Source organism: Carassius carassius, chromosome 34 (assembly GCF_963082965.1).
Source record: "Carassius carassius chromosome 34, fCarCar2.1, whole genome shotgun sequence".
Taxonomy (NCBI): domain Eukaryota; kingdom Metazoa; phylum Chordata; class Actinopteri; order Cypriniformes; family Cyprinidae; genus Carassius; species Carassius carassius.
In genome coordinates this window covers 27,253,646-27,325,734 of record NC_081788.1, presented here as the reverse complement: position 1 = coordinate 27,325,734, position 72,089 = coordinate 27,253,646, and the positions used below count along the sequence as shown (strand labels likewise).

At 36.5% G+C, this 72,089-nt stretch overlaps 1 protein-coding gene across 3 annotated transcripts; it reads left to right on the top strand.

Moving 5' to 3' along the window:
* The first annotated feature begins 36,359 nt into the window (after positions 1 to 36,359).
* lrrtm4l2 (leucine rich repeat transmembrane neuronal 4 like 2) lies at positions 36,360 to 66,248 on the top strand. Of its 3 annotated transcripts, XR_009425380.1 has the most exons (4): positions 36,360 to 37,017; positions 45,610 to 47,210; positions 63,841 to 64,692; positions 64,748 to 66,248. XR_009425380.1 is itself a non-coding variant. In XM_059523327.1 (3 exons), the coding sequence occupies exons 1-3, from the start codon at positions 37,014 to 37,016 to the stop codon at positions 63,904 to 63,906; spliced, it is 1,671 nt and encodes a 556-aa protein (XP_059379310.1). In that variant the 5' UTR covers positions 36,360 to 37,013; the 3' UTR covers positions 63,907 to 66,248. The 3 variants fall into 3 exon arrangements, 2 of the variants coding, with proteins under 2 accessions (XP_059379310.1, XP_059379311.1); XM_059523327.1 differs by having other exon boundaries at positions 63,841 to 66,248; XM_059523328.1 differs by having other exon boundaries at positions 45,610 to 47,259; positions 63,841 to 66,248.
* Positions 66,249 to 72,089: the final 5,841 nt, after the last annotated feature.

The window sequence follows — 72,089 nt, the reverse complement described above, 5'->3', positions numbered from 1 at the left end:
AACTCAAAGAATTAAATATATACTTCTGCACATGGATACCTGGTTTACTTGAAACTTTGAATAAAACACGGAGTGTATGTCAAAGATTTGATACAACTAACCTTGCAAACGTTGCCAAATCCATCAACTAGCTCCTACTCATGCACTGATTTTATCATCACTCAAGCTTGTAAACACGACTGTAAAAACGGCTAATTTCACATTCAGTCAGTATTTGTATAACCGTGGAAAACTCCTGGATTATAATGACATTTGTGTTACTGAGCCAACACTGCACTGACATTTGAATTATTTTCCTCTTTTATCACTCAGAATCAAATAGATGGTAAGCCAATCAGCTGCATCAGCATTAAGCTCACTGTTTATGAGTTTTCCATGCCTGGCCTTGAATACAGAAGCAAATTTGTAAAAATAATCAAATTTTGCAGTACGTTGTCTCTCTCTTTTGTTTGTATACAGTGCTTTATAAGAACCTCTAAATTCTCTGCCAAACACAAAACTGTTTCAACATTATTTCTGCAAAACCAGGTAGATCTCAACAGTTTTCAAGAAAGTAACAGGAATTTGAGCACAAAAAAAAAGCTAAAGAAAACGAACAAAGGATTATGGGTTATTCAGAAAAGAAAGCAATATATCTCCTATTCTCAAAAATATTAAAACAAACATTTAATGTGAGAGTTGGAGGGATAAACAGAGGTGTAAATTTATAATCACTGGGGTAAAGCAAAATCTCAGCTGACAGAATTCAAGAAGACAATCCCCAACCTTATTAAAGCACCACTATATTTACAACATTAGAGGAAGAAAAGGGATAAAAATAGGATTCTTGTCAAAATGAGTTTATAATCAAACATAATAATATTAATAATAATGGAGCAATTTAATTAAGATAATATTTAAATCTAAATCACACACACACACACACACACACACATAAATGTGTGTATTATAATAAATACAGTATATCTTATTACTTTTAATTATAATTTATGATGCTCTGAAGATTGGATGGGTCTTAACTGCAAGGGAAAAGAGAAGTACTTTCTGTGAGACTCTGTATGTTGCGCACAAACTCACACTGTGCAAAAATTGTGGCTAAAAACTGAGGCTAAAAAATCTTTCTAAATCTAAAAAAGGTAAGGGATACAATTAGTTAACCTCTGATGCTCTAAATTTTTAGAGTTTGGGCTCCTAAACATTAGATCACAAGGCAGTTATTGTAAATTAAATTATCACGGAAAATAGCTTTTGATGTAAACCTGGCTAAAACCAAATGATTATATCGGTCTAAATGAGTCTATTCCACCATAGAAAAAATAAATAAATTGTGCACACGTTTTACTAATTCGTTCCCTCAATGTACTAAAACGTGCACACGATTACTATTGCATTCAAATTAGTAAATCGTGTGCACAATTTATAAATTGAGTGAACGAAATAGTAAATCAAAGGAACGCAATAGTAATCGTGTGCACGTTTTAGTACAGTGAGGGAACGAATTAGTAAATCGTGCACACGATTTAGCCTAATATTTTTTCCTGCGTGTCATGAGCGGGGCTCCGTAGCTTAATGTTACACTGTCAGACATGCAAAATAAATCTATTGTATCTCTTGCTCTGGCTACTGTGTATAGACCACCAGGGCCGTATACAGAATTCCCAAAAGAATTAGCAGATTTCCTCTCAGATCTATTGGTTGATAAAGCGCAAATTGTCTGAGATAAAAAAAAAAATTTTGATAATACATATGATGCATTTGGATTTGTGTTTACTGAGTCAAGCAAAACTTCACTGGGCCCACTCATCGTTTTATTAATACGCTAAATTTAATTATATCGCATTGAATCGATCTGTTATTTAGCCTTGTATTAAACCACAACTAGATCCTAGTAAACTAGCAAAATACAGACTATGAAAAATTTCAATAAAGTTTCAGGCCCCATCATAGCACAGAAATCTTAGTGCTGCTTTCGACACTATAGATCATGACCAGAGTTGGGTATAACGAGTTAAAGTTACTGTAATTTAATTACTTTTCCTGGTAACACAGTAAAGTAATGCATTACATTTTATAAATTACCCCTTTAAATTGCCCTTTAATAAATTACTGTAGAATGCAAGTTAAAATGCAGACGATTTCTACAACATAGAAGCAAGATCATATTTCAATTCGTTTGAATTATATTTCAAAATGTTGTACAGTACTTTACATATTTTAGTCTGGCATTATAGTTTGGGAAAATTTCAAGAAGTGAATGTGTACAAGTTTATGTCACAGTAACACTAATAAAAGTACAAACAAATGACTCATTAGAATGAGACAAAAAGTAGCCGAGATGAACTTGAATCTTTCTTTGTATATGGAGGTGGTGTGAGCATTTACATGTTCGTGCATCTCAAGCCTGGTTTTGCATGGATGATTATCTTATAGCGGGTGAAGTGCACGGACACATAACATGTTAGCTCAGATGGGAAAGACTGCACCTCGCATTGGTTTCATATGGATTATTTTATCAGAGAATACTTGTTTTCGACATGCCCTATTTCATTTAATAATAGACACTTCAAGTTTCCCTTTGTAGTGTATTTTCTAGGTTTGATAACTTGAAAAGTAAAGTAAATTTGAAATTAACTTGAAAGTAAAGTAATTAGTAATCTGATTACTTTTTAAATGCAGTAATCAGGTATGTAATCAAATTACAATTTTAAAGAAGTAATTAGTCATTTGTAGTGGATTACTTTTTTGACCAATTTACCCAACACTGATCATGACATAATCAAAGATCGATTACAAAACTATACAGGTTTTCAAGGGCAGGCTGGGGTGGTTTATTCCTACCTGTCCGTCACTACCACTTTGTTTATTTAAATGGGGAGTCATCTCAGTTATCACCAGTAAAATATGGAGGGCCACAAGGATCTGTCCTAGGTCCTCTGCCATTTTCAATATACATGTTGCCCCTTGGTAATATTATTAAAACATACGGGATTAGTTTCCACTGTTATGGTGATGATACTCAACTATAGATCTCAACAAAACCAGATGAAACTTCTAAGTTATCTAAGATAACAGAGTGTGTTATAAATGATAAGGATTGGATGACCATTAATGTTCTCCTATTAATCCTATTCAATTCAGATAAGACAGAGATATTAGATATTACTTATTGGACCAAAAACAGTACACAGAGTCTATTGCAAAACTCTGTACTTTTGGTAGTACCTAGTATAGGAAAGTCCACTAAAGGAGGTAGAGCTTTTTCACAATTGTTTTAAACTCTGAAATAACCTTTCTGATAACGTTCGGGGTTCAGACACACTATCTCTGTTTAAATCTAGATTAAAGACACATATCTTTGCCAAGCATTCAAATAATGCATCTCATAATATTGTACTGCAGTTATATCTGATCAAATATGCATTATTATTCTTTAGCTTTGGTTAAAAAAAATCAATGTTGCTTGGTTGGAACAGTAGCATATGCTAATTATGTCTCTATTTGTTTCTCTGTTTTTGCCACGGGATTGACATGGTATGGTACTATGGTAACTAGGATTTACACAAGCTTCAATCTGGATACAGAAAACCTGAGAAGAGATGATGCCATCACCTCAAAGGACATCAGATTATGCTTACCCTGAAACAACATAAAGAACTACCAAATTTTGCTATAAATTTGATTTGATCATATAATAATTGCTGTTAATAGTGTTCATCGTCTGTTTGATTTTTCCGTGCATTTCTGTCTTAAGTACATGATAAGCTACTACTAAATATTGTAGAAACGTATTTTTCTGTAAAAAAAGCTCTATATAAATAAACTTGAATTAAATTGAATTGAATTAAATTCTCATTCACATTTGTAACGTCAAGGTTTGCAGACCAACCAATGACATTGATAATGTCAAACGTGGCGATTTGAAGAAAATATTGACAAAAAATGATTCCAGAAAACTTAAAATACTAAAAACTGAAAATATAATCCTTTTATGGTGCCTTTTTATCCATTTCCTCCTTACTGTATGTTAAATAGCAGCCAGGACATCTCATTTTGTGTTCCACGGCTGTACCAAAATTGGGTTTGAATTGACATGAGGATGAGCAAAAGATGACAGAATACTGAACTCTTTAAAATAAACCGATACCTACAGTATTATTTTAAATATGAATCTCTCTCACATATACCAGCACAGTGAAACAGTGGAGAGCCACTCCAAGTCCTGCACTTCTGATTGTGATGCTGAGATTTTGGGGGGTCTTAATTATGTTCCAGCACATAGATTGCACTAATTCACATCATTGTGCTTGAATCAGCAACTGGCTGTGATCGTTTTAGGCCTCTCAATCTCCTGTTGCTCTAATGGAACTAATGCAGTCCATATAATTAAAAAAAAAAAAAATCACACTGTACTGAATACCAGATTTTCATTCGGCCTGTACTTTACTTTTTGACTGCAAGACACAAATTCTGTTTGGCCGGACAGGTTCTGTATGTAAAAGTACAGATATGGTAGACAGAAAGCAGCATGTTCGATTCTTAAAACAAAGTTCCATAACTAGTGTTTAAATGATAACTATTGTCCAGGTGTAGTACAATGCTTATGCAATATATGGTAATTCAGAGCAGCCAACGTATGTTTAATGTCCACTTGATGCATAAAAAAACCTGACTGGTTGGGCTTTATTTATTTTGGAAACAAAAGGCATCTCAGAAATCAAACTTACAATTCTTAAAATCTACAATTCAATCAGGACCACTTCCGTCAAGTGTATTTTATGACAATTATATTGCATACAGTTAGTGTTGGCGGTATGGTTATGTTCTGGGCAACACTCCACACGTGCTGTCCATACAGCCATGCTTGGACAGAGCGGGGAGAGCAGAAAGAAAAAAAACCCTTGGGGTACAGAACATAGCCATTATAGCATACCTAATTACAATTCACAATTACATGAGTTGTAAACAAAATGTCCAATGAAGAGACTGTAAAGTAAGAACAAAGTTAGATTGGATTACAGGTTCAGTTGGTGGAGTTGGGGTTGGAGGAGGGAGTTAATTGCAAGCAGCGATGTGATGGAATAGACACTGAAGAATGGGAATTTAAATAGACCGCATGTGATAGGTGTCAAGACTGGATTGGTACACATCAGGAACAGCTGACTGTCAGCTGATGCAAGCGTGTCTTACGTGGCCTGACTGAACTAACGCGATGCTCGATGATTATTGATATCAAATCTTTTAAAGATGTTTAGAGTTTTGTTACAAATTTTTGAAAATTATATTACATATTATATAATATATTATATATTATAGCCTTCATATACCAAAATATATTTTACTGGAGATATATATATATATATATGTGTGTGTGTGTGTGTGTGTGTGTGTGTGTGTGTGTGTGTGTGTGTGTGTGTGTGTGTGTGTTGTAACATATTATGTTTCTAAAATATTCCAAACTTATTACTTTTGGATGAATACAAACAAATTTTGAAAAAGTTCTACACAGATTTGTGTTGTCTGGACAACCACTCAAGCAAGTTTTGTGTTTTATATTTATTCATTTAGCAGGAGCTTTTATCCAAAGTAATACAAATGAGGAATATCATGAGCAATATTTCATAAATCAACAGTTGCAGTACATAATTCCAAGTTTAAAGTTAAAGCAAGATTAGCACATATGCTGAAGCAGAAATAACTATAAGAAAAACAAAATCTGTAGAAATACGAAACAGGAACTGGTAATTTTCTCCAGGAAAATGCATGTTACAGTAAAGTTACAGACATTTTTTAACCTTAAAAAAACAAAATGCAACACTTCAAAACATTGGTAAAATATTCTTGAAATTTAATATGAAAAATTCAAATTCCTATTTTTCAAGTCTTTTCTCAGAATACACAGTTTGGTCTTCTACTGTCTAAGTGGGTGTTTTTTTGTCAGAATAAATGAACCAGATTTCATGCTGACAGTCAAAATGGCTATACAAGACTACTGCGACTGCTTAAAGCAAGATGAGCTCAAAATAAAACACACTGCACACAGGCCCCTAAAAGTACTATATACAGATCAAACTCATGCATAATATGTCCCATAACCACTGCACACTGAATTCCTTTGAACATTCTAGACTCAAGCTCTATTCAGAGTTTTCTGCTGGGAAAAAAAAAGAAATTACATCAGCTTTGATGGTGCCATGACAGCAGGTGCAGTTTTCAGATACAGACCGGCTGAGATGGACAGGACCAGCTGGACAGCATGAGTTGGAAGCACACCAGAGCTGCTTTCTAGCATGCTAGTATGACGATGCCATCTTCAGATCTTTGATCATTTACTGATCATACGTGGCCTGTCTATTGCTCTGGGTGCTGGGATGTAATAGTATTACACTAAGGGTTTGAGGAGAATTCAATTTCACGTATATCAAATGCATGTGATGTGTAACATCTATTGACTGTCAATAATAATCATTAAAAAACAATAATGGCTAATGAGACTGTATGGAACAATGAAAATGTTGCCTTGACTAAGATAGATAGATAGATAGATAGATAGATAGATAGATAGATAGATAGATAGATAGATAGATAGATAGATAGATAGATAGATAGATAGATAGATAGATAGATAGATAATATGATGTGCATATATATATATATATAGAGAGAGAGAGAGAGAGTATATATAATATAATTTTCTTGCGTATAAAACTTTTTTCAACCTCCAAAATCTACTGAGTGCACCTTTAACAGTGAGGTAACTTAATCATAATTACAAATGCATCTGCAAAGGTGAGTCACATTAGATTGATTGCCAATTAGCAATTAGCATTAGTATCTGTCAGAAATAAAAGAGGTCTGACAATTAGCATTTAGATAAGCAAGCTTTCAAGACAACACAAGATCCATAGAAAAGACAGACAGTCTGAACAGAAAAAGACATGGCTGAATAGCAGGTGCAGCGATCAGAAAAACACACTCTTTCATGGGCCAAGGGGAAGATTTTAGAAATGATGAGTGCAATTTGGAAAAAGCTGCATTTGGAAAAATTAACAAAGATCACCAACATACTGTACGCATTGGGGGGAAAATGGTGTTCAAACAATTTTCACACAGAAATTGCTAGTAAATTTCACACAAAAAAAGTAAATAACACATTGAATTATATATGAAATTTAGAAAAACTCAATTAGTATTTCTTGTAAATGTATTCAAATAATTTTTGTTTTATTTACAACTTCGAATTTTTTTTATTATTATTTTTTTACAGTGTATAAACAGTTTTGTAGATAAAAAGAACTGCTGCACTGTTAAAAAAAAAAAAGGTTTTCAAAGTTTTACATACAAATTACTGGAGTATACGTTTTACATGAAAATACCATTTTCAGTCCTCCTACTTCAAAATTCCATGTTTAATTTGATGTTTCCTTGTCATTTCTTTGTGATTAATTGTGAAATTGAATAGCATTTTTTTTTGTAAAAAATTTTTAAAGTGTATGTTAAGTATAAAATTAAATTAAAAAGTTTTCTATAAAATACACAAAGACATAATGTACTTGAACTACTTGGTTCTAGTACCAAAACTGTAAAGACATCTAACCAGTAAGGCGCATAAAACCTGGAGCCCTGGGCAAAAGGATAATGCATTTGAGCCATGCGTCATCTTATTTCCTACCTCTGTATGAGTTTAGGTTCAGCTGTTAACTGACTGCAAAGTAGATTTCCACCTCCATCTCACTAAGAACCGGAAACCTCTCTACTTGAAGGATGGAACAATTACTAAAATACTACTAAAAACTTTTTTAGGTCTTGTTTGACATTATTTCAAGGAAGACAGGTGCTGTTCTTGTAAAGATTGTCCATTATTAGTGGAGCTAAGGCCAACATTATTCTTGCTATGGCTCATGCAATGAGGTTTGATCTAAACCCCTAATGCACAACATTTGTGCTGAAGATATGAATCATACCTTCAGTCATGTGGACTGCTGATGAGAAATGTACTGTTATGAGCAGGATAACTGCCAATCATGTTATGCAGGACCTTAGTGTACAAATCGATCTACATCACAACATTGTACCTTAGAGGGAAAAGCTATAGTAAAAGGAAGAGTTCACACAAAAATTTAAATATGTAGATGAATTTGTTTATTCATCTGAACAGATTCTGAGAAATTTAGCATTACATCACTTGGATCCTCACCAATGGATCCTCTGCAGTGAATGGGTGCCATCTTAATTAATAAGAGTGCAAGCAGATGATAAAAATATCACAATATTCCACAAGTAGTCCACACCACTCCAGTTCATTACTTAATGACCTGTGAAGTTCAAAACTGTGTGTTTGTAAGAAACAAATTAATCATTAAGATGGTTTTTAAACTTCAAACCATTGCATCCTCTATCCAATATATTGCTTTCTCCATTGAAAAAGTCAGGTGGTCTGAATCAGGAGAGAAATATCATTCATTCTGATGGCACCCATTCACTTCAGAGGATCTATTGATGAGCAAGCGATGTAAGACTAAAATTCTTTACATCTGATCTGATGATGAACTCATCTACATCTTGAATGGACGAAGGGTGCTAAGCCAATATGCTTCCAAGCCATTTTACCACAAAACTAGACCCTGATGATCACAACGCTAAACCAAAACACTTCCAGGATGAAAGTTTATCTCCAACTCTGTGGAGTATATGATCTGGAAAATATAAATTATAGGGTGATTACTAGCTAAGCAGGGAACAGACCAAGTCCAAAAATCTTCAAAAATTAAAGTGCTATTTGTTTCTGAAGGCAGACATTTTTAAAGATTTGATTAACTGAGATCTGTTTTTTATTCTTTAACCAACCCATAGCCCAATGTTCATCTCTTTTTCATACAATTTACAATATATATTATCAATATCCATAGACACAGGCAAAAATATTGGACTTTTCTTTTCCTTCCTCATATAAAAACACAGAAATGACAATTCAGATAAGGTTCAGAGGTTCACAACTGATATTGTGCCTTACAGTGCATAAAGATACTACTGCTTATGGAGTCTCTGTGATAACATATGGACCCTTCCTACCTTGTTAAACAAAGTTGTATTTGTGTCCTTGTGTCAAGATGATTTATTCAGAACTGTCTGTACTGACAACCATTCTTAAACATTATCCTAGTCAAACTGGAGGAGTTCAGAGACTCGAAGTGGAAAAGAATTGGAAAAACTCTTGGATATAATCAAATAAACCAGGCAAATCCTCGTTGGAAACTCTGACAGCAAGCAAACTCATTTAATTTCCTCTTGACAGTTGAATTGTGAAATATGTTCTGTTTTTCCAACCGAGATGCAGATCTGTCATGCATCAAAGCTAAAATGATTTAAATGCCTTTAGCTTCTAAAATGTTGACGTTTATTATGCACTCATTTGACGCTTGCTAAAGCAACCATCATTTACTATTGCTCATCCTAAGCTTTAAGTATCACACTTTGGTGCACTGTTTGTGCTGTGGAGATGAATGATACCTCAGATTGTACGGCTTACTGAGGAAGTGATCAGACTTTCATTTTAAGACTTACATTTTCAGACTTACACTTCAGACTCAATAAGAAACCAGATAGGATTTTTCCATTGGCTTTTGGATTATTGCATTAAATAATCTCTGTGGCCAGATAAAGTTTATGATTTATACATATTTTGTTCATCAAGATAATCTTCACAAATTAACAGACATTCTATTGATTTTGAAGCCTAAATACAAACTCCAGAAGTGGAAAGCTAAACTATAAATGAAAAACACCATGGTCACAAGAATTTAATGTTACCAACAATGACTCAAGCTTGATGAAAAGTTTGAGTTATAGTTTGCATAAGCACAAACATAAACACAACAAGGTTTTGAAAGCAGACTAGTGACTAGAACAGTTTACCTGTTCAACGTTTAATGTCCCGGAGAACCCCTGTATAGTCCCATTTGGCTGACTGGTTGGTGTTTTAATGCCTTGACTATTTACATAGTGAGTTTTTTTTTTTTTTTTTTAGATATTTAGGTTACCACTTTTTGCATCTTTTCGCATCTTCCAGGAAATTTGAAAATCTACAGTAGTTTTCTTAATTTTTCAATTTATTTCTTTTTACATATGTCAATTGTAATATCCAAAAAAAAAAACAGACAATATGAGGTAAAAAATAAATTTTGCAATGCTGAAAGCCCCACACCTGCAGCAGCTCTCCACAGTGATAAGCTCGCAAGTTCAGCCTCTCAAGCACTCCATCAGAGTCAGCTGCCAGCTTCTTCAGATAGCAGGTCAACAGACCTGAAGTCAATGAACAACACAGCTGTGCTCTCAGCTGTTCTCCAAAACCTCCCTGGATAACAGACCTTCAAAGACTTCACTTTAATGCATAAAGACATGGTGAATGGAACAAACTCATGAGGTTTAATGAGATCTTGCGTTATATAAGCCAATGACCAAAAATGTGTCCTATGTCTGTAAATTTCAATAGAAGCTGAAAATCAAGGTGAACTAAGCCATGCATTTATATAACAGCAATCAGTTTTACCCTTTTTCTTGACACCTTAATCTAAGTTGCAAGAAGCAGAGTTGTTTTTTTTTTTGTTCTCCACTTTTCTAATACAACCGAGTAGAAAATCACAGCCTCAACATCAATTTCCCTCTCATGATGGTTTAAAATTGAACTTCATCAACAGTATCGAATTTAAGCATTGATTGTGGTCTCATGCTATACTGTATATTTATTTCTCACCACCTGGTGCTTACATCGTCATTAAATGCAAAAAGAAAGAAGGTGAAGGTTTGCAATCATCGTCCGGATAAATGCCACCATCTGACACCGGTGAAAAATGGCCGTTATTACGAGCACACGGCCAAATGTGATTGGGCAGTGAATGTTTACGGCCACCTGAAATGACCTTCATACCCTATTATCTCTCAGCCCTTACTGACAGCCTTGTAGAACATGAAGTCGCTGATGAGAATTGCCACTCAACGGGTCAGAAAACCCATCAGTCTTGTAGATGCGAGCCACAGGTAACACAAGAAGAGCGGCACACAAGAAACATGAGTCACTCTGCTGTTACGCCCGCTGTGACGCGCTGAGCTGAGCTGTCTAGATTGGCACTGCTTCTGCCCCATGTGCTTCGGTGAACACAGCCAGGAAAGTGTGTGGAATAATGAATAACAAGCCTGCCACTGTTTCGGGATCTTAAATTAGCATTAGCGGAAAGGGCTTTCTCTCCCTACCTCTCTCTCTCTTTGTCTCTCTCTTTCTCACACACACACACACAAACATGATAAGCTTATTTCATCAGTTCCAATGCGATGACTCAAGAGATCGCCGATGTTACACCTTAACATGACATGAACAAATGATGGAACCCCCAATAAATAACAGCGTGGTAGAGGGCAGTCCATTGTCTTATGTGTTTACATCGAGACTCTTGGATTGTGAGGAAAAGGTTTTGGTGGAAGATATTTTAGGTGTTGAGGAGAGATGCTGAAAACAGCTAAACTAACAGCAAGACGAGGTTTTGGCTGTAAAATATACCAGAGATTATGAATCGGTCCTACAAAATGGGTTCAGGTGTCTTATATTGCCCTGAATATTGCCCCGTTCTGAGTGTTTTTGGCATGTTGCTATGAAGTTGCCAGGCTATTTTGGTTGGTTGCTGTAAGTCATAAGAGTCCACCCTCAAGTCTCTGTAATACAAGTCTGCTCATAAGTTTACACATCCCTTGTAGAAGATGCATGTTATTTCTTATTTACTGATTAAGCTGTTACTCAGATGTTACATATAGTCCATGAGACAAAATATTAACTAAATTTAAACAAAATAACCAGTTCAAATGTTTACACGCTCTTAAATCTTAATACTATGTGTTAGAAGATCAACAGATGTTTTTATGTTTTGTGATGATAGTTAGTTAATCTTACCCCACTCTATATATATATATATATATATATATATATATATATATAGTATTGAAACATATATTAATATTATATTAATATTTATTTTGCATTGAAACATAAAAAATGTACATGTAAAAGCTGGTAATAATGAAAGTGAGAATTATGAAATGAATTATGAATTGTTTGCTAAGATCAGTTGGTGTTTTAAAGCTTCAGTTATGAAGGGCTGTATTATGGTACTATAACAAGCATTTACAGGACATTAAACTCCAGATTTGATGGATGTCATGACCTTTTTTTAATCAGTACGTTATTTATTTTTATATATGCACTCTGTGCTCTGCTAATGCACTGTGAAGCCTTGTAAAGCATGTCAAGGATCCTCTCTGGGCTTTATAGCTCATACAATTTCAGCATGCTTGGAAAGACCTTCTCGTATACATTTAGACCAGCGTACATCATATAGAGAAACTAAAAAACAATGCTAGTCTGTTTCACTCAGATCTGAACCTGCAGTGGTGAAGAAACACTGTGGTATATTATTTATCTACTTAAACATATTGTCAATGTACTACATGTGCAGCATGCTATGGATTATCATGAATTTAGAAATATGAGACATGCATTTTTGAAGTACAAAAAATTAAATAGTAAAACATACTCCAATAATGTTTATTTTCATTATATGATCAATTAAAAATCTTTCTCTACAGTTTACAGCAAATAAACTAAATACAGGCTGAATCACTTGAAACAAGATAGTCTCACATCAAACTCATAATCATTTGTTTGAAGAAATTAGCTGGCAAATTTGTAGTATATGAGTTGGGCGATACAAATTAAAAATCTAAGAGATTCAAAATGAACATTATTTAAAAAATAACTTTTAGGATGTGAAGAGGTTGATTTGTCTCAATGAGGGTAAAAGTAGTAGAATTGTAGTAGATTGTAGTAGAACTTGTGTTCACTTAATACCCAGAGCACTCCTACATATACGTCCCATAGTGAGAATATGTATCTAGCTTGTATAACATTAAATGTGAATTTATGTTCTGGATAAAAACATGCAAATGATCCCGGCTCCCTGGTCAGAGATCCGAGCTTCACATATTTTATTTCCACTATGACACTGAAGAAATCATTCATACTATTAAATCTCACAAACACACTCAACAAGTGAAACCTTCCTATTCAAACATTCCATGTGTGTGTCTGTAAAGATGTTTGATGCAGGCTGTGTCTTGTAATTGGGTTGTACATCATGTCTTGCAATGCATTCCCACAGCACAATCTATCACAAAGAATCACGCTGCTGTATTATTTACAAACATATGATTTAAAAGTCTAAATCCCACCAAGAAGAGAAATTACGACTGGCAGTTATGTTTGTGCAACAATTGTCTACAGAGACAAACAAACTGAAATTTGCACAATCCTCTTTATGGAACAATTGTCCCAAATGAATCATATTTTCCGATTCATTACATTTTTAAGGATCCCAAAAGCCTGTGTCCATCCTTTACCTGAAGGAAGGAAACCTTATAGAACTGGACTAATCAAAACCAGGCCTTTAACCAGAGGGAAAAGCTCATGGTCAGGCTCAAGCTCCAGCTCCATGATCGCAATTTTATTCAAACCACAATGATGATCTCAGTGACATAAATGTTGAGCTCTATGAGATTTTTTCTGTGAGTATGTATGGTTTCTGAAACAATGGCTAAACTTAGTCAAGCCTTGTCTGAACATATTTAATAAAGAGAAATCAAAGGGATTCAAATCTACTCATTTTATTCATTATAAAGTCTAAGCCAGAAAATGTGCGTGGTGCTCAACTCACTGTCATAATGCTATGGTGTTGTGGGTGGTTGCTAGGGTGTTGCTATGTGATTGCTAAGGTTTTAGAATGGGTTTTAGAATTTGCTATGCAATTTTTAGGACATTATGGGTGTTTTCTAGGGCGTTGCTATGGTTTTTAGAATTAAGGATTTCAGAATGATGTTATACAGTTGCTAAGGTGTTATCGGTGATTGCCAAGGTATTGTAATGGGGTTGCTAAGTTTACTAAGGACTTTAGAATGTTGCAATACAGTTGCTAAGGTTTTGTGGGTGGTTGACAGAGTTGCTATGCGGTTGCTAATGTCTTCTGAGTAATCCAAGTCAAAAACAAATAAAGAAATAAAACATCCTTGTTCTATGACATTCTGTAAATATACTGAATGGGATTTTTATTTTTATTTTTTCCTCCAGATATCTATTACAAGAATATGGAATGAAGGCCGTAGTGTACATAGCTTACATAGATAAAACAAATCAAGCTGCCAATATTTTAGATCACGTGACCATGCTATTTCCATCCTCTGATTCATATTCTTCTAAAAATCTTTAAGCCCAGTTAATCAGTGAATCACTCTTTATCAATTCATAATTTCTCATTAAACACTCCAGTGTGTTGGATGGCATCATCCTTCAGTGAAATTAATTTAGAATATGATCTACAGCTTACAACACAAGGGAACAAGGGTTTTCTTGGAAATGAAATAAGTGCCTGCATGAGCAATCAAGAACAGACATGCCAGTATTAAACCCCCACAGACTCACATTGAAGGAGGGACCTGAGCTATACATGTAGAGCAGAATGTCACATCGACCTGAGTATGGACTCATGTTTGACTTGGGCTAATAAGCAACCTTCAGACCGCCCAAGCAACTGCATAGCAACACACTAAAAAGCTCTCCGAAGCAGGCATGTAGCTCTGACGCATCAGCCACCCACAGCACACAAGCACAGCAGTGCTGAGTTTTGCACAGGTAAGCACCACTCACATATTCTGCAGAAAATGTAAAAATATAGTTTGAGTTACGGCTGTTAACTGCAACCTCTACACCACACCTTACACTCACAGTTTACACTGGCAACATTGTTGACTTGACTGCACAGACACTGTTGGAAGAGAACTGAACTGAGCTGGACAATAACATCACAGAATCAACAATGAACGGACTTTAACTGATAAACTAGCTATTTTTATCGTCCTCTTGCATTATCAGATCTTTATCTATATATACTTTTATTCAGCAATCATATGATTTGCACACTTTATTTTTGGTTGAACTGTTTTAGAACGTTGCTATGCAGTTTTGGAGTTTTACAGGTGATTGCTATATTGTTGCTAAGGTTTGTAAAATTAAGGATTTCAGGATGGTGTTATACAGTTGCTAAGGTGTTATTGGTGATTGCCAAGGCATTGTAATGTGGTTGCTAAGGTTACTAAGGACTTTAGAATGTTGTAATACAGTTGCTAGAGTGTTGCTATGTGGTTGCTAATGTCTTCTGAATAATCCAAGTCAAAAATAAATAAAGAAATAAAACATCCATAGAATGTTTTTAGAATGTTTTGAATGTGTAGCTATTAGAATAAGAATTAAGGATTTTTTTTTGCTGTGCAGCTGCTAGGGTGTTCTGAGAGATCCAAGTTAAAAATAAATAAATAAATAAACATTATCAAAGTCCATCATTGTTCTTATGATATTCTGAAATCAACAGTATGCTATTATTTCTTTAGGTGAAATTTATTTATTATTATTATTATTATTATTATTATTATTATTATTTATCTACTTATTTATTTTTTGCATGAGGGATTATTGTAAATAACCACCTACCAACAACCCAGAGCCTAGCAACCTTATAGTGGTGGGTTCTGCATTAGCCAAACATCAACTGAAACTGTTAAATATACTTTAACATTTATTCTGTTTTAGCTCTCGGTGTAACATTATGGATTTTGCACATTTGAGAAAATAAAAGATAACCGTCAAAAACATATCTGTTCACTTCGGTTAATTTAAACTTTAAAAACGTTTCTCTGATTAGAAAGTAAATTATTCATGAGCTTCTATAATGGGTTTTACAACCATGCACTGAATGTGAAAATACACCGTCTGAGAGAGACTCCGGGTATGAGGAGAAACACTGAGCTTGTTCACATTTGCTAACAAGTGCATCTATTCATTACACCAGCATGCAGAAGGGCTCCGATATGGCCCAGATTCTGCTAAGATACTCACATACAAGAGCTGCATATGCAAAGATTGTTAAATGGGGTCATATCATGTGGATGTTTTTTTGTTGTTGTTGGTTTTTTTGTTTGTTTTTTTGAACAAACTTACAGACAACAAAAATTCCATACTGGGCTTTAAAAAAAGCATTTATTAAAAGCAACCTACTAAAATTACTTTTGGCATCTTGCCCCGTGTGTGTTTTTTGGCCATATTTTGTTAATAGTGATCCAATTTGGACTGTAATGTACTCTGAAATGCATCCAATTCCTAGTTCCCCCTTTATGGTTTTATGGTTTTTAAAAATATAAAAAAGTACAGCACAGAATTATAGCCCATTCATTAGCAACTTCCTAGCCACAATCTGGAAATCACTGTAACATATAGCTTTTTGTGGGTTATTGCTTTGCTATATTTCACCAAGGCTCACATTAACACTATAGTTTATGCCATGGATAATCCCATGGTCCAGCACACTGTCATCGTAAGTAAAGCTCCTTTAAAAACATATCTATTCATATAGCAATGATAGACACATAACTCGTGTCTAAGAGACTGCAGTACACGATGATGTGGAATAACTTAAAATCTCACTTCAGACAGAGAATCACGCGTGTTAACCTTCTCTTAAAGGTCAAACAACAGAGTAAAGATGAAACCGCTAGATGGAAATCTAACCTAGAAAATAATAACCAAAGAAAGTCCACAAAGGCAATACAGGTTTGAGTTCAATTCCCATACCTCCAATTTCTGAACTTCTTGAGCCGTTATTTGCTTTCAGAGGAGATTTTGTGTGAGCGGGAGAACCATTTCATATGTGGGCGAGTGGGCGGCAGTAAGCCGAAGAGGAGCCGCAAATACAACAGAACTGTGAAAAGCCTTGAGATCTACACATGCACTTTCTAAAGAATCTTGACATGTTGCTCCCCATGGTAACCTCAAAAAAGGAAAAACAAGAGAATTACATTGGATTCGAAATCAAACGAAATCAAACATCTCTGAAGAAACCTAAGTGGTGTTTGCCCATTCAAAACTGACAACAAAGATGCCAGTGTGTTGCTATGCAGTAGCTAGGGTGTTCTGGGAGGTTGCTAGGTGAAGTGCATTTCAAGCCTCCAGGATAGTCTGGTCTCAAGATATGGCTGTGGGAGTCAGAGTGTTTACACTCTTAAACAATAAACAGAGAAATTATTTTAGCATTGACAATATAACACACATCCCCTTTCAACAAACTTGATTTCAAAGACCAGGCTTTCACATTTTATTGACAGTTAAGGTTAGCTGCCCGCGTATACGTGCCCTTGAGCATCGCAACTTTAATGTAAGAAGAGCTCAACTTCAATTCGTCAAACTAAATAAAAGACGGAAAACAGATGAAGAGAATTTGATAGCCACTGTCAAACAGTCATTTCAGGGGCAGTTCAGAAATCAGAAAGACAGCATTCCAGGTTTTGTTTTGTGTTCATATTTCAAATTATGAACACAATAACAAGAGCTGTATGCTAGAACAGAAACAAGCACGCTAGAGTGTTACTCTACCTTTATCTCAACTCTCATAAAAGACACGTCGCTGATCAAGAGAGGCTGTCATCCACTCATTTCACAATGTCTATGTGATGTTTTCAAAAAAGGTTCACCTCTTCCCGACAGCGACAAGTGGTACCACAACACAAGGGCATGTTTTACAAATCATAGAATCGCTGTAAATGCAATAATGAACCTATGGTTCATGTAAAGAATACTGACAGAGATGTTCACAAAAAGGTTTGCAGATTTGCCATTGCCAACCTCAACAAAGTATAGACCCACACTATCTGTATAAAGACATTCTCTCCCAATGATGTTAGAGGTTTACTTCCAGATTTGTGGTTTGCCAAAAAGGTACAAGAGCTGTCACTGGGGCTGAACCTTATTTACCCCTGAAGGGTGCATAAAGGTTAGTATCAAAATGGTGTATATTGATACCTTTAGTAAGTGACAGTGTTGTACATTTACTTCAAAAAGAGAATCTACAGATTATATTCAGTTTGGCTTATTCTGCAAAATAATGTTACTCTGCTTCTTGTATGTTGCACAACACTTTTAAACTGAACGTAAGTGGTTCTAAAAGAAGGTTTAGTTTTATTAAACCTCAGACATTGACTGTGGCCACAACAATTGTTTTGATGAAGTGATGGGTTAAAAATCCATGCTTTCTTGTTTACTTTTACCCTCATTTGAAATGAATTTGCACTCCAAATAAAAATGAGGGTACTTGCAGTGGAATTGCAGAGCGACTTTTTTTCTATTTGGCTCTATACAGAAAATAGTAACACTAAAGTTTTGAAGCCTATAACTTTATATGCCCCCAAAATTAATGGTAGCACCAAAAATTATTGTCTGCCATAAGATTTAGGCATGGACCATTTTTTTGTATTGTGCGACCTTAATATTTTTACTGGCCTCTTTCTGCCACCCTATTAAAAAAATCCTGGAGGCGCCACTGATACTCAAGAACTCACAAGTGCAACACTTTACCAGGTGGGCAACCAAGCAATTTTACTATGTCAGAAAAGCCATACATGCACAGCTGGTTATGTGATGCAAACATAAAAAAAAATGTAAAGAATAATTAGTTCATAATTACAATTATATTAGTTCAGGAATCATGCATTAAGAAGTGTTGCCACTAGTGTTCATTTCAACTATGAACCACAGTGAATTTAAAGGTGTTTTTTTTGTTTTTCTCAATGAACCTAGGTGCTGTTGTAAGCTGTTTATTAGCATTTAGCATGTGTTCTGGCTCATATTATATCCTGTTTCTCTTTTCCTCACCAATACATTAATAATAAGGTCAAACAATGTGAATTGCTTAGAATAAGATTTTGTTCTAAACCACTAATCTTCAGTATTAAAACTCCAGCTCATAACTCATCCCACATCATTTGTGCAACAGAAATGAATTATTTCTCAAATCATGCAGCTTATAATAGAGATGTATGTTATTACCTTTCTTAGCAATCAGATATGCACTTTCACCTGGTGGACAATATAACGGCTGAAAATGCACTTAAAGGAGGAACATGAGTCATGTCTAGAGACTAGAATACAACTGATACTTGAGGGTGGACAATATATGACCTAGCAACCAACATGAATTCCCTAGCAACTGCATAGCAATGTGCTAAATCCACTATAGGCACCTTAGCAACCTTAAAACGATACCTAGCATGATAGGCACCAGTGCTTTAATAATAACCTTTCATTTTTCAAAATACTCTGACAGTCTGAAACCACAGGAGACTGGTCATTTAAGTCATAAAAACAGTTCATTAAAACTGGAACATGTCTCAACTTAATATGAAAGTTATCAGTTAAAGAGGTGAGTCAAGACAGCTATATGAAGAGATGTGGAGTGGTTGGTGAGTCAGTACTGAGAGTGGAGGTATGAAACGGTGAAAGAAAGACATTGAATACGATACATTTCAAGGTTGAATTGGGACTGACAGACTTGCATTTGAGTTTATTAAGAGAAAAACCTGAGGGGGAAAGAACAATGTCACAGTGCTGGTGGACTTGGATGACCCTCTCCTTTATATTTGAGGAACTTGTTTGATGTCTTCTCTCTTCTTTTTTTTTTTTTTTTTTAGATGAGTTACAAAACTTTAAACTTGTGCAAAATAGTTGAATGCCTCAAGAGAAACTTCGTTTTATGATGAGTTTAACTCTAAATGTAACTGGTCAACCTGAATGGGAAAAAGTAATGTTACAATGCTACAAAAAAAAAAAAAATAGAAATATGTATATATATATATATATATATATATATATATATATATATATATATATATATATATATATATATATATAAATTAGTAGTCATCATCAATGCTTCAATTATTCTTTAAATCAAATCACAATAAAAACCTTTTTAATTTTTCTAAACAGTAATGACATCAAATGATGAGAAAACAAGGACTTTGTCAAATAGTCAGATTTTTTTTAGAAGGTTCTCCTGAGAAAAAGACTCCAGTAATTTTGCATCTCAACATTGTCAATATTGTAAAAAAAAAAAAAAAAAAAAATTATATATATATATATATATATATATATATATAATTTTTTTTCATGAAGTAATTCATGGTATAAAAAAATAATAAATAAAAATAAAATATGTGCCTTGCAGGGACTGTGAATCGTTTAGAGTGTAACTATGATTAAATTTGCCAGTATACCAAAGCCTGCAATGAAAAAAATGAGAGATCTCAATAGGAACACAAACATTTATCAATTATTTCACGGCCAAATGATACATGAAATGAGCCATTATATACACATTCATTTTAAAGCACCATACTCTGATTGTCAGTCAAAACTGCCTGGTCTAAGTCTACATTTATTTCTCTAAAATACTCCTATAGGAAAAGCCATTTTACAGAAACTGAGAACTCAATTACGTCTCTTGAGCTATGCAAGAGCAACCTCTAAGCAATAAAATTTTCATTTTGGGTAAATTGTTTGTAGGGTTTAAACATTGAGATCTTTTGTTTTTGTTTTGTTTTTTCAAGAGGATGGGGGAACAAATTATTTATTTTCTGTGACAGCACAATATGCTTAAGGCGTCACAATAAACTAAGCAATATGTCTTACCTTTGGGATTGAGCCCAGAGCGCTGTCTGAAGGGAGACATATGAAGGCTTCCTCTCATTTCCATAGCTCAGCATTTCAGTTTATTCAATTCAGTTGTTATTTCTACACATTTACATGGATTTATTCCACATCAGTGCCATATATAACATGGCTGTGTGGCCATAATGGAGATAAACATCACAAGTATTGGCATAAAAGTTTTAAGTATCACATGGACTGAATAAATCAACCTCAGAAAACTTGAAACACATTTATCACACCATAAGAAACTAATTGTAATTCCAAATAACCTAAAATTGCAATACAAGCAAATAAATTGAACTGAATTCAATAGAGGTTGATTAGAGTTCATAGGTTTACCATGACTTTCTGACATTTTGGGACAAAAGCTGGTTTATTTCACAATAGCTCAGCCCATAATGCATTCAGAGAGCTGTCTGGCTGATAAATTGCATATTGTCATTTTCTGTCCAGGATTCCCCATTCACTGCAAAGTAAGACGTTATTGATTAGGTAAATGTTTTAAGGGTTTCATGATGTGCACTGCAAACAAGAACAAGAGCAAATTCAGAACAGGGCGTCTCTCATTTTTGTCCTTTCAGAACAAACCACGGGAAAAAAAACTTGCTAAATGCTCACAAGTGCCACATGAGGTCCTCCATCGATCCAAAAGTCTCATTCCTGAGGTTCTGTTCTCTCTCTCGCCTTATGCCCAGCGGCTTTCCTGCCTTCTGAACCATTTCTTAATTACTTTTAGATGAGACCTGACAGAGAGCGCTCGCTCTGATTATCTGGACATTGCAATGAAGCATTGCAATGATATCACTCTCCATTTCTGCATTGCTTTCTGCCATCTTGAATGTAGCAAGCTCTCTGTGTGCTCTCAGTGGGTCATTTTATGGAAAATCAGAGTAGTTTAAGCACTCACAGTGGGTGAAATAAAAATACCCCTGCAGTGTATGCTGGAAGGGACTTTCTAAGCGTACATTAGCAGTAGGGAAACAACCTATTGAACATGTTCATGCTGTGATTTAAAGATTTCATAAAATCCAGCTAAGAAATGTCCTTGCAAAGACCCACCCCCTTTAGTTACTGTTGCTAGATCTGACAAGCCATTGCTCAGTGAAAAATACATTGTGAAGAGGACACTGACAACGGGCCGACAGACATGAATGAGCAATCTGAACAGTCTTATCTTTCAAATTCTGTCCTTTTTTTAAGAAATTCTAACAGTTAATATCATTATGTGGCTCTTTAATGTGTGGTGACAGATTTCAAGCAGAACATGAACCGATCATCTCTTCTTCTTTCCTAGCACAAAATAAACACGAATGAACATCAGAAGTTGTCTTGTTTCAACCGCAGAAAGACATCAATACACACCATTTTTCATGTTCAAGTCCATGGACATGAATCTACTCTCTGGCTTGTATGTCCACCAAAATGGCAGATTCCCCATTATGATTGGTCATAATGCCTGTCAATCAAACTCCCGCCAAAGGGTGAACAGTTGCAGTGAGCTACTTTGGCATAAGTTACCCATAAATGCCACCCAAAAATCTAAATTCTGACATCATCAATTTCTGATTTACCCTCATGTCATTCCAAAACTGTTTGACTTTTTTTTTTGTCTTCTGTGGAACATAAAGTGTATGTAAGAGCCATTTTGGTCTTATGTACAGTTATGTCCAGTAGGTGTCACTCTTTCTTGATTGTTCACAATATATAGGTAGGAACCTTCCTTCAGGGAAGAGTTGTTGCTGGAGGGAAGGTGTACACAGTTTTTGACCGCTACGCTACGCGACGCTACGCTAGGTTGTTTGTCATGCTAGGCAAGTCATTGTAAAGGTGAAGGATTGGTGGATTTACTGACTGTTCATTGGATTCTTGCCTATATGGAAATGAAGACCAATAACGGTAAAATAAATCAGAAACAATGAGCAATTTTAACATCTTGTGTGGACATTCCAGTTAAAAGTAACCCAAGCGTGCGCGTCCATTACAAACACCATCCAGCATCCCTCAGCAGCTTAAAGTATTAGACTTGGCCGCTTACATTTAGTCAAAAACTGTATATCGACATAAAAGGAACTGTGTTTAGCCTATACGTGACTTTGGGGCTTCATAATTGGCCGAAGGAAATAAAGTATTATTGGAAGAGCTTCGCATCGACTTTACCAACGACCAAGGTCAGCTGCAATCGTGACAAGAGGACATCGCAGCGTTCACAACTGTTGATTACTCACGCACGTCTCTCCTACTGGGTTACGGACATTCATCAGCGCAACGAAAGACATTGGAGCTGTTCTATAAACGTCAGCAGAGGAGCTGTGTTTAAACAATGGCGCCCAACGTGAACAGGTATGTGTAGTAGCGCTACTTAATGTTGAATGGCCATTTAACTTTGTGTGCACACATCATGGGACATAAATCCAATGCATTGGTCGTCAAAGAAAATAACTAACTTTGCGAACTAGTTTCAATAGTTTCGATCGTGTTTTTTGACTCTCTGTGTATTATGGAGACATCTGAAAGTGAGCACAGGTCTATGGAAACGCCACAGTTGAGTGCTTTAAATGACTTTGATGTTCAAACGGACAAAGAAAAACGTGTTGTGAAATTAACTCCTAAAGCATTTGCTGCAAAGGTTGAAAAATTACAGAGTGATAGAAAATCTGTGTTAATTAAAGCTACCAATTTAAGAAAAATATGCAAGGTCTGATGCAACAAACAAATGTAAAAGATGTACAAAGTGCTTTTGATGATCTTTTAAATTTGTGTGATGAAGCAAAAGGTATTCATGATTCTTTGATGGGTATGTTACCTGAAAGTGAGAAGGAAAAACATGACATATGGTTTAAAGCAAAAATGATTGTGAATAATGATTTTATTGCTGAAGTCAAAATGTGGGTATCATGTGCTGAGAATGAAGTTAGGCCTACTTTAAATGAGGTCATGCATGCCAAGGTTGATGATGTTGATCCACATGATAGTATTTCAAATGTTGGTAGTAAACGTTCAAGTAAAGCGAGTACATGCAGTAGTGTTTCTTTTGCAAGAGTTATAGCTGAGGCAAATAAGGCTGCACTGCTCGCTCGTATGGCAACGTTAAAGGAAAAACACACTTTGGAGGAGCAAGAGCAGAAGATAAAGAGGAAAAAGGAGCAACTGGAGTTGAAGGCAATGCTAGCAGAATCTACTGCTAAACTTGCAGTTTTACAGGCCTCTGAATGTCACAGTGTTTCTAAAGCCTCTTATAATATGCATCCTCAATTGGAAAAGGAGGGGGAGAAAGCTACCTCAATTATATTGAATCCAATGTCAATGTCACCTTTATTTATATAGCGCTTTAAACAAAATACATTGCGTCAAAGCAACTGAACAACATTCATTAGGAAAACAGTGTCAATAATGCATAAATGATAGTTAAAGGCAGTTCATCATTGGATTCAGTTATGTCATCTCTGTTCAGTTAAATAGTGGATTTATTTGCAATCAAGTCAACGATATCGCTGTAGATGAAGTGTCCCCAACTAAGCAAGCCAGAGGCGACAGCGGCAAGGAACCGAAACTCCATCGGTGACAGAATGGAGAAAAAAACCTTGGGAGAAACCAATGGCAGAGGAGTTTGAATCTGCTGTAAGTAGTAAAATGGAAAACCAAGTATCAGTAGTGGATCCTCCTTTTGTATCTTCTATGTCGTATCAGGACATTTGTCAGCAGACATGGCAGGAATGTACGGACTTAGAAAGACCAAGTTCCCAGTATATACTACGAAAAACATCAGTTCAGTCTCATGGACCTCTTGCATCTGATAGGGCTTCTCAGCATCAGTCAGTTCAGTCTCATGGACCTGTTGGATCTGATAGGACTTCTCAGCATCAGTCAGTTCAGTCTCATGGACCTCAAGGATCTGATAGGACTTCTCAGCATCAGTCAGTTCAGTCTCATGGACCTCTTGCATCTGATAGGACTTCTCAGCATCAGTCAGTTCAGTCTCATGGACCTGTTGGATCTGATAGGACTTCTCCGCATCAGTCAGTTCAGTCTCATGGACCTCAAGGATCTGATAGGACTTCTCAGCATCATTCAGTTCAACCTAATGGATCCTTTGTTTGGTGATATTAGAGACTTGCCAACTAGCATGAGGCCTGTTAATCGGTCAAAGCTACGTTCAAAAGGCAGAGTTAAAGGAAACATATTTGCCACTACCGTTGCACCTGTGGAATCTGGGGAAACTACTAAGAATGTGAGAAGGGAATTGCCACTATGTTTGTGTTGGATCGCTGTCTTCTTTCTATCTTACCAGTTCAAGTCAAGGCCAGTAAGGGAGATCATACAATCCAGACGTATGCATTCCTGGATCCTGGCAGTTCTGCAACCTTTTGTACAGAAAGCCTTATGCAGCGGCTCAATCTTTCTGGTAGGAAAACTCGGTTTCTGTTACAAACTATGGGACAGGAAAGAGTTGTACCTGCATACATACTTTCAGGTTTGGAAGTATCCGCTATTGATGATAGCATCTTCTATCAGCTTCCACAAACACTCACACAGAAACAAATGCCTGTAAGTTCTGATAACATGGTATCTAAAGGAGATTTGTCCAAGTGGCCTTACTTGGCAAAGGTTAAAGTTCCCCATATAATGGCTAGAGTTGAGTTGTTGATTGGAAACAATGCTCCCAAGATGATGGAGCCTTGGGAAGTCATAAATAGCCATGGGGATGGCCCTTGTGCTATAAGAACAGCATTAGGTTGGGTTATCAATGGTCCTTTGAATACAGGCAGCCTTGAGAAGGAAGACCGTTCTGCAGTGGTTAACAGGATTTCTGTGTGTAGACTGGAGGAGATGTTGCTTAAACAATTCAACCATGACTTCAATGAGCGAGGTGTAGAAGAGCAAGGATTGTCAAGAGAGGATATTAGATTCTTGGAGATTGCTGAGAGTTCTGTCAAGCTTGAGGACAATCATTATACCTTGAAATTGCCATTTAAAAGGGAAAATGTGTATCTTCCTAACAAATTCTCTTTGGCAAAACAGCGGATACTTGGATTGAAGAGGAGATTTCAGAGAGACGAGGTGTTTTATGAGGAGTATGTAGCATTTGTCAGAGAAATGATTAACAAAGGATATGCAGAGCAATTGCCCACTCAGCAGCTGAAAGGAGACAGCGGCAAGGTGTGGTATATTCCTCACCATGGTGTACGTCATCCCAGGAAGAGGAACCTACGGGTGGTTTTTGATTGTGGTGCGGCATTCAAAGGAACATCATTAAATCAAGTCATTCTGCAAGGTCCCAATTTTACAAGTACATTGCTTTGTGTTGTCCTAAGGTTTAGGCAGGAGTCGGTAGCTGTCATGGGAGACATACAGGCAATGTTTCATCAGGTTAGGGTGGCAGAAGAGGACAGGGATTTCCTCCGTTTCTTGTGGTGGCAGAACGGAGATTTTACAAAAGAAGTGTCAGTGTTTCGCATGACTGTCCATCTTTTTGGGGCTGTCTCCTCTCCAAGTTGCGCTGCCTTTTGCGTTGCGAAAAACAGCAGATGATCATCAATGTGAATTCAAAGAGGAGGTTGTTCAAACTCTCAAAGAGAATTTTTATGTAGATGATTGCCTTAAGAGTGTGGCATCTGAAGAGGAAGCAGTTTCTTTAGTTCAAGATCTTTCCAATCTCTGTCAGCAAGGAGGTTTTACTCTGACAAAATGGATAAGCAACAAGCGCACTGTCCTGCAAACCTTTCCTGAGGAGTGTCGAGCCAAGGAGTGTAAAGAGCTGGATCTGGACAAGGACAGCTTGCCTGTTGGGAGAGCTCTTGGTTTGTTGTGGTGTGCGGAAACTGACTCATTTAAGTTCAAACTGGAGATTCAGGAGAAGTCTTGCACAAGACGTGGAATGTTGTCAGTGTCCAGTTCAGTATACGATCCACTTGGGATTTTGGCACCAGTAGTGTTACCTGCTAAGATCATGCTACAGGAGCTATGCCGGAGGAACTTTGGATGGGATGAGACTGTGCCCTATGACATATTGCGTGGTTGGACACGGTGGTTGAAGGAACTTAATGCACTCTCTGAATTCAAGGTTGAGAGATGCGTTAAGCCCATGAGTTGGGGTTCCTACATACATGCACAGCTTCATCATTTTTCAGATGCAAGCAAACAGGGATATGGCACAGTCACTTAACTTAGAATCCAGAATAGCGACAGAAACATTCATGTGTCCTTCCTCATGGGCAAGGCCCGAGTAACACCTTTAAAGGCTATCACTGTTCCCCGCTTGGAGCTAACTGCAGCTGTTCTTGCTGTCCGTGTTGATCTGATGCTAAAGAAAGAGCTGAGGCTTCAGTTGGAAGAATCAGTCTTCTGGACAGACAGCACATCTGTACTCAACATCTTGTGTGGACATTCCAGTTAATAGTAACCCAAGCGTGCGCGTCCATTACAAACACCATCAAGCATCCCTCAGCAGCTTAAAGTATTAGACTTGGCCGCTTACAGTGTATTTTGTCTATACAAGGAAAGTCAATTGGCTCAAATGTCATTTGAACCACAATGTATTTTTCAAAACACCTTCTTTTGTGTTCCACATATCCACAGAAAGTCATAGTTTGAGCAACATGAGAGTAATGGTGACATAAAAAAATTATAAATAATAATAATAATTTTTTGTTGAACTATCCCTGCATTTGGTATCATAGATAACAACAAACAATTTTTTACAGCATTTATTCATCTAAATTTTTTTCATTTAGTAGTGCATTTTAACATTAAGTTGATGGAAAAATTAAAGGAAAAATATTACAAATAGGAATTTTCACAGCTGCTTTGTCAAGGTGAGACTTCAAGCTAATTCTGAAATACAATAATGTTCATTATTAATTACCGCACATTAGCACTTTGTGCAAGTTCTCAAGGTCCTTTTCCATCTGATCATATGTTGTTGTAGACAAAAACTCCATAAAACAGTTTTGAACATTGTGAGTTGTGAAAGTCACATGATCTAGAACCTTTATACAGTGGGTCATTGTAAAGACTGTAAGTCTATCCCTCACAAAAATATTTTTTAAAAGTTACCATTACTTACCAAGTCAAATGGTCACACTTATTTTTTTCACTCAACAAAGAATGTTTGTATCACAGAAATGCTGTGTTACAATTGACCCCAACCTCTCCTACTTAACGGTTTGAGGTTTTAAATGGTTGCATAACATCATACTTTTAATGTATTCTTTCAGCCTCAGTAATCTTATGAAGTCAAGGTAGAGTTTACAATATGTTAAAAGGTCATTACACATGCCTGCCATACATACACACACACAAACATAAAACCTTTGAGTATAACATGAAGATGCTTGATAAAGCAGAATAAAGTATGTATAAATGTCATACCTTTCTCAGAGCTACCTTATTCCTGAAACAAAGAGGCACCACAGATTATTAATTCATGTTCACTCTATAGAGACACACTGAACAATGTTTAACAGGTTTATTGACTGGAGGGAAAACAGTTAGATGTGTTAAATACCGAGGGTGCATGAATAAATTCCATATGAGTCTGTCGCCACAGGTAATAAGAACTAAATGCTTTTAGAATAATATCTCAATGTCAGTCATTGTCAAGAAAAAAACGCATAACCTGAAGAAACCATACACTGACAGCAGTAATTATGCAAGCGAACAGATTTTTTAGTGGTTAACTGGCACACAGCTCATTTAAGTAATTACCCAGAGGTCAAAGCAGACAGTTATGCATAAGCCATGAGTAGTTTGAGATTCGGTCATGTGATCAAAAGCATCAGCACAGAAGTTATGGCTTATGGTATGAGTGCATTCTTTCAGATTACAATATCAGTTTTAACATGTTAAAGGTAGAGCTCTTCTCTGCCTTTTCTTTTGACATAAAAAGAGCAGCCATACAGATTTTAAAAATGCCATGAAGACTATCTTAGCTGTTAAATCAGTGCTTCTCAAATCTGGACTCTTTACAAAACTTCACTGAGAAGAAATTCATATCAAAATGACTGCTTCGAAATGTCATGCTTCATGATAAACAACCAGATAAATCTTTGAAAACCTTTAAAGGCAGTGGCACATTTTCAGTGACTCAATAATAAAACAAGCTTATTTTATACGCTTCTGACCTTATAGCCTTTAAGCTACATTCCAAATATTGACACTGTACTAATTCTGAAACTCAGGAAGTGTCGTTGTGCTAGAAAACTTAGACTTTCACCTCCAAAAGAATCCTCCGGGAACTGCATACAGAACGCTGTGTACTTGAGCTGTTGATATGAGATGCATTTTTCACATTTATCTTGACATTTAAAAATTGCAGTCTTTGGGGATTTATTAGAAATACATTGTGTACTGTTAATTTTGCGATTCATACTAATAAGTGCATTTAATGTGAGGTATTTACGCATATTTCGTATATGTGTGTGTGTGTGTGTGTGTGTGTGTGTACACATATTTCACATTCAACAAATCCCTCTGCAAAAGTGTTAACTTCACAAAGTTCATCAAATCATGCATAGAGGTTTGCTATTATTTTTTAAACAACTGGATGGAAATGAGGACAGCATGTAGGAAAAAATTCAGTTCCATGTTAGGAGGCACCTGAGACATATTTAGAATATAGTAGAGATACTGGCCAGCAGAGCCAATGAATTTCTTTCTCAATGGCTCTGCTGGCCAGTGAGCAACCACCTAGAAACCCCATAGCAACACAATAAATAAATAAACATTGGGCAATTTTCAGAATTTAAGAATTTGCATCACTTTAAATGTAAGAGTTTGTACTGGAAATTACCCTCAAAATGTTGAAAAGGGAATTTATCAAATCTGAAATATTATTTTTTTTATGATTAGACTTTAATGATTTTTTTCTTTATTTATTATACATTAAATTATGCATTTAATCATCCTTAAATATCAGTCACATTCAGGGCCGTGCACAGACCTTTTGAGGGGCATGTGCTGAAACTGAAAAAGGGCACCCCCCTCCCTTTTTTTATATCAAGATTATTTAGTAATCTGGAGGTAATTCCCCCGCACCGGTCTCCATCACATTCTCTTGATCTACACTAGCAGTTCCATACTGGCTTTCTTCTCTTGCATCTCCTTCTGGTAACTCTCCTGCATAGGCTCCTGTTTCTTGTTCACCAGCAAATTCTTGTACATCATCTATCGCTTCTCTCTCTACATCTGAATTACTACTTCCTTCCTTTTCTTCTTCCCTGCTACAAACTGGCCTAATCCATGAAGTAAGTGATCTGCTACCCTTGGCTGCCTGCTGTTGCTCCCTCTCCTCCTTTTTCTTATTTCTCTCTTTACGGGGCATTGCACTGCAACCACCAAGTAATCAAAATTTATGTAAGTGCAAAAAAAGTTTTTTTGTCTGTATTATTTGTAGGGTCCTGTGTTTGTGAATTGCTCTTGTGTACTCCCTCTTTTTTTAAATTGCATTTATAGAGAAAAAAAATACTTGACTCATACATAAACGTGTTAACCAAAATAATGCAAAATAGCTTATAAAACCAAACAGAAACCAAAATCTTTTTTTTTTTATTGAACTTTATGCACTTTTTTATGAACTTTGCAAAGAAAAAAATTATATATAGGCCTATTCTCTTTTTTAGCTATTCTGTTTGGTTTTCTAAGCTAATTTGTATTATTTGGTTAACATGATTATGAATGACATTGAGAAGAGGGGAAGGTGAGCAATGAGTCAAGTATTTTTGACAAACTTTTTTGAAATATAATTTAAGTAATTATGTCCAACTAAATTCCAGATTATAAGAAACTATAGCCATACCGTTACTATAACATATCCAACATGTATCCGTCTACCTGGCAAAAATTTGATACTGTGGTGGACTAGGGATGTTGGTCTCTTGAAGGTCTCTTATTCACTACACTTTCCCTAAAATAAGCCAGCAATGAAAAAATAAATAAAAATAGTGTGGAAAAGTACAGTTGCAGCGAAAAGCATTTCTGAAGGATCACGTGACACCGAAGAGTACTGAACTGGAGTAATGATGCTGAAAATTCAGCTTTGATCACAAAAATAAATTACATTTTAAAATATATTCAAATAGAAAAGTTATTTAAAATTTTAAAAATATTACACAATATTACTGTTTTTGGTGTAATTAGGATCAAATAAATGAAGCCTTGGAATGAATCATGAATTACATTCTGCATGATAAAATATAAAGATTTCACAGTGATCTCCTGTATTTTTTTTTAGTTACTACTACATTACTGTAGTAAAACCATGTTTTACCACATTTTATACATGTGAGGACGACGGGAGAGTATACCATAACATGATTAGCTTAAATGTTAATAAATTAAGTGTATCAGCAATCATAAATCAAAGAGGAAATTTCTTAGAAATATGTTATCTAGGTGACGAGGATCACTCGTCGCTTTGTGTAAGTTCCAGTACGACACAGCGCGGGGGCGCACCTGTTATGATTTTCCGATGGTAAAAACAAATTATATGTTGTTGTATTACCAGAGGTGGGTAGAGTACCCAATAACTGTACTCAAGTAAAAGTAAAAGTACTTCTAGAAATATTTACTCAAGTAAAAGTAAAAGTACTAGTCTTGAATAGTTACTTGAGTAAGAGTAAAAGAGTATCGGATAAAAAATCTACTCAAGTAGTTAGTTACTAGTTACTTTGGGTCATATATACTGAGCCTATTTTTATTTAGATATATAGATAAAATGTATGTAATGTATGTGTGCGTGTATAAATGTATATATTTCATCAGCCTTTACTCCAATTTATGTAATTTATTATAAAACCCTGTCTGTTTACTTAAGTAACAGATATAGGTGTCATGCCATAACATATTTTTAATACGACTGACTTTATATTAAATGTGAATTTAACATTGAAAGTTAATGTGATATAAATATTGCTACTTATCTTTCATTGTTCAGAAAGAGAGCAAATAACATTTACATTATTAAAGATAATTTTCACTGACAGTCTAGATTTCAATCACTCTCAGAAACTCCCATTAAAATCACTGAAACTGTTAACACTGTGAAATCAATATCTTAATTAAAGATTCGTACACACATCTGCACTTTGTTGTTTCTGACGAGAGAATTCACCAGAAAGAGGTATTCAGTCAGTGAGCGAGTGAAGGAAGCACCGGCATTTTAGCAATGACTCATCTGAACGCCTCTGATTGGCCAATGCTTTAATAAGCTCAAAAGAATCATGTGTGATTTATTATAATGCGCAGCGCTGTATAAACGCATCTATCTCTGGCTCAGCGCCAGCAAGCAATCACAGATCTGAATTTAGCAGTTGATAATATGACTCGCTGAACGTACTTGCACCAGTGAGATTGTATTAAAATTAATAAAATCTTAATCGGCTATGTTTTGTCTTTTGGAAGCTGCATTCAACTTGACTCCCCTCTGTTATAAGCCAAACACGTACAACAAACTAATGTCACAGTGGTATCGTGTACTGTAATCGAATGTAGCCCAAGTTATTACCTGTTAAACAGTAGACCGCACACGCGGTGTTCATCTAATAAGGATCTCCATCGCTAGCAAATAATAACCTTTGCAGATTTCAATTCAGTGCAGTTCCAACCACGTTTTCAACGATCTTTCTGTTCTTAAACGTTACAACTCCGAGTGAACCACTTCAGACGCTCAGCGCGTGCGGCAGGGAACTGAACGACTCATTCAAACTGATTCATAAACCAATTCACTCGTTTGCCAATTGGTTTGATCAAGCCTTTGAACAGAATTGACTCAAAAGAATGAATCATTCGCGAATGGGCATCGCTCATTGCCCAGAGAAAAGTAGACGGCGCGTTTGGCATAAACTGAAGCATTATAACATTTATTGCATTAAGATAAAGTAACGAGAGGAGCGTCGCCCACAGTAACGAAGTAAAAGTACAGATTTTTCCCCAAAAAATTACTCAAGTAAGAGTATAAAGTACCCATCTTTAAATATACTCCGAAAAGTATTCGTTACCCCAAAAAATTACTCAAGTAAATGTAACGAAGTAAATGTAACTCGTTACTACCCACCTCTGTGTATTACTTATCAATATATACTTTTTGACCAGTGAATGTGTGCAAATGTGAATTTTTTTTTTTTTTGTCCGTCATTAAAACGGCGACGGCGCCTGCCGCTGCCGGCATCACATTACATTTTCATCTACAGGTTACAAACTAGTTTTTGTAGCTATATAGACGGAGCGCTCAGTTTTTCCTGTGGTAAAATGCATTTGGCCAAAATCGCATTTAATAAAAGATGAAATGCTACTATATGCACAGGCTATTTAAGTGTTGGCTATGTATTGGCTATGACTAGATGGCAAATGCTAGCCCTCTCTCTCAGGCGACGTCCCACATGTCTCAGTCAGTGAGTCAGTCAGAAATCAAATAAATAAAATATGAGCCTTTATAGACATAGTGTTTAGTAGTACTTATTCAAACAACAAGATATTTATTTACCCTTCGCAAAACTTTGTTCAGCTCAGCTGTTGTCTACTGTGTGGCTGCTGTGGAACTTCAGTTGATTCCCCTGAATATAGAGGGGGTGGAGTTATCAGCTTACTGACAGCTTGAGGATCGAATAAGATTTACACAAGCTCGCTTTAAGAACTTTCATTTGCTAAATATTTGTAAAACAGACAGACAGACGTGAAGGGTGACCAATAGCATTGATAAAAAAATTTAAAAAAACACCACCAAAAAAGGGCACTTCGGAGTGTAAGGGCATGTGCTCTGCACAGGTTGAGCCTTTCCTGTGCACGTGCCTGGTCACATTGTTTTCAGATATATAAAACAAGCATAAATGAGTTAACATCATTACATAATTATAAAAATACTAAAAATCTGCACTGGGACTTTGCATTACTCCACTTATTCAACTGCTTTATTTAAATTTTGCATCCTGTTTAAACCATAATTCAATTTGGGAAATGAAACGGAACACAAATGGCAATATATCATCAATACATACATGTATATGGATACATGAGAATAATGGTCTCATTTTGAAGTTTCTAAGGTCATCTGACTTCTATAAAACCACTCAGTCTTAGATGGAGTATAACCAAAGATACTGGCAAGTTGTATAATTGCAGTTTAAAGTGCAATACAGCAATGATAACTGTTCGCACTGTACTGCTGAAAACTTGTGATGAGCAGCAGATGGTCAAATGAAGAGCATAATAGGTTTAGGAGCATTTATTAAGGTATTTTACACCGTTCTTCAAGAATAAATTACCTTGTAAATCTGTGTTTTTAACATACGCACAAAACTGCAGGGAAAATGAACAAATAATGCACTAATGGTAATGATCATGTAATTTTGCCCAACTTTCTTACAGAACTTTAAAGAATTCCTTTCAAGGTCAATTAAAAAAGCAAGCAAGCTTTCAAATCTAACAGCTGAGGACATAATACTGTAAAGTTCACAGGCTATGCAACTGGCATTTAATCATCTGTCCATTATTATCTATTATTACCTCAGACTGCACAAAGTTTTAATTCAATGTTTAACGAAGAAACACGAGGGGTTGGGAATAAGAGTTTAATGTGAAGTATATACTCACATAAATATGACCTTCAAACGTCACATTAAACACATATACCTCCATATCAGAACTGAGTCTGGTCCAAAATGATGGTGTTGCTAATCTGTGATTAGCTGGTGAGTCAACAGCAACTCCTGACTTTGGCTTATGATGAGAAAATTACAACATAATTACATTTGACATCAATTAAAGATCACAAGAGCATAGCCTACTGTCTGCCAACAACTTTAATTTATTTAAAGGGTGATTTCAATGAAGCATTAAATTGTCAAAACATTCCTCAATGCACATCAATTCGTTACAAAGCGATTTTACTTTTTCATTGATAAATGATGGGTTATTTTCTAAACTTCTGCAGGGCAAACTTTAAAATCATAATGCCATATAAAACATTACGATATTTTTAGTGCCCTCCATGGAATCAATGAGATATTGGTGTTTATTCTGCACAGACTGATATTGTTGAAGGTTAGATCTGTCATCATTTACACCTCCTCGTTCCAAAACTAAACTTTCTTTTTTGGTCTGGAGGAAAACAAAAGCAGATGACTCCTTTCCATACACACACACACACACACACAGAGAAAACTAAATCTTCCAAGCTTTAAAAATGACAAATGCACCAGTAAGATATATATGATATACATAAAACATCATAAAGACCTAAAGATCTGATGCAATCTAATTTTATCAGAATCATCTCTTTATAGAAAACCTTTATAATGTATTTCCGTCTGCTTTAGAGGTGGCAATGGAATAGATGTAAGGTACAGTACTGTAAGATCAAACCATTAGACATCAAAACAAGACCTCATTTAGGTATTTATCAATGTATCCTATTGTCATCAAAACATTTTTTCAAACCTTGAGTTATTACTGTCCCATTTGGACATTGGGGGAATCAGGCTTTCAACTACCCCATGAAATAGTTTGAAAAACAATTTATTTTCCTGCAATCTCTTCCCTGCTGAAACAAGAAGCTGGGATAAAGCCTCCTCCTCTTTTAAAATAATCAGTTAGTCGCACCCGTGCCAAACCACATTTGCTAGTAGGTTTCAGGTGAAAATTATCATTTGTAGAAAAATATCCCTTGCAGAACCCATAAGATCATTTATCAAATTAAGAAAACAAGATAGAGCATAAAATTACATTTATTTAGACAAATTTAGTAGCAATTGTGTCGTAGTAATAATAATACAAATACTCTATCCATAATATTGCTTCCTCCAGTGAAAAAGTCGTCTCATCTGAATCAGGAGAGAAATCTGCACAGATCAAGCACCGTTTACTAGCCAATACAGTTCAAAACAAACGTGTGGGTGGATTTTGATGTGAGAGCACAACGGGGGATATTTCGTTTCTTACAAGCATGCATCTCTTAACTTCACAAAACGTTAACTGATGGACTGTGGATTATTGTGACATTTATATCATCTGTTTGGACTCTCATTCTGATGGCACCCATTCACTGCAGAGGATCCATTGGTGAGCAAGTGATGTGGTGCTAAATTTCTCCATATCTGTTCTGATGAAGAAACAAACTCATCTACATCTTGGATAACCTGAGGGTGAATACATTCAGGCGTGTCCGTAGATTTTCAGCTGAGGGTACGCACAAAGATGTCAAAAGGCGAATAGTCTACATCAGGGGTGTCAAACTCAATTCCTGGAGGGCCGGAGCCCTCAGGTCTCAGGAACGAAGAGTGGTCTCAGTGAGGGATTCGATCATTTCGTGTTGATCGCACATGAGTAACATCCAATATCTGTACAGGAAACAAAAATGATTAGTTCATATACCAAGTCTTTGGGTGCGAGTCATTCATTCATCATGTGACAGCCACATAGACTAAAGGCTATGCAGTCTGTACTGGAAAGAGAAATTATTAGTTCATCTCCCAAGCTTTTAAGTCCTAGTAGTATTTTCTTTTGTTACATTACATTACCCTGGTTATGTATCCGCTAAATTGTTTTGGCGTAAGAAAATAATCATAATAATAATAATAAATTCACAAGCATAAAAAATAGAAAGAGTAAGTCAACAAAAAGCTTGAACATTTATTGATAAATTGTTTTTCTTGTTAGAAGATGCAACCAGTGATCAAAATGGCAAATCCAATAAAATCAAAGTTGTGAATTCAAATGAAATTAGCCACTATGTTGCCAATAATTTTGTGATATAAAATGTATGATTGATATTTCAACCAATATATGAGTGAAACATGAAAACGTAGCCTACATATTGTGTCACTCTTTTATCTACAGGTAAACAACAGAGATGTTTGATGAATTAACTTGTTTGAGTTGAGAACCTGCAGCCTATCAGCTACCAGCGTTGATCTTCAAACATTAAACCACTAAACCACAGCAACCCCCCAGACGCGTGACGCGTGATCGCTGCCGTCCATCCGCGACGCTCCTGAATCGCTATTGTAACTGGCAGGTGCAACATGTCCCTCAGACTCACCGGTGCTGAAGCTGCGCGCATCCCGAAGATTCCAGCATCCCGCATCCTTTCACAGCGACAGTATGGATCATGAAGCCTTTTACCGCCTGATGAAACTTCTCTCAATTTTGTTTTTTCGCCTTATTCAACACGCTCGCATCTTAACGTGATCATCTCGCGATTTGATCATCTTGGGAATCGGTAACCTGAATTATCAACTCGGTTTTTGTTAGTTATGCTTAACAATTTGACTCGTGCAACTGCGCTCAATAAACTGACGCCTTTATTTAGTTGCACTTCAGCATCACCAAAAAGCGCAGAGAGAGATTTCTAGAGTGAATCATCTTCTGAACACTCAACTGGAGCAGAACCAGTGCCATGGGTAAGACCATAAAGCAAAGAAACATTTATGTTGGTTTACTAAATAAACGTGTTCTCGCATTTAAGTGCGTAATGGCATGACAAACAGTCTTTCACATTCGGAGCGCATGCAAACCATTGAACTTAATTCATCTGTTGCAGATGCGATAATTGTGTGGTTTTAACGCGTTTGTTCATTATGGATTTGTGCCCGTGTGTTTGTTTTGTATGTATTTCGATGGGCAATCAATTTCTCCGTTCCTGATTTCAGTCATGTTATTTTCCACCTTCATTCATCACTAGACACATGCATTTACTCAACGCCTTATAGTGAAACACGGAGCTAAAATGGGAAAGCGGTAATGCTTCTGGATATTTAAATATGAGCATTTTTGTACAAAGCGAGCATTATCAAACAATTTAAAAGATATTAACGTGATACAACAAATATATTAATAAAAGCATCTCTTTTTCTTGTGTTTTTCTTAAAAAACTGACTTCAGTTTTGTTTTCTTATTATGGATACAGATAAACGAACAAATAATCTTTTTTGCTTTAGTGAGAAAATAATGCGTTGTTGCTCACAGTAACGCGTGCAGCAGTACTAGATGTGAATTTTCTATGAGGCTTGGTGCATCTATTCTATAACCATTTTAGGAAAATGTCACCCTTTTGCCTTTACTGGTTAATAAGCATTTGCCACGTAGGAGGACCATACTATCTTATTCAATCCAAAAAGGTGTCTTTTTTCCTTAAAAATTGTGAGCAAAAATGCTGATAAACATCCATATATATTCTCACATCTGCATGCATTATAATAATTAAAATAAAGACCACAGTCTTACTTTAAGATTTTTGCATGGCACACTTCAAGACATCAACTTACCAAAAAGATTTCCTGTCAACGGCCCTATTCAATGCTTAGAAACGCTTTATGATAAGTCTGAATCATATGGAAAGGGGATTTTTACAGTGTTGTAATTGGTCTCTTGCTGGCAGTTCAGTGGAAAATGATAGACCTTGCCTTTTGTGTCTTTGCTGCACTCAGTAGTTGCTTGCTGTGCTTTATAATGTTGCATTTCCTGGTGCTTCCCACTAAAATCCACAAGCACATTGTAACAGTATTCATAAATCGGGAAGAAGGAGGCGGGAACCGGCGAACATTCAAATAAAACTTTAATAACAAAATAAACACAAACCGAACCAAAACACAAAATAAAATCCAGGCCTGGTCCTCTCTCATCCTTCACTGTCGTTACTCTTCCTTTTATCCAATGTAATAATCAGTTAAGACTGTGTATTAGAGAGCCTCCATCTGTGAACACTGCTGATTCTTTATGCTGCTTCTGAACAAGGTACAAATAGATGTCCGTCCTCCAGTTACTTTTGGTAACTACTGTACTGTATATAGAATCAAACTTCTTCCCCAGCCACACTGATGTCACAATTAGTTTCTAACATACTAATTTTATAGTAGTTCCACAAATGATTCCAAGTATGGGTTTTGGGCTTTATTCAATATTTTTAATCATTATAATTCAGAAATATAGTAAGTTATAAACAAGAACCTGCTTAAAGCCAAAATGTATGGCCAAGGCATGATCCTTTTTGAGCTAAGCCTGCTATTATGTTGAACTAAATGTTGAAAGAACTCCAAGCACCTATGAAAGGAGCATGTGAGGTCCTCCTACAGAAACTGCACCTGAATCCAGAGAATTCCTATACTTGTGTGGAGCTGCAGATCATCCTATGATCAAATCTTTAACAAATACTCAATTTGAGTAATTTAAGAGCTAAATAATGTTGAATAAAGTATGTTGACATGAATAATTTCTTTTCAAACCACAGATATGTTCATGTGAGTGTACATTTAAAGTGTTCCTGAGTAACTATGAGAAAGCAACAGCTGATAACTGTATGCTCTATCAAGACTAATCTAATTTAATATTATTATCAAAATGCATTATCTTAAGGACTCCAGGGCAAAGAAGGGCTTTGCCCATATGGCACAAATCCAACCACATTAAGAATATTTTGATATTCCAGTCATGCACATCAAACTAGAGTTATATAGTCAGCCATGACTGGTTATTTTGCCCAGACTGTAGAAGTAGCCACAATACAGTTTATTCAAGCAGTATTTCATGTAATTTTCATGTAATGTATTTCATGTAGTATGTTCCTGTTATTATTAGTGATATTATTACTACTAGAGATTCATCCATGAACATTTCTTAATAAAATAAAATCATCTAAAAAACTTCACTTAGTCACTTAAACTTTAAAGGGTTAGTACACCCAAAAATTTAAATTAGGCTGTGTTTTACTCACCCACATGGCATCCTAGTTGTATATGACTTTCTTCCTTCAGACGAATCCAGTCGGAGTTATATTAAATATTGTCTTTGATCTTTCAAGCTGTTTCATGGCACTCAGTGGGTGTTGCATGCATCAGTCCAAAAATTAACAAACGTTGGTTTTCACAAGACTCACCGGCGCATTCGCAGCGCTGACCTTATGATGTCAGCAGCCCGGAGCTGCTTCCGTGTACAACTGTTGGTGCAAACTACATTAAAGTTATTATTACATTTTGAATATGGATATTTTTCTTTAAAAAAAAATGCATCGATTCACTACAGGAGGTCTTTGTTCATCCCCCGGAGCTGTGTGAGACACTTTTTTTTTTATGGATGGGTGCCTTTTATTTAACTTCTTTTGGACTGATGCATGCAACACCCACTGAGTAGCATCAAACAGCTTGAAAGATCAAAGACAATTTTTAATATACAGTGGGGCTCAAAAGTTTGTGCACCCCTTGCAGAATCTGGGGAAATGTGAATCATTTTCAAAAAATAAGAGAGTTCATACTAAATGCCTGTTATTTTTTACCTGAGTAAGATATTGTACATAAAAGATGTTTACGTTTAGTCCACAAGACAAAAAAAAAATGCTGAAATTATTAAAATAAACCCATTCAAAAGTTTGTAGTTCTTAATACTGTGTGCTGTTACCTGATGATCCACGACTGTCTTTCTGTTTTGTGATGGTTGTGCATGAGTCCCTTGTTTGTTCTGAACAGTTAAACTGAGAACTGTTCTTCAGAAAAATCTTTAAGGTCCTGCAGATTCTTCAGTTTTCCAGCATATTTGCATATTTGAACCCTTTCCAGCAGTGACTGTATGATTTTGAGATACATCTTTTCACACTGAGGACAATTGAGGCACTCAAACACAGCTATTAAAAAAGGTTCACACATTCACTGATGCTCCAGAAGAAAACAAGATGCATTAAGAGCTGGGAGGTGAAAACTTTTGAATAGATGAAGATGGCCAATTTTTTCTTATTTTGTTGAAATATTTGTTTTTTTTTTCATTTAGTTCTGCCCATCGTAAGCAACAGAAGATACTTGTATGTATGTTTCCCAGAACACAAATTAAGTACAATTTACCTTGATCTTCAATCATGCATCTTGTTTCCTTAACAAGGAAATAACATAACTGACAAAAAAGGTACAAAAGCTGTCACTGGGGTGGTACCTTTTCTAAACGTACATCTTTTAACCTTATTTACCCCCAAAGTATGCACTTTAAAGGTACATAGTATTACTTAAATGGTACATATTTGCACCTTTTGAAAAGGTGTAACCCCAATGAACGCTTTTGTACCTTTCTTCCAAGAATGTAGGTAATACAGCCTATGTTAATATCAAATAAACAATGATACCAAGTAATGGTGGATTTTAAAAAGCAATTTCTCAACTTGGATTAGAATAGGTGCTCTGGAATGACCTCCACGTCCCAGTCCTCAAAGCCTCCTCAAAAGTGAGTGTTTCAGGAGGGAGTAGTCCTCCACAATCCACACCATACTCACATAATGACTCTATTTGACAATGAAATGCAAATCCCACCATTTTTGTGGCATTGGATATAATGTTTCACTAAATGCAACCCGAATTCCGGAAAAGTTGGGACGTTTTTTAAATTTTAATAAAATGAAAACTAAAGGAATTTCAAATCACATGAGCCAATATTTTATTCACAATAGAACATATATAACGTAGCAAATGTTTAAACTGAGAAATTTTACACTTTTATCCACTTAATTAGCTCATTTAAAATTTAATGCCTGCTACAGGTCTCAAAAAAGTTGGCACGGGGGCAACAAATGGCTAAAAAAGCAAGCAGTTTTGAAAAGATTCAGCTGGGAGAACATCTAGTGATTAATTAAGTTAATTGATATCAGGTCTGTAACATGATTAGCTATAAAAGCTTTGTCTTAGAGAAGCAGAGTCTCTCAGAAGTAAAGATGGGCAGAGGCTCTCCAATCTGTGAAAGACTGCGTAAAAAAATTGTGGAAAACTTTAAAAACAATGTTCCTCAACGTCAAATTGCAAAGGCTTTGCAAATCTCATCATCTACAGTGCATAACATCATCAAAAGATTCAGAGAAACTGGAGAAATCTCTGTGCGTAAGGGACAAGGCCGGAGACCTTTATTGGATGCCCGTGGTCTTCGGGCTCTCAGACGACACTGCATCACTCATCGGCATGATTGTGTCAATGACATTACTAAATGGGCCCAGGAATACTTTCAGAAACCACTGTCGGTAAACACACTCCGCCGTGCCATCAGCAGATGCCAACTAAAGCTCTATCATGCAAAAAGGAAGCCATATGTGAACATGGTCCAGAAGCGCCGTCGTGTCCTGTGGGCCAAGGCTCATTTAAAATTGACTATTTCAAAGTGGAATAGTGTTTTATGGTCAGACGAGTCCAAATTTGACATTCTTGTTGGAAATCATGGACGCCGTGTCCTCCGGGCTAAAGAGAAGGGAGACCTTCCAGCATGTTATCAGCGTTCAGTTCAAAAGCCAGCGTCTTTTAGTTTTCATTTTATTAAAATTTAAAAAACGTCCCAACTTTTCCGGAATTCGGGTTGTAATTCAAACTACAGAAACAAAATGTGTTGCTGAAATATAACAACTTACAGTGCAATCAAGGTATATTTTCCATAAGCATATACGCTCTGTGGGATTTGAACCCATGACCTTGGCATTTACTGCAACGGTTGAGCTATAACAAATGCACAGAGAACAGATGGGATTGAATGCCTGTTAATTTCAGCTTTACCACTGACAAAAATAATGAAATTCTCAGAACCACAATATTTATTTACATTTTTCTCAGGCAAGGTTTAGTTTTCCCACCCCAAATACAGTTTGGCCTATATTTCAATCAGATTGTTTTTTCTTATGATCGTATTCTACTTAATAGACTCGAATTAGGATTAGCTATAAGCCCTTAAATGTTAAACTCTGAGGACAGAAAGAAAAATGCATTGCAAAAGCACAGCAAACTCATTGAGAAGGGAAGTCCAAGTGGACAGACAGTCTGAAAAAAGGAAACTTTAATAGACCTCGTTGGAAAGTGTTGGGAGCTTATTCTGTGGAGTGGGAATTGATGCTTGAGTGAAAGTTAATTTACCACAAAGCATGACATCAAGCAATATCTTTCAGAGTTTAAACTAGGCCTGTCAATCGACTTGTTAATTGAATTGCTGTGTAGTTAATCATTTTCAAACTGATTGCATTTATCAATATTAGCTTATAGAATCTCCCAAATTAAGATAATGCATTTATTTATTTATTTATTTATTTATTTATGTATGTATAATGTATAAACAATTGTACTAAATACAGTTAATAATTCTAATTTGAAAACAAATGCTTTCTCTAGAGTAACTCTTATCTGGTGCATTTCTAGCTGTGTTATGTTTAAGTTATGTTCTTTAGATAAAAAGCAGTTTTTCTCTGCTAGCACCAAAGATGTAAATACTCTTGTGTACCTGAAGAACTGGATAAATGTGGCCTGTCTGCCACATTTTGCTTAATTTGGTTTGTCACCTTGCTACATTATTTTTTCAAACCCTCATCGCATTCATCTTGATTCTTAAGATGATTCTGAGTCCGGCCCGGGTATTACCCTCCATGTCAGGGTAATGGAACACTGCAGCATTCATTTGAAATATCAACTTGTCTTTTTGCCAAAGGAGATGGTAGCCCTCGTTCCCTCAGCCTCTCTGATGTCGAAAGCCCTGGTAATGGCCTTCTGAACCAGAGAAACTTGGGCACGAGTGTCTAAAATGTCAATTAGTTTTCTTTGGGCTTCCCCCAAAAAGTAGTGGTGACACAGATGAAAAGTTCATAGTTCTACAGTAAATTATTTGTCATCTTGTGCATCCATCAACTATGGCCTCTATAGTGAGACGTTGAGGTGAGAGACAAGGAGCAACAAAAAATGGAGTAATGTTTGCAATCTGTTTTAATTCCATAATGTGATATATTTCAGATAGATAGATAGATAGATAGATAGATAGATAGATAGATTTTGTTAATAAAAGGTTATAGTAAAAACTAAGATTGGTATAAAAGATTTCCATTTTAAATAAATCTTATCCATTTTATAATTATTTTTTCCTGAAAAAAAAAAAACGTATCACAGGTTCCAAAAAATATTAAGTAGCACAACTGTTTCCAACATTCGTAATAAATCAGCATATTCAAATTATTTCTGAAGGATCATATTGCACTGATGGCTGATGACAATTCAGATGTGCATCACATAAATAAATTATATTTTAACATATATGTAAATAGAAAACAATTATTTTAAATTGTAATAATATTTAGCATTTTTCATTAAATAAATGCAGCCTTGATAAGCATAAGAGAGTTCTTTCAAAAACATGTAAAATCTTACTAATATCAAAGTTATTAACGGAAGTGTATAAACCTAATTGTGGCAAAACGTATTGCATTTTGATGGAACATTACACACACAAATTAGGACCAAAGTAAACAGATCAATGATTTCATGTTGAGTTCAAGTAGCCTAATTCAAGAAAATCAACATAGGAAACAGCACAGCAAAGATAAAAAAAGCTCTCCCTCCATTATGAACACATCAGGTAGCTATGCTTTTTAAAACATCCTTATCTGTTCTTGATTTTTAAACAGTTAAGTGAGAGGAAAACATTATGCGAATCAGCTCTGCAAATCTTAAACCTCTAATGACTCTCTAAGGTTTAATTTGCTCATTGATTTCTTTAACAGCCAGACGTGGAGATTGATTGCTAAGGTTCACATGCACCCTTTTTTTAGATAAAGATTTTTTTTTTCTGTCCTGTTATACTAGTTAAAAACAAGCTGTAGAAAATGTACCAAATCCATTGAGTAGCCTACTGCTCTTGACTGCTCATGGGTGACGAGGGGTGTGGTCGGGGGGGGACATGACCCCCACTATCTGAGGGCTGTCCCCCCCTAGAAATATGATTAAAAACTTCGCTGTGTATTATAAATAACAATATTTTATACTTTAAATAACTTTGTTCATAGTAAAATAACACAAATGGGGCAAAAAAAAGCTCCCCCTCTCTTGCCTAACAGTGCTTTGGTCCAAATGCCTGATTTCCTCTTTTACATCAAGCCAAGTCCATGATTTTCCTGTGGGTTGAAGCGCCCCAAATGTGATATTTAGTTCCTGGAATGAGAATTTTACCAGACCACCAATAAACTTGTATTTTACCCCCAGAAATTTTTTTTTTACCAGAGTAAAAATAGTAACATCTACAACGGACACTACCGCTATCGCGGTGCAACCACAACAGTATGAAATTTTCTAATTTGGCACGGTCTCCCTGCTACAGTACATTAAAAGTAGTAAGGCTTTCCTCTGTATATACATATACTTAGTACAATTTGTACAATTTGAGCTGTATTATTTGTGTCCCCTTCAAAAATTGCTCTTGAGAAATTTTGTGTTTTTTTTATTGTCCCCTCCTACTGTTAGATGAAATTTATGCCCCTGCATGTCGCTAATGATCTCTGCTGCTAAGGAAAGCAATGTGTGCCATTTCTCTGTTCCAATAACTAGTCAGCAGGAGATGGGTGACTTGCCTTTAGTCACAGGATGGAACATGTTTACTGCCCCAATAGGACACTATTATATAAAATTGATGACTGTGTAAACAGTTTGGTATGCCCCATTGCTGTTGCACATCTCTTCTTGTTAAAGCATCAACGCAAAGCAGTAGAACAGTGGGAAACTGATTTATCATGTGTTACTTGCTAATGATACAAGCAAACTTTGAGACAGATGACCCTGATGTTGCCTTTCTCTCATACCTAATTTAGCGTGAAGGTTAAGATACATTCAGTGTTTGGCTTCTTTGAACATAGATTGGGAATTCTATTTTTAGTCTCCAACACTAAAATCTTTTTTTACTGTTACTGTTCCTTGCGTATGTCAGGCGTATGCTGATTAGTTCAGCTCTGATAAGTGGATCTCATTGATTTCCATTCATTTAAAACACTTTTTCCACTTCCCCCTCACTTCCATTTTGGCTAAAAACAGGGTACTTAATAGCTTGAAACCACTCAGCACATCTATCCATCCCCATCACAATCATGAATCGTTTTTCCTTGATGATAAAGATGAAGCTGTGGATAATGGATCTGCGCACCCACTCTGTCAATTGCAAACCTGTGCTCTCTACGGTGAATGCTAAAACTGACCTCAAATGTTGTCTGTCTGTGTTCTGTCTGTATCTCTCCACAGGGCCCTTACTCTGGGAAGGGCGCCTGTCATGTTTTCTTATCCATGCTTCTGTTCTCCTGCTGCTCAGCAAGGGGGAACGGCTGTGCCCTGTGCATTGCCGCTGCGAAGGCAAGATTGTTTACTGCGAATCAGGCGCCTTTCAAGATGTCCCGGAGAACATCTCTCTAGGGTGCCAGGGTCTGTCCCTGCGGTACAACAGCCTCCTTTTGTTGCTACCTTACCAGTTTGCTCACCTCAACCAGCTGGTCTGGCTCTACCTTGACCACAATTCCATCAATGTAGTGGATAGACTGGCTTTCCAAGGACTTCGTAGGCTAAAGGAACTAATCTTAAGCTCTAACAAGATTGTGCAGTTGCAAAACGGCACCTTTGAGACTGTCCCTAACCTTCGCAACCTTGACCTCTCCTACAACCAGCTGCAGGACTTGATGCCGGGGCATTTTTATGGACTACGCAAACTTCAGAATCTTCACCTCCGATCAAATAACATCAATACCATCCCTGTCCGTACTTTTATGGAATGTCGAAGCCTGGAGTTTCTAGATCTGGGTTATAATCGCCTAAGGACTATAACTCGTACAACCTTTCTGGGACTGCTCAGGCTGACAGAACTTCACCTTGAGCACAATCAATTTTCTAGGATTAACTTTTTCCTATTTCCACGCCTCTTAAATCTGCAGGCACTTTATCTGCAATGGAATCGCATACGGACGGTCGTTCAAGGTTCGCCTTGGACTTGGCACACTTTACAGAAATTGGATCTATCAGGCAATGAGATTCAAGTTTTGGATCCTGCTATTTTTAGGTGTTTGCCCAACTTGCATATGCTCAGTCTGGAGTCTAACAAGATCAGCAACGTGTCCCAGGAAGTCGTTTCATCGTGGATCTCCATTAGCACTATCAACCTGGCAGGAAATATATGGGACTGTAGCTCTAGTATTTGTCCCCTGGTGTCTTGGCTGAGGAATTTCAGGGGAACTAGAGATGCCAGCATTATTTGCAGCACTCCCAAATCCCTTCAGGGGGAAAGAGTCATGGATGCAGTGAGGAACAACTCAGTGTGTGAGGAGATATTCACTGTGGAACCGACCACAGAATTAAATCTTCTTCTGACTACTACGACAACTCTTTGGCCAACCCAAATAACCACTACAACCCCACACACCACAACTAGACAGCTTTCTCAAGTTACCCACATACAAAGACTCACCCCAAAGGTTTTATTTCCTGTTCAGTCCAACAATGAATTCCTACAACCCCTAACGGTAACAACTACCAGCCTACCCTTCACCCCCGAACCCGAGTTTGAGCATATGACCTTCCACAAGATCATCGCCGGCAGCGTTGCCCTATTTCTCTCAGTGTCTTTAATCCTGTTGGTGATTTATGTGTCATGGCGACGATACCCTAACAGCATGAGGCAACTCCAGCAGCACTCTATTCGACACAAGCGCAGGAAAAAGACTCAAGAGCCTGAGCACAACATCAACACTCAACTGCAAGAGTATTATCTAAGCTACAACCATGCCAATGCTGAGACCATGGACTCTTTGGTTAACGGGGCGTGCACCTGCACCATCTCGGGCTCCAGAGAGTGTGAGGTATGACCTACCACTAAAAAAAGGAATTCTCTGCACCAGGGAGTCAGAGGTAAACTTTTTAAGAGCTTGAATGCCCGTAAACCTTCTCGCTGTCATTCCTCTGAACCACATCTTTGAAATGCTCAAATTTAATTGCATGAGTAGAGAAATAGATTATATAAAAGAAAAAAATTCTCCCATTAGTCACTCACCTAGTCATTCCAAACATGCTGTTAATTGTTTTCTGTAGGAAAAATCTCTAAAGGAGAAATGTGAAGATTCTTCACAAAAAGACTTTGTAATACAATGATAGTTCAGTGACCACATCCATCAAGTTGTAAAAAGGACAACCTTTCCCCCTCATGAAATTAACATAACTTAATTTCACTCATGCACTATATTCCAAATCTTCTTTTGCATTAACTTGAGGAGAATACAAGTCGTATGATTTTTTATAGTTTTCTTATTTTTGGAGCTTGACAAACATGGTCACATTGAATTGTCAATGGAAAAAATAAAAAGAGTCTCCTTTCATGTTCTACAGGACAATTAACAGCATACAAGTTTACAAAGAGTAAATAACAACATAATTGACAATGTTGGCCAGTGCACGAATTAAGCTTGAATTAAGAATTCTGCTACCTTGGTTCACACTGATAAGTAATGCCTAAGAGTTGTGAAAAAGTACATCCTTTAACCCATCATAGTATTATATTTGATTATACAACCCTTAAGTGCTTTGCAACCAGCTCTAAAAATTTTCACTTGATAGTCTCCCTCAATTAAACTTAATTCATAGTTAACAATCCTAGCAGAGTAGTGTCATCTGTATTTGCCTTACAGAAACAAAGCCTTCATGACACTAAACAACACTCACAGTGATGTTATTGTGAGTCATTATAAGCCTTGTGTTTATCTTCGGACGAGAAGGAACTGAAATAGTGACAGTAATTATGTACTTAAATTATGGAGCTTTATTGTACAAAGCATTATTTATTTATTTATAAAAAAAATTTATCTAGATGCATTTTGCTGCATGACTACGTGCCCTTTACAAGTACCAGATGTTGGAAATCAATGTACATATTCATGTTTTCCAGCACATTCAATTATTGCCTAGTCTTTTAACTCCTGCTTGGGGGTGCTACATTGTTCCTTTTGATTACATCTTTGTTATAACGGGTCATCACATCTTCAGTTTTGACATTTAATGAGTCATTTTTGCATCTTAATATTTATCTTTCTTTCTCGTGTTTGGGTTGAATTTACTCCTGATTTTTGGGTGATGCAGAAAAATTAAAGGAACCTTAATAAAAGCTTTTACAAACCTCACCAGACAATGCATGACATTTTTGATGGGGAGGACACATGCCTTAATTGTACCCAGTCTGGCTTTCTGTCCCATCCCAATAGAAAATCATAGCAATAGTGGGTCACATGGGATGAGATGTGAGGATGGAGATATCTATCAAATCTATCAAATCCAAATGTATTTTTCAGGCTGAAATACCTTTCTGCATGCATTACATTGGTTTACATTATATTGAAATGGTCACAGCAAGCAGGGGGAAAAGGCAAATTAGGCCTATCAATTGAACATGATTATTTAGTATAATTATTATTTTTTTTAAATGTGATGCAGTTTATAATGCACTTTAATATTTACGTAAACTCCATAATTAGACATTTTCAAACCAATATGAAAATTCAAGCATAAAGTATCCATTAAAGTTTAAGTCTGCTAAAAACACTGCGAAACAGAATGAAACCAAATGCAGATGCGAAATACAATACAACAGCCAAATGTGTACAAAGACCAATAAATAAACAAACAAAATACTGTATGTCAATGCGAATGAATGTATCCCACATAAAAAGCTATGTAGAGTCCATTGTAAAATGAATTCAACTTTAGGTCAGTTATATCATTTATGTCCATATAACTGAACATCAGTACATATGCATTTAACAATATATAGGCTTCTAAAGCTACATTTTGTCTTTTAAATGCTTTGAAGAGCAATTTTTTTTTAAATTTTTTATTTGATAACTTTTCAACAGATATTTGCAATCAATTCTGATTAATTTGATATTAATTAGCATAATTAATTTAATTTAATCAATTTGCATGAAAATTGTTTCACAACCATAATCAAATGTAACTAACCACATAATCATGCACAGTTAGTGCAGAGCAATAAACAGGCTTATTAAAAGGAAGAGGAAAAAAACTTTCCATCCAATCACAATTTCATTAGTATATTATGTTATTAGCCAAATTACGCTGATGCCAATATGGGAATATGCATGAATAAACATACACAAAACTATACAAGATAAATGTCTGCTGTAAGAATAAAACCATTGCATTTAAAAAAGACATTTACACTAACCAAAACAGTAAATCGTCCTATTCCTATCCTATTCTTGATGTCCAATGCATGAGAGTCACTGCCTTAAAACGTGTCACCATAATGATGAAAGTGACGCTACTGGCTTCTCTCCAAGTGCTGATGTGTGACATTCAGAGAATGTCACATTTTACTGTGCTTGATAGTTTCATAAAGATGTCAATCATTTTCCCACCAGTCTCGAAAGCTCCCAATTTATAGAAATATACTGTGTGGCATATGCTCATATGCATCCTGCTGAAGGCATTTATATTAGCTTATATTACCCCCCAGAGACCAATAAACTACATGATTCATATCTCCATCCACCCATACAAAAAACTGGTCTAAAACACTTCTGTTGTTGTTGTTGTTTTTTTAGGAGGCTCGAGTATTTTAGGATCAGTACTGTAATTGTTCTGAAACTGATTTGTAACACCATCCGCAGAATAAATTTTGCGGTTGCATAAACATCATATTCACATGCTGTTCATGCACTAATTTCTCAGTCGATCTCCCTCCCGTGCAGTTGACAGTTCCCAATACAAAACCAGCTGTCATTGTTTTATGTTTTGGTTCATTAGGACAACCTGGTGGAACATGCATCTTGAATTTGAAAGGCATAAACACTATGTGTCAGGCTCTGCTTTAACCTGTACTTCAGTAGAGTGACTAACTTTTTCAATCTTCTGGTGACCCTAATGATATAGATTGTTTTCCTGTCTATGGCATTTCCACCTCGGCTTCACACTTCTATTCATGAAATTGATTCTTTTTTTTTTTTTTCATTATCCCTGCTGAAGTTTCCTAAGTGGAAACTTGCTTGTTTGGTTCTGCTTCTGATAAGAATACTTTGCCTCCAGAACCATGAAGTAAAATACATTTGGAGTCGCAAGTTTGACCTTGCTTTTTTTTTGACAAAATGCATTGTATACATGCAGCAGGTTGTCACAACATGACGTTTCTAGAAAAAATCTCAGTTTTTCTCTGATTAAATCTCACAAAGGCAGTAAAGAACGTCAGAGTAAAATAAAAATAAAAAATAAATCATATTTTGCATAAAGAAAGTTAAGCACATTTTAGAACCATTTGCATTGTGAACTTTATTTGTTTGTAAATGAATTGCATTTATACAGTACATTCACCATAAATTGTAAGGTAGACACATGCATTTTCTGTAAAGCTGCATTAAAACAATGCATATTGTGATTTGAACATTCTCATTCCCATAATGCATTGTTTATTTTCTATTTATTATTATTATTATTATTATTTTATTAAAGGCAGTACAAAAATGTACATAAACTTAGAACCCACAAATAAAATGTAATAAGATCATTTTCTTCATGCAAAAATGAAATTTCTCTTTATATGTATATTTTCGATTTAAAATACTGGCAAATATTGCTCAGAACTAGGAATCTTTGTGAACAGGCCTACAGTATTTCAATTGTGATTGTGACTTATGCTGATCATTTAGGCAACAACAGTATCAGTTAAGTGATAGCTCCATCACTTCCTGCAACAAAACAGGCCTAACAATAATTGTTCTAAATTTGCATTCCAAATTAAAATGCACACATGCAGCTCTTCCCAGGAGTAAGCCAAGGACAGTGTTTACACAGGCATCACGTTTATTAGCAATCTTAAAACAGGCTAAATGGATGAGATAAATAGGCAAAGTGTATTAATAGACAGCAGTTGGCACATTTTTCAGAGCCTGCAGCATTTTCTGAGGGAGGGTGTTTTGTGTCAGGAGTCTGCAGACTGACAGATCAGAGCGAAGATGCTAATATTACTTTAATGTGCATTACATGGGAAATGGATTCCACTGCAGAGTGAAGGCATTTGTTTCATGAGCTGTGAATAATCAAATTAGATAGATCAATGTAAATAAAAAGTGTTTCTGTATCATATTTCATATTTTAAAAGGAATTACTGTAAAATCTGCAGTCGGGTTAGGTGACTCATAACTGTCATATCAAATGTGTAGCATTCTGAGGAATATTAGGTGTCTTCACTTCATGATACTGCGTATCGTGTGTGAGAAGAATAAAACATTACAGATGATCCTTCACTGTACTTCCCTCCTCCCTCTTGAGTCTCACACTCTTTCGGAGAATCTTACAACCCTTGTGTTTAATTGGATCAAAAGCAACGTTAAAGTCAATATGAAATCCAACCTGACTCCACTGGATGTTATAAAATCTAATATGACTCAAAAAATTATTAACTGTTACTTTTTTATTTATTTATTTTAAGTTTAGGCTGCATTTATATGATCAAAAATACTTTAAAAACAGTAAACATTGTTACAATAAAAATAAAAAAAATATTTTTGAATGTATTTAAAAATGTATTTATTCAACCAAATTGTAGTAACGCAACACTTTACATTCTCAGTAAAGATAACAGCATTGCAACAATGGGAAAAGTAATTAATTAGATTACTCCATTACTGAAAATTAAACTCCGTTAGTAACACCGTTATACTTAAACGCCGTTACTCCTAACACTGGTCAGAAGCATCTTGCCACTCACATTCCGGGCAGGCTCAATCGTGCAGCCAACTAGCTCTCACGGCAGCAGTCTCGCCCCAGGGAATGGAGAATCCACCCCCAGTCGGTTCAGCTGATTTGGGAATGCTTCGGAGATACTCAGGTAGACCTCTTTGCCTCACCAGAAAATTCCCACTGCCAGTTGTTTTACTCCCTGACTGAGGGCAAGTATGCGTTTCCCCCAGTGAGCCTTCTTGCACAGACGTTGTCGGGACGGGAGGCATTTTCAGTTGACGAAGCGTGCCTGGAATTCGGGCCGGCTAACTCTCACGTTATCTTGAGACCCCAGCCTGGGTACGTGCCCAAAGTTCCCACCACTCCTTTTAGGGATCAGGTGGTGAACTTGCAAGCACTGCCCCTGGAGGAGGCAGACCCAACCCTGGCGCAGCTCTGTCCAGTACGTGCGCTCCGCACCTATGTGGACAGAACTCAGTGCCTTAGGACCTCAGACCAGCTCTTTGTCTGTTACGGAGGCCAGCAGAAGGGAAAAGCTGTCTCCAAGCAGAGTTTACCCCACTGGATAGTGGAAGCTATTGTCCTGGCTTATCAGGCCCAAGACCTGCCATGCCCCTAGGGGTGAGAGCTCACTCAACTAGGAGTGTAGCTTCCTCCTGGGCGCTGGCGCATGACGCCTCACTAACAGACATCTGTAGAGCAGCGGGCTGGGCGACACCTAACACATTTGCAAGATTTTATAATCTCCGTGTAGAGCCTGTGTCCTCCCGGGTACTCGCCCCTTCGGGCCAGTAAGGACCTGCTCGGTGTCAATTCGCTTGCTGCGCCATTCCACTCCACGGACTGGATGCTTGCGCTATTCCCCTCAGATGAGTTCCTCAGTCAGAACCCTGGGTTCCTCCAGCACTGTTGATGTCCAGCACTTGTGTACATGTCCCTTGGTCAGCCATGTGTGGGACTAGGTGCCTCCATGTGTTGTGATTCCCCTTTTCTGGGCAATCCCAAGTGTGTATGTCCACAGTGAGTCTCTTCGCAGCATGTGTCTTTCCCTTGGCAAGCCCCTTGCCAGCTCTGTCGTTGAAACTTCCACCCTGCGGGCTGGGTACCTCAGAGTTTTTATGTATCTCCACCTTGGTGGATACCTGCCTTCTGTAAGTCCTCCCACGGGCAGGCAGCCTGCTAGCATACGTCCATCTGGAATATGCTACCCAGTATATTCTGTGTCAGCTATAGGCCCTCGTGCTGGCCTCACCACCGGGTGCTATCACTCACACGGGTCACTGGAAGACAGCCATGTGGCGTTTTGTAAGGGACCCCATTCGTAAAGTCGAACGTGACCGACTGAAAGGGAACGTCTTAGTTACGTATGTAACCCTCGTTCCCTGAAGGAGGGAACGGAGACGTTACGTCCCCTTGCCACATCGCTGTTCCGCTGAATGGCCGGGTCACTGCCTCGGCTCTTCAGCGAAGACTTGAATGCAAGCTGTTCGCGCTGCTCCTTATATACCCGCTCTGCAGGGCGGAGCTCGTGATGCAAATTCCGCAGACCAAGGTACTTTGTGTACTATTGGCTCGTTTTGTACCACTCTAAGGTGATTGGGCTCTCGGGTGAGATCCCATTCGTAACATCTCCGTTACCTCCTTCAGGGAACGAGGGTTACATTACGTCATTTACCTCAAAAAAATTTTTTTTTTTTAATTAAATGATCGGTTACTATAAACTCAAGTCGTTAGTCAGCTAGAAAAATGAACCTTATGGAGGTTCTAGGGAGGTTTATATATATATATAAAAATGGACTCTAGAAAGAAGTTAGTAATTTAGTAAGTTAGTACTACAACTTAATTATTATTAATATTAATTGAGTGTAATTTAAGTGTTTGTATACAAATCAGTCAAATTTATCCATCAATATTATAGCAATGAAAAACACCAGGGTAAGTAAATTATTATTTCATATTCATATTTGGGTGAACTATACCATTAAGATACTTTTTTTCTGAAAAATGCATCAAAATTAAGCAAGTTTATACTTAAAACAAGAAAAAAAATATCTGCTAGTGGAGTCAGAAAAAATTATCTTGTTTTCCCTTATTATTATTAATAAAAAGAAAAATAGAAAATATAATTTTCTTCTTGATTTAAGCATAAACCTGCTTTATTCTGATACTTTAATATCTAAAGTCATTTTTCTGCTCAATGCATCATTATTTAAGATATTCAAGAATGTTTAGATACTTGTACTGGAATACATGATCAAAATTTCATTTTTTGCAATGTGGTGCACATGCCTTGCTTTACCAAACAGGAGTGCTTTTGTTATTTACCCACTGTAGCTCTCGCTTCTCCTGTCCTACTGACATAATGCAACTATTTCTGTTTTTCCTCCTCCATTTTCCTCTATCAGTTAAAGATAGACAGTTAACGGCCTGACGGCTGAAAGTAACTGCCTTCTCAAGCTGCAGCATATGCGCATATGCATGCACACACACACACACAAACAAACACTCACAGTGTGACAGCAAAGGTGTAGAGCTGAAGGGACGTTTGAGCTCAGGGGGTCAGAGGAAGTCCTCCCTTTATTAGAGATCCATTGGCACAATCACTTCATTACTGCCCTTGCATTCTCCTCTCTCTCTCTCTCTCTCTCTCTCTCTCTCTCTCTCTCTCTCTCTCAACACTCTTTAAGGAGTGAGAAAGGAAATTAAAGTGAGCAGAGAAGCATAGAGCACAATCCATCTTGGATTAAAGGTGCAGATTAAAAACAAACTGTGCAGCAAGATGTTAAGGCTATTTATATCACTCCGTGCTTAGACTTCATAAAAGGAAGGAAGAATTTGCCTGAACCTTTGACCCAGTGGCTAATTAAACAGAATGGTAATTCTCATATTTTCAGCTCTTCTCTTTTAGAGGGAAGTCGGAAGTGGGAAGTCGTGGCCTAATGGTTAAAGAGTCGGACTCCCAATCGAAAGGTTGTGAGTTCGAGTCCCGGGCCGGCAGGAATTGTGGGTGGGGGTAGTGCATGTACAGTTCTCTCTCCACCTTCAATACCACGACTTAGGTGCCCTTGAGCAAGGCATTGAACCCCCAACTGCTCCCCGGGCGCCGCAGCATAAATGGCTGCCCACTGCTCCGGGTGTGTGCTCACAGTGTGTGTGTGTGTTCACTGCTCTGTGTGTGTGCACTTCGGATGGGTTAAATGCAGAGCACAAATTCTGAGTATGGGTCACCATACTTGGCTGAATGTCACTTCACTTTCACTTCACTTTAGTTTTCTTTCTTCTTTTGAACACTTCTTTTGGAAAACCTGTTTCTGAATTTTCCTTAATAAAAGAGTACAGGGATGGATGCTTATCAGAAAAAGGTTTTAAAAAATACCATAAAGCCATTTAATTTGGCAACACATTATATTCCAAGTCATTTGAACTCTTATAACAGCTTGGTGGGGCTTCCATGATGCTTTCACTGTCATTTTGAAGTTCAGCAGCCCTAAAGTGTCCATATTCACTTTAATTTGCATGAAAAAGCCAAGCTAGGACAAAGTGCATTTGTTTTCCACGGATGAAATAAGTATTTTATGATCAAATGTTAGCTGAATATGCAGACCTAAAATACATTACCCAGTTGGCCTACAACAAAACCTACCAAAATGGCAGTGTATAAGAGCACATTATGTTGAAAACTTTGACTGTAAAACATTAAACCTACCTTGCGGATCAGTTTGTTGAGTGAATGAATAAGGTCATATAATGTTGCTTATATATACACCAAAAAAAAAAATAGTTGTAGATACGCATTATAATAGAAGAAACTAAACCAAAGAGAATACTAATGACTTTAATGGTGACTTGAAACAATATAATCAAATGTAAAATATAATCAAAAACACAACAGAGCGATAAAACAGCTGTTAATTCTGAATAATAAATATAAATCATCGCAAGTGGCCATGCATTAACCAAAAACACAAAATATTCAAGTGCATCTTCATTGATCAAACTGAGCATGCTCAGAAGCATATTAGTTGGACCTTCACCACCAAACTTGACAAAGTTCTTGCCATTTAATATTTTAGGTTGTTCTTACTCAATGGCCTAAAAATTTACTTTATGTGTTGACAGCTTTTTCTACTTTCAGTAGTTCAATCACCCCAGTTTTTCTAACAAAATGGAAGTTAGATTTATTTATTTACAGTTCAATTTGACCTTTCAAGTAATATTAATTTTCATCAGCTGAATACAAAAGAAGATATTTTAAAGAATTTTGGTAACCAAACAGTACCCCTGTCCCTGCATGGTTACCAGCATTCTTCAAAATACCTTCTTTTGTGTTACAGGTTTAACATATTTAAATTTTTGGCTGAACTATCCCTTGAAAAGTGGTTGACAATGCCAAAATCTTACAATTAACTAATGCGTTATATATATATATAAATAAGCCTGTAGTTTTTGCCTAACATATTCTTGCCAAAAACACGCAACGCCACATACTGTATTAAAGTCTTACTCATTGTTAATAGGCAGTATGCACTGAATACTGCACAGTATGCAGCATGCATTCACTTCCACATATAGCCTGCTTCCAAATCCAAGCAGCATTGAAGAAACAGAATCAGAGTCTAATCAGCAAGTAAAAGAGGAGTCTTTCCTGCAGAGAGCTTTGAATATACATCTTAAAAAAGATAAAATTCTCTCTCAGTTATCAGCATGCCTGCAATTGTGAAACTTATTTAACTTGATTTCGCTTATTCACAGCTAACAAGCTGTTCCAAATTGTGTCCTCTTTCATAATGTACAATAGGGCACTTAAAAGCACAGTTATACTTTTTCTTGAAATCTACTCTCTGAGAATGTCACAGTAGCCTGAAGACATTGCCATCCCTCCCTGCAGATGTTTGTCTTTTTTTTCTGCTATCATCAACATTTGACATAAAAAGTCACTCTCCTAGTAATAGAGACAATTATACAGATCCAAACCCTACAACCACTCTGGGTGTGCATTTTCATAGTGGCTTCACAGCCGTCAAAAAGAAAATTGTTGCATGACCTACATGCTCATTTCACTCCGCAGTTCTCCCCATTCCCATGTTACCTGATGGAAGTATGAGTGAATACTGTGGGTGGGTGTATAAACGCCGTGTACACATATACGCAAACACCTCTGGGATCTGATTCAAATTGGAATAATGTAAAAATAAACTAGGTACAAATGAGGTCTGATTGCACTTGCATTTTTTTCTTGTCACACTCTGTCATTGGAATTCCTCTGCCATTCCTTCCCAAAGGAAATGAAAGGAATTTCAATCGTTACACATCTCTTTACATGTTCTACATCTGTCAGGCACTATAGACCCTAAAATCACCATAGAAGTAGTCAATATGAATTGTCATATGGCTCCACCCTTGAATCTGGGTAAAAAATACAGGCTTAATGAAAGTTTTAGAGGGAAGATTATTATTAGTATTTTCTTTGCACAAGTTATCATTGGAATTAATAAGACTTGGAATATAGTCCATGAAAGTAAATTAAGAGCATGAAAAAGCCATATCTGTGTGTGTGTGTGTGTGTGTGTGTGTGTGTGTGTGTGTGTGTGTGTGTGTGTGTGTGTGTGTGTGTGTGTCATATTAATATCACTAATTCTCCCCAATTGCATATTGTTGCTCATTTTGGGCCTTTGAATGAAATTAAGGTGTTTTTTTCCTTCTCAAGTATGAGCTCCATAGACTCCTATATCATACTATAGAAGCCATAAAATCCTGATGTATCAAATATGATACTCAACAAAAACACATATTTCAGATTTTCTCCTAGGTGACAATGATACTAAAATAGAGAGCAAACTAAGATGTTTGCTGAAGTCTCCTGTCTAAATTTTACTTGATTTTTCCCCCTCTATGATTAAGTTGCACGGCTATTGTAAGTATAAAGTGCTTCCACTGTGGCAGAAAACACAACTAAATTTGGCCACTCCATGTCATATAACTGTCACAAACAACAACAATACAGAATACAAAATCTCTCTCCTCTAGAGTTTCACAACAGATTTCAACATATGCCTCAAATGGCTCAGATTTACCTAGAAAAATTCTGCAGTCAAGTCAGAGATCTCAATATGAGTTCAAATGTTTCTCACGAGAACCAATGATCTAAGCTGCTATCCACATTCAATTGCTCAATACTGTTACTGTATTTCAACTAGGGCTGGGACAACGCGTCGAGGTCATCGATGACGTCGACGCAAAATATGCGCATCGATTCGTCGACCTGTTTTTATTTCTCTAAAAACGTTTGCAAAACGTTTACCTTATGTGCGCTGAATATACGCGATGGCCGGATCAACATTCTGTCCAACGTTATATAACCAATCCAGGGTTTTTTTTTTGCATTGATCTTTTTTTTGGCGGCTGTCAAAGCCTTATTTGATCGGTGAGTGACAGTGACAGAGCGCGTACGAGAGAGAGCCCCGGCTGCGCGCGCCCTCACAGTCTTCAAACAACACGAGCGCTTCTTGCTCTCTGCCTCCCTTGTGCATATTAATCAAAATCATTAGACACGATAGAAAAAGGGCGGAACGCCAAAGTTTCACGCGCGCTCGCGCACTCACAGTCTTCAAACTACACGAGCGCTTCTTGCTCTCTCCCTCCCTTGCAGAGGTGGAAAGAGTACAAAAATATTCTACTCAAGTAAAAGTACCATTACATTAATGAAATTTTACTTAAGTACAAGTAAAAGTACCAGTCTAAAAATCTACTCAAGTAAAAGTAAAAAGTAGCTCATTTAAAATTTACTCAGAGTAAAAATTACTTAGTTACATTTTAACAGTGGGAGGGAGTCAAAAATGGGACAGGCCAAGGGTGTCAAACTCAGTTTCCTGAGGGCCACAGTCCTGCACAGTTTAGATTTAACCCTAATTAAACACACCTGATCCAGCTAATCTAATCATTTAGGTTTATTTGAAAACTACATGATATGTGTGCTGGAGCAGTGTTAGAACTAAACTCTGCAGGGCTATGGCCCTGCAGGAACTGAGTTTGACACCCCTGGGATAGGTCTATTAATCTCAAACTAGTTGTTTTTATTATTTAGAATAATAAAACATTTGGGCTGTTACCAGGCAAATCAGTATCAACAAACTCATCTTTTAATGCAGAGGAAATGCAGAAGATTCATTGGAAGTGGCATTTAGATGTATTACACTGTTTAGTGCAGGACAAGAATGCATTTAACCTGCAGTTACCAATGCATGAATAATGTTTTGATATACAAGACATAAAATGTTGAATACTCATTTGAAATGATAAGAAATTAATTATTTAAAAAAAATCAAAAGATACTTTAAGTGTGAAATTAAAATGGCCAGTATGTGTCAGCAAGTCACTGTTAATAAGTGAGTCATTGCGATTGAACCGAATCATTTAAACAGTTGATTCATTCAGGAACGAAACACTGTCACGTTGCTCAGAGACGCAAAACTGTGCTTTGGTGGCTGTGTTTGGAATTATTTTCTGTTGTAGAAATAGAGCTAAAAAAGGCAATATGGTGTCTAAAACGCAAGTCTCTTAATTAACTTGTTTACTGAACTGTTATATATATGTATGTATATATTCATGATGATTTTTGGAGGAAAAGATGGCATTCTTTGTGTGATTTTAATTTAACATATGAAATTATATAAATATGTTAATTTTCTGCCCCTATATCTTCAATTTTGTGATCATTCTAAATGGATTTTAAATGGAGACTGAATCACACAGTGAAAGAACGCACTATAAATGCGCGCGCACATCATTAAAACAAAAATAGCACACTCCTCACCACTGTCTTTTTGGCTAATTTGTCCAAAACCTCTTGCTAAAATGTCAAAGCTTCATTTTAACCACCAATGCAACGATGCAATTATTTAGCTTACCTCTACATTCTTGCGAAGGGTTGATGTCTTGTCGAGATTTTATAAGCTGCTAGTTTGGTCTTCCTAGGCAAGTACAGCTTACACTGCATAATATAGCATACATATGGCCAGGGGTTCACTTCATTTCCTTCGAGTACAACTTCAGAATATGACGGGGTTTCGTTTTCAGCGGTGTCTGCACCACTAACGCCTGTTTTGTCCGTCTGCATCTTTCTTGTGATTTTAGCGCCAGTTTGCCCTCCTGCCCATTATTTACTGCCGTAGTTTCCAGGGAGCGATTTATTTTTTTTATTTTTTATTTTTTTTACTCCGTAATTAATGTGTTTTAAAATGTAGCGAAGTACAATACTTCAATCAAAATATACTTAAGTAAAAGTAAAATTACAGATTTAAAAAATTACTTTAAAAAGTACAACGTTACAGTAACGCGAGTAAATGTAATTCGTTACTTTCCACCTCTGCTCCCTTGTGCATATTAACCAAAATCATTAGACACGATAGAAAAAGGGCAGAACGCCAAAGTTTCACGTGGAGCATTCGGAGATTTTTTTTTTCTCCATGACAGGCTGCTGGCCACTGTTAATTTTTTTTTTTTTTGTAAAAACACTCTCTGTATTAGCTTAAAGCCCTCAAGTTTACATTTACATACTGTATTCTTTCAATTGCTCTAAACAAGTATTTTGGGTGACCTTTTTTATTGAACGCTAGACATCAAGTTGTTGTTATTTTCATCTGAAAGAACTTCTTTTTTCAGTAAGCTAGGCCCTATGTGTTCAGTAAGCTTGTTTCAGTAAGCTATGTGTTTTCAAGGTTTCAAGGTTTTATTGAATGCTATCTCTATACAAGTGCAAAGTAATGCATCCTTAGTCAGTCTTTTATTTTGTAATTTTAAGAGCAATAGACTTATATTGCAATGTTAAAGAATTGATGTTTTTTTCATTCAGATATGTAAATCAACATGTATAAATTGTTAGTAGTCAATTAATGGGGAGATAATCGAAATCAAATCGGTCTGAAAAATTAATCATTAGATTAATCGATGCATCGAAAAAATAATCGCTAGATTAATTGTTTAAAAAATAATCGTTTATCCCAGCCCTAATTTCAACTATTGACTCGTTTATGAGTACTTTTATTTTCCCTAAGGGATTTTAGCAGAAACATCTGAAGCATGTTGATACATCTAATCACCAATATTTACACATTACAAAATATTTCATAAGACTCCTGAGCTATGAAAGCAATAACCTTCATTTTTGTGTCTCTCTACTGTTAGATTCACTCCAGCCGTCTGCCACATTATATGAAATGTGTTTCAACCTGGCGAAGTGTTGATGTTGACGTTTTTATTTGTCATCATAACAATTTATGTGGCCCATCAGTTAATTTGCATCTCTGCATGACTCATGATTCTATAGTACAGTACAGGCGGAGAGGTGGAGTGGCCATCAAGATTTATATGCTTGCACATTTATGTGTTTGGCTGGCTTCTCTTAGAGCTGCTGTCCTCTTTTCACAATCCACAGCAATTCAGGGCTGATAAATCAAGGCCAAGTTTGCATACAAACACATGCACATGTTAACACACATGAGTGCAGACGTGCTGAAAGGGCAGTTAGGCGGTTTATAATGATCCAGAGATAGTATTATGGTAATAAGTGTTATTTTGTACAGAAATGAACACCTCTGATGGATAGGCTCATTTAGTGTCTCTGAGGAAGACTAATCAATGATAAGGTGAGCGCTATCCATTCTCCATCTGGAAAACTCCATTACAGGACTGATGAGGTGCATATTAAAAAGCCATTAGAGAAGCATCTCCCACCGTGGTGAAAAGAGTCCTCTGGTTAGCGGTTATTTGAGATCTGAGTGATTTATAACAATTAAAGAAATCTCAAAACTCAAGATCAAACGAAAACACAACTGGAGTTGAGGTTTACCAATAAACACACATACTCTGACACACTGCAATGCTGGACAATCAAAGTTTGAATCTGGCTCAAAACATTTAGTTCCCCTATTAACCTCCCCATCACATCCTGAGTAAAAAAAGAACTAACAACAAGCTATAATGACAGCTAGCTAGAACGATGAGTTGATAATTAGCTAGAACAAAAGCTAGAACAAGAGCAAGAATGATAATTAGCTAGAACTATCCCTGATAGCAAATGTACAGAGATTATGAGATCTATATGAGATATATTTAGGACATCTATTTGACGTCTGCGTTTACATCTGCAAGGCGTATTTTTTAGAGTGTTTGCTAATCTGCAATACGTCTATAGGACGTTTCCTTTCAGATGTCAAATAGACGTTTAGAAAATGTCTTTATGATTTAAAATGTACTGTATGAAAAACAGACATCTTAAAGGACGTCTATCAGATTTTTTTACACAACAGATGCTTTCCAGATGGAGGTAAATAACTAGCTACAGTGATAGCTAGAAGGACAGCTAGCTGCAATGATAGCTATATAAATGGCTAGCCAGAACAATAGTTAACTAGAATGAGAGCTATAATGACAGCTAGCTACAAAAATAGATCAGTAGATAGATAGCTAAAACAACAGCTAGAACTATAACTAGCTAGAATTACAACTAGCTAGAATGTTACCTAGCTAGAACAATAGCTAACTAAAACAATAGCAAGAGTGATTGCTAATTAGAACAATAGACAGATACATATTATCCTTTTCAGACAAATTGCAAATAGACATGCCATTCACATAGTGCATATTGAAGTGGAAAGCTATTGTACTTAGCATACACTGTGGTGTACACAATGGTAGGTGGAGAGAAAAAAAAGTTTTTTCAGTAACTCAAGGTCAGTTATTTTCACTTAGTGTGAATAGATACTGCCTTTTCTAATTTGCTTGATCATGTCAACATGTTCTCCTCATTATGCATTTATGTTTCCTGCCCACAGCCATTTCTAGTGTAAAAATATTAACCAAATAGGCAATTCAAAGTCATGCACTAGCTATACTCACCTTACAAGTACGCCTTCCTCTCCATGTTCAATCTGAATTCTACTCTGTCCACTTTGCGAGACATGAAATATGATTTATTTATAAGCTCAATAATTACATCTCTCTTTGGAGCACTGCTATTGAAAGATTAGACCCCTACTGTTTTTGTGTCTTCACAGAGAATGAATATCATAAATTCAACTAACACTGCAAAATAAAAACAGCATGTAAACTCCTCCGTTTGGCACATAATTACACAAAAAATATTGTTGGCTGGATGAAAGGACATTTTTAAACCAGAGAACAAAGTGTATTCACATTTCTGAGAAGATGCAGAGAATGTAGATGATTTGCATGCATGCGGTAACTCACATTTAATGCAAAATGGAAATGCATGTGCAGCTTCTTTACCAGAAGGGATCAATTTCATCAGTTTTAAACATGAAGAGCTGTTCACAGCGCAGGTTACTCTCGTCATGAAGATGAGCGAGTGCGAAATGTGTGTATGCGCACTGAGTGAACCGTTCGTCTCACAAACACACCGTCTAGAAGTTAATTGGAAAATGACATGCCTTTTAAAAATGTTTCTGGCTGCAGTAAGAAAGATACCGAAAATATAGTTGTGACAGTTAATTGATTCTTCAACCGGAGTCAAAGACAGCTTAGCTCGATTAAAAGCAGAGCATTGTTTGCACAAGAAACATCATCTTGGGAACGCTATCAAATTAAACACATTTGAAAGCTAATTTGTTTGAATGCATTGAGTCTGGGTGTAAACAATATGCTTAGTGCATTCCAATTGTGCTGGAAAAGTGCACGACACAATGCTGCATTTGTCATGTAAATCTAATGCATTCTTAATTATTTTCACAGAATGCATACATGTATCCCAGATCACTTCCAGGGGCCTGGATGGGAGACATATCTACAATTCACTGAGGGGCCCGTGAGAAAATGCACCACTGCCCATTATGATTTGCAGAGGCTCAGATAAAGCTTTTCCTGGATTTTGCTTCAGCACTGAGAATTTTCCAACACAAAAGGAGAAAGAATTAGGCTGAATGGGCGGCACACATACTCAACCCTTCATTTTGGACTCTTTTAAAAGTGGAGCAAGCGGATACGGCATCAATTTGACACCCTGTCTTCAAGTCGATCCAGTTTGGTAGTCGCTTCGATCAACAATAAATATCCCCCACGACTGGGCTTGCAAGGATGCAAGGCAAATCTCTCCATAATGAACCAGCAAAATGTTTCTCAGCGCTGCCATTGTTGCTGTATGATAGCTACTACCTCCTCTCCCCCATGGAATCAACGTGTACGGTCCGAATTCCCATCCAATTCATCCCTTTTGTGTTGTGTAGTGATGTGACAAACTATTCATGCTGAAACATCAGAAATGTCTCTCGTGATCAGTGGACGGTAATTGCTCAATTGAGCACAACCCACAAGGAGGTTTCTGAGGACTACATAACAACAGAAGATATTTTTGACTGCTGTGAAAACATCGTGAAGAAAAGCCTGTTTGGACTGTAACCTCACCATGAGTATCCACTGGGATTTGATTTCAGCCCTGCCTGAACTTGGACACACCACGGGAGAGTTGAATTGTGGCTATCGTACAGTATGTGTGTTGTGAATGTGTTTTTTGTTCTCTGTTTAAAGCTGAAATTTCCACTTTCCCTGGATTTTTTAGGAGTCCTTTCTCTTTGTTCACAGAGAAAAGTCAGCTGACAATTTTTGTATGGGCAACAAATTATCTGAATGTGATGAATCAAAGAGAGATCGTCTTTTAAAACACTTCATGTTTTTGAACCACTTGCATCTGGATAGATCATACTGGACATTTTCTCTCAATACCATGAATACTTTGTGCTGGCAGGGCATTAAGCAGTTCTCAGCTATTGGGTTGTAGGTCTGTTCTGATCATTGTTGTAGACAAATAATAAAACGCAGATAACCATATAATCATTCATTTTTGAGAACAAAATAAATGCTTTTGTTTTTGCCATCAAAGATGTGTGGAATCCAACTCCAAATCCAACAGTATTTTGGCACAAATTCATACACTAGACAGAATGAGAATCCAAAAATGGAGTGTCTGCATGACATAATCCTCAAAAACCATAAACAAACTACTAAAATATGACCCACACTATGCTAAATACAGGTTCACAGGGTTTGTGTTGCTTTTTATGGTGAAATACTGGCTGTTGAGGGCATCATACTTCAGAAATCAAAATAGCATTTGTCATATTAATAATTTAATAATTTTTGGGCCTTAGCATTTCTTGGAAATGTTACTACATTGTAATGTTTGAATTTGGGGACATTTTTACTTACTTTTTGTACTACAGTATAAACAATTTGGGTATCATGTCGGGTCACCACTTAATTTCCAATATAAAAACTGGGTCCTATTGAGAACCACTGACTTAATACCATAACACATTCATCTCATTAGTATTTTCTATATCTGCATTATGAGGAGATTTACAGTACACTACCGTTCAAATGTTTTGGATCAGGGTTTTTTTCTCCAGCATTTTATATTGATTTCTGAAAGATACTGATGCTGAAAATTCAGCTTTACCAGCATGATAATTAATTCCATATAAAACAGCTAAATTTAATTCTAATAATATTGCTATTTTTACTGTATTTTGATCAAATAAATGCAGCTTTGGTGAGATTAAGAAACTATTTTTAAAAAACTTTTTTTTTTAAATCGTACTGACCCCAAACTTCTAAACGTTAATGTGTATCTGGTACATCTGAAACAAGTGTGTATGTGCAACAGGAGGACAAACCAATGTATCAATGTAGCTAACGGCAACCAGAACATCAATTAATGAATGCAAATGGAGAGAAAGTCCTGGGAAAGATTATGCACACGCAATGCCATCTGTCCAAAAGTGTCCAAAAGCCCAAAATCATAACAAATCATTATAATTACACCCATCATAATTGGTTAACATAGCTGTGTCTTTAGCAAGTAACAAGTTGAACGAGAACGAAACCTGCCAAAGCAGAACAAATGTTTACTGCTATTAAGGTTATTGGCTAAAGAGAGCTGGATTTGAGTTGGGGGTAACACTCTTAAAAATAAAAGTTATTTATTGGCATGGAAGGGTCAATGAAGAACCTTAAACATCCTTGGAACTTTTCCACTGCATAAATTCTTTATTGTGAAATAATGTTCTTTAGAATATTAATATTTTAATACTGAGGGGAAAATGGTTCTTTTATGAACTGTTCCCTTAAAGGTTTTTTGGAGAACCCAAAATTTTTCTTCTAAGACATCACTGCAAGAAGAAAAAAAAACTTTTGAAGTCTTTATTTTTAAGTGTAGAACCTTTCCATTCCATAAAGTGTCTTTATAGTAAAAAGTTTATTTAGATTTTTTAAATGTTCTTCACATTATGAAAAAATAATTAAGAACTGTTCCTTTTGGGGAACCAAAAAAGGTTCTTTAAATAGCATTGCTACAAAAACCTCCTTTTGGAAGCTTTATTATTAAGAGTGTAACTGGATCGTTTTGCTGAAAATGTGATGCTTGCATATGCAAAACTGACCAGCGAGGCTGTGTACTAAATGGTTTTAGTACATTGCTATGGTGTTCTGAGATATTGCCCCATGTTGTAAAGGCAAACATGCATGTCTCCATGATATTTTGATCTCTAGATTAAAGGCTTAGGTCTTTTCTTCAGTATCTGAGGGATTCTTTTGCCTGTTTGATCACCTGCCAGGCAGAAATCATAAGTCAGATAACATAGAAAAGTAACAGCACGTCTCTCCTCAACAAGCCACGTGGTTTGTGGTATCTCATGTTCAACGTACAAGCGCTGCAGATGAGCGCTGCTTTAGACACACTAAAGCAGCTCTTAATTCTGAGCCATAGCGATAGTTGTGTTTTCCTGTGCAGACTCCACTGAGAAAAGATGTAAAACACACCACTGAATTGTGAGCCATCATGTGTCCTTAGTGAGAAATGGCCACCCTTAAAGTCTTACGTTATCAGATCCTCTTAGGGAGAACTGCCAAGAACATACAATCTATCAATGTCACTGGGTTGGTCTGAGTGTGGGGGTTCCTGGGCAATTTACTTAGTAACATTTCACATCCTCTTGAAGAGCAAGCCAAATGTACAGTGACCTCAGATTAGGAGAATGGTTCTCACCTGATTTATTGTTTTTTTTTTACTTTTTTTTTTAAAAATCCTTTAGTCAGAGGTATAATAAAAAGAACTAAAAAGGACGTCTCTGTTGCTTAATCATGCCTCTCAGTCTAAAGCATGATGAAGAGTCTTTATACCTCCCACGAAATGATTGGACTCCTTCATGGTCTGATTAAAATGATATTTCCCATAGTTATCTGAGGCTTTTCGATATGCTCAACGTGACTGAACATTTCTGTTACCCATTCAATTCTCAGAATGCACAATGACCTTGGGTATCTAAAGCAGAACTAGACTGATGTTGAAAACACAAATGATGCAATTTGCTTCTCTATGAGACCTTTATTAGCTGAACATGTTCAAGGCTCTGTACCATTATGATTGAACTGAAGTAGACAGATGGTAAAGGTGTCAATACTGATTTGCATTTAGAGCTTATGTGTGAAAAGGGTCAAGGACAAATTTCCCCATTTTTCTCTCGCAAGCAACCCTCACATTTTATTCATTTAAGGACTTGTCTGTTGTGTGAAAATAAGAATTTTCAAAGCATTGTTGTTCTATATGTTCTTATTAAAAACAGAGAAATGCTGTTACATAGAACATAGAAATGTGATGTTACATACTGTCCCTATCTTTGTAAAGCTAGAAATCCAACAGCATTAGGAAGCTCCATTTGTTGTTGTTTTCAACTTGAATGTATGTATTTTTCTGTTTCCATGCCATCCTTTGATTTATTGTTTATTTTTATTTTTTTCAGTTCTGACTCACATTTAAAAAATGAAAAATCACAGAAACGAAAAGAAAATCATAAAGGAAAAGGAAGGAAACTACTCAGCCTATTTTGTTTTTCTTGGATGGCCTAAGGGTGAGACAATTTTTTGAAATTACATTTTTGGTGAACTATTCTTTTAAAACCTGGAGAACAAAAAGAGAAACTCTTCAGTATGTCCAGTCCCAATTTCTTGTTAGCAAGTCAGAGGAAATAAAATGTAATCATCAAGCCTCTTATTTCCAGGTCAGTAATGCAAGTAAATTACATTGACCTTAAGTTTTTGTTAATTGTCCTGGTCAGCTTTTCAATTAAACTTTCCACTCAATTTGTCATTCTAATAATACATTATGCAATGAAAACCATTTACCAAATTAAATTGAAAAATGTAAAACAGGAGCATTTCTAGCAACAGATTTTGGACCCCAATTACAAGTAAACCATTACTGTCTCAGTGTTGATCTATATGAACATTGACCCAGGAGACAATTGCGGTGGTTAGAGTCTAACTGCACTGACTGAATCTGTGCTTGTGTATGCTCTGTGTATAAAGGACAAACTGCTCCTCCCTGAACTTTAATACCAGACACATCATGCATGAGTGCAAGAAAAACAATCACCCCTAAATTTGAACTCATCGTCCCTATCATGTATGCAACACTCACAATGACTGGAGAGACATTTGAGAGCAAGTTCAAGGAATGTTTCCAGGATCAAAACAAGTAAAGCTCAACTGACAACCTCTGTGGCATGATCTCAACCAAAGGGAGACACTGACTTGCACAAATTGTCATGAAACTATGCTGGACGATTTAACCAGATCAAAACCTTAGGATATCGAATTGGCTCATATGAATAAGATCTGATGCTTTGAAGAGTACCATAAAAGTGGTCCATTTGACTTGTGCACTACATTCCAAGCCTTTTGATGCTTTTGAATTTGATACATTATTTTCATGGCTCCATAGAGGACTTTTAAAGTTGGGACACAACTTAGATTACGGATTGATATTATTATTTTTTGTTTGTTTTTTGTTCTTTTTGGAGCTTAATAGCGCCAATTCTAATTCACTTGTGGGAAATTGAATAACAAAGAAGAAAAAGAAATTGGTTTACAATAAATTGCTTGTGAGGTTTTCTATTTTTAAATCGCTTTGGATAAAAGCAGAAAGACTGTTTTTTTTCATATGAGTGCCACTGTAATAACTTTAGGGTAAATGAAAGTAATGTGACATTCAGCCAAGTATGGTGACCCATGCTCAGAATTTGTGCTCTGCATTTAACCCATCCGAAGTGCACACACACAGCAGTAAACACACACACACCGTGAACAGCCATTTTTGCTGCGGCGCCCGGGGGTGAAGTGTTTTGCTCAAGTGCACCTAAGTCATGGTATTGCCGGCCCGGGACTTAAACCCACAACCCTAGGGTTAGGAGTCATACTCTCTAACCACTAGGCCATGACTTCCCCTTCCCATGCACTTTGTGCTTGCTTTTACTACCTGAGGGTTTGAAGTGGAAATGATTTTCAGCATGTCACAGATGTTGTCTATATAGCTTTGCTTATAGTGAACCTGAAACATTTCTTCATTAAGATTCCATTATGACAATACATCAAGCACACTGTGACAGACTCAGCTTTTGTATCTTCATTCTCTGTGATCACAGTCCACACCTGGCTGTTGCGTGCAAAACACATTTCATACAAATATCAGCCAAATAAAAAAAAAGACAATGTTTGCCATCCTCACATGTACAGACTTATGAAATCCTGGAGGAGAGATAAAAGATATGTTGATATTTGTATTTTTATCTGTATCTTCAGTATGTGGCTCCCTTTCTTTAGAAAAATAAAAGAAATACTTTCATAAAATCATGCTGAAAGACTGTAATTTGTCAATGTAGGGTTCAGGGGTTAAAGATATGAGCAGGTGACAAAGGTTTTAGGTTCAAATCCTTTGAGATAGATAGATAGATAGATAGATAGATAGATAGATAGATAGATAGATGATAGATAGATAGATAGATAGATAGATAGATAGATAGATAGATAGATAGATAGATAGATAGATAGATAGATAGATAGATAGATAGATAGATAGATAGACTTACAATAAGATGGAAAAAATAAATAAATTAAGGCACTGTCCCTGAAATGCTTTATTAATATGTAGGCATATTATAAAAGTTTAATCAGAATGACTGGCATCCATCAGTCCTTTTCTGTATTTCATAATAGCATGGGACAGAAACAATTGTTTCTCTATGCTTGAGATCTCTGTCTGCTGTGTTCACCGTTTCTCCTCTAATGCTGAGGCTGGAGTTACGGGTGCAATGGTGTGTGAATAATGGATTCCCAAGCTGTCGTTGTCGAATCCTTAAGAGAGGACACTAATGTGCTTTTAATTATGAGTGTTATTAAAGAGATACGTGAGTGACACAGCTGCAGTCATCATACCAACATCTTCCTCTTAATCTGCAGGGCTTGCTGTTTAGTTTCTTACTGGTATTAGCAGTAATGAAGTCATGCATTGCACTGATTTCTGCTGCGTGTGAATGTTCTAAAGCAAAGCTAGCAGTCATTTAGCAGGTGCTATAGTGACTCACAATGTAAGAGATTGAAGGGCACGATGATGTCTTGATAGAGAACAAACTGACACTCTTCACATCAGAAATTATCACAAGTTGTTAGATAGTGCAGATCTTTAACTACCGGTCAAAAGTCTGAAGTACCTTTTTGAAAGAAAGACTCTTTTACTCATCACTGCTGCATTTATTAAATCAAAAAATTACAATAAAACAATAATTTTATGGAATATAATTACAATTTAAAAGACCACATTTCTATTTTAATATATTATAAAATGTAATTTATTCTTGTGATCAAAGCTGAATTTTCAGCATCATTACTCTAGTCTTCAGGGTCACATGATCCTTCAGAAATTATTCTTATATGCTGATTTAGTTGTTCATTATTATCGGCGCTCAGTTATCAATAATGGTTTTTATTATTATCAGTGTTGAAGAGTTTTTATTGCTTAATAGATTTGTGGAAACTAGTACTTTTTTCAGGACATTATAAATATCTTTACTGAATATATATATAAGAATGGCTGTGTATCATAGTCTGCACAAAAAAAATAATGATTTCTGAAGGATCATTTGACACTGAAGACTGGAGTAATTGAAAATTCTACTTTAAATCACAGAAATAAATTATATATTTTTTAAATATTTTCAAAAAGAATACAATTATTTTACATTTTAATAATACTGTACAATATTACTGATAATGTTAATTACTGATACTGATAATAACAATAAAAATTACTTACTTATTCTAAACTTTAGATTTTTCTAAACATTATTGGATATTCTATCCAGATTACGTAAAGAACCAGAATCAGAATAAGCCTTATTGCCAGTAATGTTTACACATACATTAGGAGGAATTTGTTTTCGTGACAGAAACTTCCGCAGTGCAACAGCATGACAGCAAAAGAATAAAAACACAGATAATAAAAGAATAAAAAATAGAACAAGTAAGTAAGGAATAACAATATACAAACTGACAATTGTATGTGCAGGTATGGTACAATAGACAGTTTTGTATGTACAGGTATATAATGTGCAAATTTTGAAGTATAGACTAATTATATGTGTTAGATAAATAAGTGTATGAGTGTGTGTTCCCCAGTTATTGTCGTGTTCATTAGATGGATTGCCTGAGGGAAGAAACTGTTCCTGTGTCTGGTCGTTCTGGTGCTCAGTGCTCTGTAGCGTCGACCAGATGGCAACAGTTCAAAGAGAAAGTGTGCTGGATGTGAGGGGTCCAGAGTGATTTTGCCAGCCCTTTGGCTCACTCTGGATAAGTACAGTTCTTGAAGAGAAGGGAGGGTTGTACCAATGATTGGCTCAGCAGTCCGGACAGGTCAGATTTGGTAGCTGAGCTGAACCAGACAGTTACTGAAGTGCAGAGGATGGATTCAATGATGGTGGAGTAGAACTGTTTCAGCAGTTCCTCTGGCAGGTTGAACTTCCTCAGCTGGCGAAGGAAGTAAAACCTCTGCTGGGCCTTTTTCACAATGACAGTGTGAATGTCCCACTTCAGGTCCTGAGAGATTGCCCAAGAACCTAAATGACTCCACTGCAATCAGACTGCTGTTCATGATGGTG

Coding starts and splice junctions, on each gene's coding strand:
- lrrtm4l2 (XM_059523327.1), top strand. Junction 47,211..63,840: donor CGGGCTCCAGAGAGTGTGAG/GTATGACCTACC, acceptor TTATTTTCACAG/AATGCATACATGTATCCCAG.